Genomic DNA, 71010 nt, shown 5'->3' with positions numbered 1-71010 from the left:
GCAATATTTCCATTTCCGATAATATTTTCCGATACGTACCATGTTTCCGTTTCCGGCAACATCTACGACTTGGATAATATTTATATTTCCGATACGATCCATATTTCCGTTTCCGGCAATATCATCGTTTCCGGAGTATTCACTTGCTTGTGACGATCTCAGCTCCCATTGAAACCAAGATCCGTCGATTCCGAATATCCATAGATAGAGTATTTAATGCCATTAAATACTTGATCCGTTTACGTACTATTTGTGTGACCCTACGGGTTCAGTCAAGAGTAAGCTGTGGATTAATATCATTAATTCCACTTGAACTGAAGCGGCCTCTAGCTAGGAATTCTGCTCACTTGATCTCACTGAATTATTAACTTGTTAATTAATACTGAACCGCATTTATTAGACTTAACATTGAATGCATACTTGGACCAAGGGCATTATTTCCTTCAGAGGGAACGATGGAGCTCTCCGACCAGCAGACGTGTTGCTCTATTCTTGGGATCGGGGTTGTGATGTGTGAGTTGACTTGACGGGATCTTCTCCTCTGACACAGTCTGGGTTGACAGGCTTTGCCCCAGGCCGGGTTGTGACTGATGCGGCGATTCGGAAGCGGGTCAAGTACGAAGCACGTTGCAGGGCCATTGGTTATGGCTTTCTTCCGTTCTCTTTCTCTTCTTTGGGTGAGCTGGATAAGGATGTTGTTGCGTTGCTAAAGAAGATTCATAAGTTTTCTAGGACACAGGACATTGGGGCTCGTGCTGCTGCTCATATTTTCACCAGGATAGGGTTTGCTATAGCTAGGGGAGTGGGGGCCCAGATTGTATCTCGGCTGCCCACTAATCATTTGTAAAATGTTTGACTTTGTTAGCATTTGATAATAATAACAACAACTTACTTTTCATAGATTGAGTTATTGCATTCAGAAAGGGGTGGGAGCACAACTTGTTTCTAGACTCCCTTCCAACTTTATGTAAAATGTTTATGTTAGAAGATACTTAGAAAATACGGGTCGATCCCACATGGAGAATAGTTCTATTATTTTTTGTCCAATTATTGTAAACTATTTCAATAAACGAATGTTGATTTTGATAGTTGATTAACAAAACTGAAGCAATAATATAAATGTGGAATTTATCAATGAATTAAAGGTCTATGGCATACGTTTGGTCCACCATGCTTATACCAATCCAAGAACACAAATCCATTCGAGAATGAATAAACTAGGCCGAGCAATTAAAGTACATGTTAATCTTACGGTCGGGTCTTAACACTTTCAATCCAACATATGCAGTACGGTCGCTAACATAATCATAATTGCCAATTGCACCAAACCTCTAAAAATACGATCTTTCGATTCAAATTCTTATTAGCTAGATAATCCATCCACGATAATGGCCAATTACACGAATCAAAAATTAAACACAAATCAATTGGAATTACTCAAGAATAATCTATAAATTAACAAACTTTAATGAGTGACAATCATGGTATAAACATGGCTTCCCTTACCGAGCCCTAGAAACTGACTACTCGCTCGCAATTAAATTAACAAGCATGAAATAAATCATAAATATGAATCTCATAATTAAAGGAAAAATTAATCTAAGGAATGAAAATAATAAGAACGAATTAAAGCAAGAGAAATTATGAAATTACATCTAGATTGATGAATGAAAGAAGTAAGAAACTAGTGCATCAACATTGGAAGAAAGAAAATAAAAACTAACTGTGAAAAAAAATTATAGGAAATAAAGCATAAGGGAAATAAAATAAATCCCTCTGAGTATTTATATTTTTCTATTTTCTAAAATAAAAAGAAAATAAAAGAAAATAAGAAAATAAAGTATAAGTCGTCAATGATTGGCCGATGAACGATGACTAGGCGAGACGAGTGATAACGTCCGCATCACAAGGCCACAAACCAAGTCCCAAGTAATGTAGGCGTAGGAGCGCGATGTAGGAGCAGACACCTTGCTGGCCGAAGGATCCCTCGCTGGCCGCGAGTGATCTCTCGCTGGGCTGTGCGCGACGACGATTGGTGCGAGCTTGCAGGGAGTTAGCGCATCGGGACATCCCTCGCTGGAGGCAAACGATCCCTGATGAATCATATTTGTATAGGGTATTTTATGTGAATTTAGGTTGCATTATTAGGCATTTATATAATCTTAGTTGCATTTAAGGTCGCATTTGCACAAGTTATGGTTATTGTGCTCTATTACGCTCCCTTTGTGTTTTTCTTAATATTCCAGGTGATTCCGTGATCATTTGGATGCTTTTGGAGTTGATCCGAAGGGTAATCGGAAGATTTAAGTCGAAGACGAAGAATTTGATCGTAGAAGTTATAAATTGCATTGATTCGGATCGTCATATCACATTACCGATCGGTAAGAGCACCTTGGGAATCTCATGATCGATACTAGCATTACTCAGAATTTTAGCGGAAGGAAAATCTTAAGGGCCTAGCGTCGTAAGCATCGTAGTATTCAAGTTGTCGTAGCAAGGAAAATAAGCGGGTAGCCAGCGCCCCCGCTTGATTCCGCGCCCAAGCATCAACATCGTAGCAAGGGAAATCAATAACTGTTATGTGTTGATCAAAGCAGAACATGACAATTCTGTAAATTTATTGAACTTTCAATGGTATAAAAAATGAAAACAATGGTATAAAATATATATATATATATATATATATATATATATATATATATATATATATATATATATATATATATATATATATATATATATTCAATGGTATATATATATATATTATATATATAAAGAACAATGGTATAAAAAGAACACATAACGATTAAGAGGAACTACAAATGCATATCTGATATGTGTGGCAACACACATATCAGAGCAAAAGACAAAAAAAAATTGGACAAAAAAAAATTGCTGGCAATTTATTTTTGGAGATTGATGATGAATACGAAAAATGAAGAAATTGTACTTTCAAAAAAAATGGTAGTTGTTTTAAAACGAATAATACTTGTTTTAAAATAAATTGTACTGTTATTTTAAAGGAATGATACTTGTTTTAGTAATGGTACTTATGCGTTTTTAAGAAATTGTCTTTTTAAAAAAAATGGTACCTTATCTCCCACTTTATCACTTTCTCTCTCAAGTTTTTCCCTTTCTTTCTTTTATTTTTTTTGTTCAGATTTTTGTGTTTTGTTATCTATGGTTTTGTATTTACCTTTCGTATTTCCCCCTAATTTGTCTTGTTGTGGGTGATATGTGTTTCACCACACATCACGGATGACCGCTACACCATCCTCTAACGGTTAGCCGCCTCTCCATCTTCTTCCGATTCATGAAGTTTTGACAGGGTACCTTGAGTGCTCACCCCTAATTACAATATGTTCAGATTCCGATTCCTGAAACTTTGAGGGTAACTGTTGTGCTCACATCTAACACCAACACACGTCTACCAACCTAAATGTTATTTAGGGCTCGTTTGGTATCATTGCCATTTTCCAGCTTTTTGTTTTAAAAGTCATATGATATTGATTGAATCACGAACTAAAAATAGTAATACTTATAGTAATTACTTTTTGTGGTTTTCATATTTTGATTTTCTGTTTATTTATTAAACCAATTTACAAAAATACCCATATTGGTGGCTAATCTTCCGCTAACTTAAACGTTATTATCATTAACCAACAAAGAAAGAGTTAAACAAATGGAAAAACGGTTTCACACTTCCAATATGCAGACAAAAAAATTATTAGCAAAATGAGCAAAGAAGGAGTCGGCAGAAGGGAAGAAGAAGATGCGCCAGAAGAGGATGAGGTGGAATTTAAAAATTAAAATTAAAATTAAAATTAAAATCAAAATTCAATAATTGAAGGAAGCATTCTCTTTCTCTCTCTTTCTGGTAAAGTGTACACAGCTCACATCCATATCCAAGAGGGTGAGTGAGGAGAGAGAAATGTTAGTAGTGATTTTCACTCTCCTCTTTCTCTCTCTTGCTGGTGAAACAATTTCACAAATTTAGAATTTAATGCCCAGTTCATGGAAACTCCCTGATTCTAGCTCATAATTTCTTTTATATTGTTGTTTCTGTTTCTGCCAGATTGAGTTCTCACTACCCAAGATGCCAATGCCGCAGCAAAAACCCCTTTCTGAAACTCGAATTTCTTCAGAATCTGTAAGTTTCTTCTAATTCTTCAATTTTCAAATGGGTCGGATCTTTTTTATTTTAAATATGGGTTTTAAGTTTTATGATATGGGTATCTTTCCTTTTATGGAAATTTCCACATTTATTTTTTTGACTGTCGGAATTATGCTTTTGCTTTGTTTTCCTTCTGTATTTAGGATTGATTTCTTTAGGCTGAGCTGTGGTAGGTCTGGTCGTTTAGAATTTGTCAAGTTTATCTGTTGAGATTGCTGATGTGGTTGATTTTCTAATGTAAATAATGTAATAAAAGTTAATTTTGGAAATTAGATATAAATAGAAGTTAAGAAATGGTTGAAGGTGTCAAAATTTGTGAATAATGTCAAAATTCTGAATTGGAACATTATCCTGGAATGGAAATGGAGGGAGTAGATAATACAATTAATTGTATGATATAAGAAAACAAGATTTTGCTCTTTTTTGTGTGTGTGTGTGTGTGTTTTACGATTGAATTTTGACTAATTAGTAAATTAGGTGTTGCTTCATGTTATGATGATTGAAGACTTGAAGTGTATAATTTGTCTTGGATTTGGCTTAATTTTGCCAATTGATTTCTTGATTGAGCATATACATTATACATGCCTTTCTTCTGCATTGTTGGATACGGAATATCACTGAGTCGAAAACTCAAACTTTCCCGTATTTCTGCTACTAAGAGTATGCGTCGTTTGTACATTGTTGTCACACGCTCTATTCTTATTGTACCGTTCAGTTATTGAGTATTGAGATATTGACATACTGGATTCCAGTGAGTGACAATCGTGAGGTTTAAGACTGAACTACTCCGTATGTTTCACTCCAGAATTTACTTGCTTTTGTTTCTTCCTGTAAGAAGCAACTATTTCGTTCACGTCATTTTTATATGCGATTATGTAAATCCTAAAATACATCATATGGTAAGAAACCAACTAATTACATCGGTATAGGAAAAATGCTCTTGGCATTGCTTAAAGGGAGTTTACTAGGTTTGCCTCACATTGCTCACAACGACCCTACAACACTCACCACCTATATACCAAGTATGCCTGTTGATTGAGTTTTGGTGCTTGGTATAAAGGATGATCGGATGATTGATATTTTCCTTGCTACATAGGCAGTTAAGCACGTAAGCTCACTGATAGCAACTCGATATTATTTATGCTAATTATTATTTCCTCTGCAATGGGCCATCCTTCTATTGAATGAACATATTTTTAGTGTGGTTCTTTGGGGGTCCGCCATATCTTTTCATTTACGTAAATGGATCAGATATTCATACCACATATGCAACAACAATTTTATTAATTGATGTTGATGATAATAAGCATCAATCGTGGTGCTCATTATGCAGTTTCTGTCAGCAGTTGTCTTAACTATGCATCTCATACAAAGTGTAAACCTGATGTTTGAGGTTTCTTTTGATGCTTAACTTTTGTATCTGTGATGGTAACATTAGGCTCTTATACTGGCGCTTATATAATGCTTGTGTTATCATGCAGCTATGTCTCAAGATTGGAGCACTGGCTTTTGATTCTGACGATGCTGGAACTGATATTTACCTAAAATTGGGTCTGAATGAGAAGGGCAAAGGAGTACTGAGAACACCGAGGTTCTTGTCACTCTTATCCTCTCTTCTTGACAATTGTGTCCAAAAGAATAACATGTTGTTGGAGACGGCACAAATTGAAGATGTCCTCACTGTATTTCATGGTTCAAGAGCCCCACCTGTCAGCATACAACAATATTTTGACCGAATGTTCAAGTATGCAGGGTGTAGCCCATCCTGTTTCATTGTGGCATACATTTATGTGGATAGATACCTTCAACAAACCAAGACTTACTTAACTTCCCTCAATGTCCACCGGCTTCTAGTTGCTAGTGTTATGGTGGCTGCGAAATTTGTTGATGATGCGTAAGTACTGCACCACATTCTTATGAATTTATGTCTCATGCATCTTAAATTGTGTTTGTGTTGCATGATATGGTCAATCATCTTAGCATAATTCATAATTGTGAGCAAAGCGGTCCATCATTATTGGACTAGAGGCAAGTGATATGGACATTCAAATGAGAGGTCATAAGTTAACTGCATAGATATCGTTTTTTTACTTTTGAGGAAGTTGTTAATTTATATGGTCTATATTGTATTTTTTTTTTTTTTTTAATCTAGGCCATATTAGGATTTCCATATAGAAATATAGTTTTTTTTTTGTTTCCCCTTTTGAGTTTTGATGGAAAAATTTTGAATGTAGCTGGTAGGTTATCTTTGCTGGTAGTATAATTTCCTTCAGTCCCAATCTATTTATTTCTTCTTTTATTTAGGTCATATTACTTATAAGTGGAATATATTTGGTCGATATCTTGGATTTCTTAGAAAATAGACAGATTTTTGTGGCGAAAAAATTTGTTCATAAAGAAAGGTGTAGGCTATATGCCTGATAATTAAGTCACCACAGTCAAATTTCCTGCTGTGTACTATCTATTCATCTAGGATGGGTTGTTAAAACTTAAAAGTACCCGATTAGCTTGAAATAATTTCAGATGGTTTGGTGTACCCTTGCTAATATTTGTTAAAATTGGTAGTATACAGAGTCACAGACACAAACTAAAAAGAACGAAAAAGGGGGAAGTATCATTACAAAATATAAAATTCTGCAAGTTAGCCTGAGTGTGCGCGAATAGCTACCTATTATGCTCACACACTAGAGCAACAAATGGCTTTGTCCATCTTCTTGATGATGAAACTATTCTTATCAGCAGCCTGTCTGCATACACAAGAAACAGTCTGAATGTATATATATCTTTCTGAATATCCATTCCCGTGTTGATTGATTCAATTTTGTTTGATCTGCAGATCCTTTAACAATGCATATTATGCCAAAGTTGGAGGTATAAGCACTTCAGAAATGAACAGATTGGAGATGAAGTTACTGTTTACCATAGATTTTAGGCTTCAAGTAAACGTAGATACATTTAGGAGATATTGTTTGCTATTGGAAAAAGAAGATGGAGGATGTCAAATTGATTGGCCAATCAAGACATGTTGGGTTAAAGAGAGTTGGTCAAGAAATGGCGAATACCCAGACACGAGTCCAGTTGCTAGATGACCCACTTGGTCACTCTGGTTGTAGTACAAGTAGATTTCACAATGTACAGTCGTCCTGCATTCAACGAAGTTAGTTCGACCAATGCCCGGTTAAATCAGGTATGGAATGTAGGTCTTTGGAGGTTCTCCAATCCTCTCTAAATGTATAATAGCACTTCAGGATTATTTGTTATACTACTATTCTTTTTTTTTTTTTGAGGGATACTATTATTCTTTTTTCTACTCTGATATGTTCCAACTGTAAAAGTGCCATGAGTTATAAAAGGGCATCTATGATTCTATGTTCAGCACCAGTTTGGTTCCTAAACAGAGATTCAAATTGTTTTACACATTTTTAATCTGAATATTACAATTGTGTTTTCGTACTCCTAACCTAAAGTCTAGAGGGCGAAGCGCTTGCTTTGGTTGAACATCCAAAGACCATTATGTCTACACAAAAATGAGAAGAGAATCCACAAGTCAAAAAATTGTTGGCGACTCCAAATTAAAAATCATATGGTGAAAATGTAAACATGTCAATTAATGCAATAATTATGATAATAATAACCATGCATTAATCAATTTGAGCCACATGCATACAACATGTTAGAAAGTACAGTAATTAATAGTCATGCACGATTTGTGAATTAACATGAATTTTGTACCTAGATCAAAAGGGTCAGTAAAATACGGAGTTATTAATAAATCATGCACAAATCGACGAATTGTACCCGAATTGCCATTTAAACTACATAGAAAACATGATACTCCCCTGTTCTTAAATAAGTGTCAATTTTCTATAAATGACGATCCCTTATAAGTGTCTACTTTTCATTTTTGAACATACACTTTTTTCATTTTTTCATATATTTTTTCCACTTTTTCATAAATCATGATTATTTTTTCTTACACATTCTACCCTTTTCCCACTTTTCAATCCCCACATTTATTTTTATTTGTACTTTATCAATAAACAATTATCTATTTTTTCCTTCCCCCCCCCCCCCAAAAAAAATATATTTTCAATCACTACCTCTTACACACTTCTCATTTTTATTAATTACCGCACCACTCTCCATAAATGACACTTATTTAGAAACGGAGGGAGTAACATATTATAATAATAATAATAATAATAATAATAATAATAATAATAATAATAATAATAATAATAATAATGTTTGTTTGTCTGGTGATCGTTGTTGTTTCAGTGGTGTTTTGGTGTGGTTACTTGGTGTGGTTACTTTTTGGTTGAAGTGCTTTGCTATGGCTAGTTCCGTTGAGAGGTTTCATTGCCCTTTTGTGGGTCTTAGCGGGTGCCAGGATGGAGGTGGGCGTGGTCTGGTCAGGAGTTCTCTGATCACTCACTTACGGGATCGTCATTGTTGCACTGGTGTGCGGGATGTAACCCGTCATTCCCTTACTACCAATTTGCAGGTTTTTTCTACGGCTGAGGTGACCTTTCGTCGTATGGGAATTTGGCTATGTGGAGATTGTTTCAAGACGCATACTCATCGTATTAGGTGTCGACATGGCAGTGGTTCTAGTACGGTTTTTGTGGACCCACCTGATTCTGGGGATGGTACTATTCGTTTTACTCTCTACGGTATTCAAAAACCACAACCTCCTGCTTCCGAGCTGTCTACTTCTGATGCGCCTCGAGAACATCATTTTTCTTTTGATGTTGCTCTTCTAAACACTTTATGGTCTAAGCGGCTGCGTTCGGTGAAATCCATCCCTCCCAAATGTCGTTTGGGTTTTTCGCGAGTTCTGAAAGGGGCGCTTGATAAGGTGATTTGCAGACCAGATGACATTGCTTGTTGGGTTCAGTTGCTCGTGTTACCTCTTTGTGTCCTCAAGACTTTTTCTCCACGAAGTAATCGTGAGTGTTCCTCCGGTGTTAGGCGGCGACAACAGGAAGAGAGTATCACCTATGCTATTCGTTCTTGGGGTGTGCCCGGTGGTTCTGAGCAACTTGTCATAGACACATTGGCTAGCGTGTCTCCCCCTCTATTGGATGTTGACGAAGACCATGATTTGGCGGAGCGTAATATTAAGCAATGCAAGAGAAAGATTTCTGATGGTCACTACACTGCTGCCGTTAGGGTTCTTTCTTCCTCAGGTCTTGCCCCTTACAATGATGCTACTCTTGCAGATTTGCAAGCAAAGCACCCTTCCGTTCCGGTCCCTACCTTACCGGATATCCCTGTTGATCATCACCTTACTGCTTCCTCCGCCATTGTTTTGGAGCAGATTAAGGGCTTTCCGCGTGGTACTTCGTGCGGTAGAGATGGCTTGCGTGCTCAACACCTTTTGGATTGCTTGGGTGGTGCTGCTGTAGCTATTTCTGATGAGTTGGTGGATGCTATCACTCAGGTAGTTAATCTCTTTCTTGCTGGAAAGTGTCCTGCTGAGCTTGGAGGATACATTGCTAGTGCTCCTCTTACGCCACTTGTTAAGCCTGGTGGGGGTATTCGGCCTATTGTTGTGGGCACTATTTGGAGGCGCCTTGTTTCTAAGGTCGGGGCTGCTTTGGTTGGTCCGCGTTTAGGAAACTACTTTGGGGGTCTTCAGTTTGGAGTTGGGGTTCCAGCAGGTGGTGAGGCCATTCTCCATGCTGTCAATCGGTTGATTGAGGCTCGTGGGGCCGATGTTGGCCTCTCTATGTTATTGGTGGATTTTCAGAATGCGTTCAATTTAGTTGATCGATCGGCTTTGTTGCGTGAGGTTCGGCTACATTGTCCTGCTCTTTCGCGTTGAGTTGAATTCTGCTACTCTTCTCCAGCGCGGCTGTATTATGGGGAGCATACCTTGTGGTCTTGTCAGGGTGTGCAACAAGGGGATCCTCTCGGCCCTTTGCTTTTTTCTCTGGTTCTACATCCATTGGTGTGTCGAATCAGAGACTCATTTGATCTATCTCTTCAGGCTTGGTACTTGGATGATGGCACTTGTTAGGTTATGATACATATGACAATTCATAAATCATGCGGAAAAACCATAAAGCCAGGAAAGCATATTATTTACACATAATCATTTAGCATAGTTTAGATGCATACACTTTGTTGCGTGCCTTCCCTAGCTGCGCCCGAACCGAACAAGAACAAGTCTTTAGGACTCCAAGTGTCGTCCCTCCGTAGATAGTCCACAGCACGTCCGGATCCGCCTTAAGCTTGACCAACTAGGATCGCCCTTAAGGTACTTAGAATTTTCAGCACATATAGGCAATTACGTGACTGAATTTTTGCTCTCAAAAATCACTTTGAATACTTGAATACTCTATACAAAATAATGACCCTAGGCCTTTATTTATAGAGGTATGGAAAGGGAATCGTAATCCTATTAGGATACGAATTAATTAAACTAGAATCCTAATAGAATTCTTATTTAATTAATTCATCCTTTTAGGTTTAGGAATTTAATCATTAGTCGAAACCTGGTAGCTTTAGGATTCGTATAGCATACCAACACACACACGCACGCACAGCAGCCCACGAGGGGTGCCATGCGCGCACGCGCAGCCCGCGAGCTCGCAGCCCATTGCTGCGAGGCCCACACGCTGCCGCAGCGTTGGCGCGCGCTGGGCCTGCCTTGCGGTGGGCCTGGCGCAGCCTTGGCTGGTGCGTTGTGGCGCGCTGGCTTGCTGGGCGACGGCCCGGCTTCGTGCTGGGCCTTCGTCTGGCAGGCCTCGTCCGATGCTAATTCGTACGATACGCTTCCGATTAATTTCCCGATTCCGGAATTCATTTCCGATACGAACAATATTTAATATTTCCGATTCCGGAATTAATTTCCGTTTCGAACAAATATTTAATATTTCCGTTTCCGGAATTATTTTTCGATTCCGATAATATTTCCGATTCTGACAATATTTCCGTTTCCGGCAATATTTCCGATTCCGGCAATATTTCCATTTCCGATAATATTTTCCGATACGTACCATGTTTCCGTTTCCGGCAACATCTACGACTTGGATAATATTTATATTTCCGATACGATCCATATTTCCGTTTCCGGCAATATCATCGTTTCCGGAGCATTCATTTCTTGCCTGTGACGATCTCAGCTCCCACTGAAACCAAGATCCGTCGATTCCGAATATCCATAGATGGAGTATTTAATGCCATTAAATACTCGATCCGTTTACGTACTATTTGTGTGACCCTACGGGTTCAGTCAAGAGTAAGCTGTGGATTAATGTCATTAATTCCACTTGAACTGAAGCGGCCTCTAGCTAGGCATTCAGCTCACTTGATCTCACTGAATTATTAACTTGTTAATTAATACTGAACCGCATTTATTAGACTTAATATAGAATGCATATTTGGACCAAGGGCATTATTTCCTTCAGTCTCCCACTTGTCCTTAGGGACAAGTGTGCATTTCCTAATTCCTTTGTCGCTCGATGCTTGCTCTTGAACATAAGGTAAGAGTTGTCATCCTTATTATGTCCAGAGGTGTTCCTCGGTTTCAGAGTTCAACTGATCAAATAGACAGATAATCATAGCCTATGATTCATCCGAGCACGGCCATGCATTTCACAGTTTCTAGCTCTCCGAGTGGCCTTGTACAACTTTTAAGCATCTCATCCCGATTTATGGGAGGACAATCCCAATCTTGCGATCTTGAGATTAGACTTCGTTTGATAGGTGATTACCTGAGCGTTGCCTTTATAGCCTCCTTTTACGGTGCGACGGTTGGTCAACGTCAAAGCAACCAGTTCTCAAACAAGTAATCTCAAATCACTCAGGTATTGAGGATTTAGTGTCTAATAATTTTAATGAAATTTACTTATGACAGATTTTCATCTCTTACAGTAAAGTTTCATAGGTCTGTCCGATACTAGTCTTCCCAAAGTAAGTATCTATGCAAATGATTATGACATTGCCATGTCCACATAGTTCAAGAAACAGAACTACTAGTCATCTTGCATTCTAATCGTCTAACGTTTTCTATGCGTCTAATTTTATAGAAAACTCCGACTAGGGACCATTTTCAACTTTTGACATTCAAGTTCACTTGATAGACATTTCTTAGTCACAGGACTGGTCCTGACCGTCTATCTTGAATATATCGTCAAATTGAAGGGACTCATCATTTAATACTAAACCAAGATTAAATGGAATATGAAAATACATTTCATATATGATAAATATTCAACCCAAATGTTTTACAACCATGGGCCTCAAACCCATCTTCTAAAACAGTTCATGGAATTTCAAAGCTATGCTTGATTTCCAGTGCTACAATGTAAGTGTTGCTTCTCACTTGTTGCATAGGTTTAGTTATCATGCTTTGCCAATCTTAATATCCTTTTCATCGAATGTTCTTCGAGATATGATGATAAGATCTTTTGAGTATGTTTATTTTGTGATCTAGTCTTTCTTGCTACATTAGTGGTTCTACGCATTTTGCAATGAAGAACTGTTAAGTCAACAGACATGTGATCTACCCAAGTTCAGTGAAGAACTCTTTAACTTAAACAACCCTGTTTCATTGCTTCTTAGGCAATAATTACTTTTACTTCAACTGTATAGGTTGCTAGTGATGCTTTGTTTGGATTTGCTTATCCAAGCAGTTCACAAATATGTGGAAGACTTTCCAGCTGTATCTTTGAACATAGAAATTAATATTTAATTTCCCACGCAACAACTCATGGTCTCCAATCCATGTTGCCATTTTAAAACACGATGCTCTATAGCTCGTCCTTGCCAATGGTTAACTCCAAAGGGATCTTTCTTGATCCTTTACTAGTGTTTATGCGTGTGGCATCAATATTTAGCATATCTTTATTTCCTTGAATCAAGAAGTAATCCTATGTACCTTTTCAAGTACCATAAGTGTTCTTGATCTCAATCTAGTTGATCTTCACTTAGATCAATAGAGATTGGTATATGTTCGTCATGCCTAAAGTCATACGATACGTTTTTGGCGATCCTCATATTATATTATATACATGATAAATTCTTTTGCAGAATAATTCCCAATTGAATTCTATTCATGTAACTTTAGCTCATTCAGTTACAGTAGATACTGAATCCAACTAAATTCTTTGACATATAATATAGGTGAAGAATCTCATTAGATTCTTTGATGTTTAACTTAGTAAATGCTTATACATAGTTCAAACATTCATTACTTAGATTTATTCATATGGATCGAATATCTCCAATGGAGTCTTTCGTGTTTGATTTAGTAAATGCCATTACTAAACAATATCATAAGATCTTTGTAAATAGATCTTAATACCCAGTATGTACTAAGTTTCGCCTTGGTCCATCATTGATGAATAATTTCAAACCTAACTTATTAGCATTTGAATGTTATTTCACAATAGAGAGATATGTGTGTGATACACATAGGACCAATTAAGTTATTATGTACTCCCACTAAACTTCTTATATATCTATAAGAATCATGTATATTTTATGAAACTAAAATACTTATTAGCTTCACTAAAATATAGTTCCAATTCCCAATTGCTTGCTTAAATCTGTACTTAGATTTCATAAGCTTAGCATTCATTTCAAGCATTATTTGGATCCACAAATCCTATGACATGTCATGTACATAGTTTCTTCCAACATTTGATTGAGGAATACGTTTTGTCATCCAATTGCCATATGTACCAATATGCAATCATTGCTTGATTTATAGACTTGAGCATTACGATTATGCATGAGGTTTCAACACAATCCACGCCGTGAATTTGCTTGTAACCTTTAGCAACTAATCTAGCTTTGTGTGTGAACACAATTCCATGTTTGATGGTTTTTATCCTTAAAACAAACTTGCAACCAATAGGTGTGAAACCATTCTTGCAAATCAACAAAATTTCAATTTTGTCATCAAAATATTGGTTATGTTTTATGGCCTTTAACCATCTAAAACATTTGAGTCTATATATGGCCTCTAACCATTTTAGGGAATCTAGGTTTCGTCATAGCTTTCTTACAAGTCACAAACTCATTAATCTACATGATAATAGTTTGACTGCAAGTTGTAGGTTTCTTCACTATCTAATAGAATAATCTCATAGTTTCATTGACCAGAACTCTATGTTTCTTTACTATCTAATAGAAGAATCTCATAGTTCCAGTAACTTGAACTCTATGCCTACTTGGGTATAGAACATCAAACAATAGAATATCAATAGCCACTTGAAAGTCCTTTGAATATTCTGTTCTCCTTGAAGCACTTGTAAAGTCTTCTAAGAGATGTCTATTCTTTAAAGCCACTTGTAAAGTCCTTACAGAATAAGTTCGGATTTTCTGAAGCACTTCGAAAAGCCTCCGGAATGTCCGTTTATGTTTGTTGTTCGCCTCGAAGACTTTCGAGGTCTATTTTCTCCCACTTGTCATTTTGGAAACGAATCTCCAAAAGGACATTATTTCGAGCAAACAAACATTATGTTCTCAAAAAATTCGTGGTAGAAACAATACCCTTGTGTCTCATTTGAATAAATCACAATGAAACATATATCTATACTTGGGCCTTAGTTTGTCGAATGACAAACACTAAGCTCCCACTGAGTTTTGCAACTCTCTAGATATATTTTATGAAAAGTTATTACTTTTCAATAGCTTTGACGAATTTGGTTTAGTTTGGTGGTAGTTGAGCATTTTGTTTTAGAAATTATAGGAAAAGTCTTTATGATTCATCATTAATCGAATCAAGTACTAATTGACTTCGATTATTCCAACTAAGATATGCCATATCTTATGGACCTAGATTGTGAAATTACAACACACAATCATTGATGATCATATTTGGTCTCAAGTAATCATCAACATGATCTAACCTAGATCTTTATGATTTCTTGCCAAGTGGATTTTATACTTCTGAATCTTTGAACTAGCCAAACAGATTCAACTTATATCACATTTGAGTAAATAAACCTATATTCACTTAAATCCATGTGAAATAATAAAGTCATAAAATCTTTCTTTAGCATTGAACTCTATTGTCTAGGCGTTCTAACAATAGTTCATATCTTTTGTTACTTTCAACAAGTAAGACTAGTCGTCTTAAATTGATCTAGAAATCAATGAACTTTCAAAAGTCCATCAAAATAGAGTTTTTGAATGTTAACTTGTTGATATGGTCTAAGCAACAATGCCAAAGATTAGTGGAACTCAAATCAAGGGGTTGATTTGAACCTAATAAAGTTTTTATTTAAAGAGTTGTTTGTTTTAATCAAGCATATTGACTCAAACCGTAAATGACCATTTCATTCAAATAAACAAACAAACAAGCATTGTTTTCGTTCTTCTGAATGTGAGTCTTTCTGTGTTTGAAGCAAAAATTTAGGTATGCTGATTATGGAACAAAATAGCCATTAAGTTCCAGCCTTTGAAAGGACTTAAAACAAACTAGATGACCCTATAACTAATGTAGCATTGCCATGCTTCATTTCCCACTTGTAGGTCATTAGTGTATCCTAGCTTCCATTGTTTGAGTTATTACCGAAGTAAGAACCTCAAGCGGTATATGATACCAAGGAAGTTTGATTGCTAGGTCACTTCTCTTTAAACATAAACTTATAGGTAGAAACGGAATCGTAAATTCCTTTCATTTGTTCCTTTGTTTTCCTATTTCTTGTACCCTTTCTTATAGCCTTAAGAATTGAATTCTCTAGTGTTGACTTTTATATTTTGTTAGACATGTCCAATGTCACTCCAACAAGGTTCTTTCCATTTAATTTATGTTGAATATTCTGTTTCAACTAGATGATCTTACCAGAAGCTTCTAATGTTCTCTAAGCATCGATCTATTCGAATGTCTAGGGACTAGACTCATTCGAGAATTAAATGGACAAAGATATTAGGTTGTTAACCATTGGTAAAGCTGAGCGTTTAAGCTCAATGCTTTATGATCTCAAAAACTACAGTGTATTTTGAATTCACAAGCACCAATTGGTTTGCCATTCGATTTTGATATTCGAAAACAACCATAAAAGTCGCTAAAAGAAACGTACATTTTAAATTGCTCATTTTCTCTCATTTCTGTGAATCGTTCTTGGATTCACTACCAATCGAGGAAATTTACTGTTACCTTTCTAAAAGGATTTACTGCAGTGCAAGATATTTAATTATAAACAATAATTAAAACATACATTGAAGCATGCAAAGTCTAAACATTTATCATGAGTAATAACTTGAAAATTAAAGCAATCATGCAATTTCAACAAGTTATTAGCATTTTATTCGAATTTATTGTTCCGGCAGGTGTGAATAAAATGATTCCAAGATCCTAAAATCATTGAAGAATTAAGCACAGTTTGTCGACTTAATCCTAAAACATCTTAGGTAAGCAAAAGCCTTTTGCTAATAGTCTAGAAACTATTCTTGGTTGATAGGTACGTCTAAGAACTTATTAGGTAAACCTATCGATTTTGCCACGACATAAAAGGACTCCTTACTTATATCGTTGAGTTTCACCAAAACTAACATGTACTCACAATAATTTGTGTACCTTGCCCCTTTAGGACCAATAAGTAACACCTCGCTGAGCGAAAACTATTACTAGATTGATGTAAAGGATATCCAAGCAAGTGTATATTTTGGCATGGCACCTTTTAACTCAATTTTTAAGTTTGGAACTTAAGGCTCTTACTATGTTGGTTAGATTTTAAGTGAACTAAAATCCTTAATCATGCAACATAATCAAGCCACAATCTCATGCATAATTAAGACATATCTAAAGCAATAAATAACTTAAAGCATGCATAAGATAAATGTGATCTAGTATGGCCCGACTTCATCTTGAAGCTTCAACTTCAAAGTCCGTCTTGAAAATCTCCGTGGGAGGCACCATTTTCTTCAAATAGAATAATCTATAATTAAAACTAATTACAACTATTTGATGGTACGCAGACCATATTTGAATTGAAAAACAACTTTGGTACTTTAGACCAATTACATTCAAATTAATGGTACGCAGACCATATTTTCTATCCTATTTGGGCCATACTAGTCACTTCATAACCTGCAAAACAGTACATATACAATATATACCATTCACCCATTCATTATCATGAATGGCCCACATAGCTGGTTAGTAAAACACATTATGCATCACATAAACATTTGCAGCAATTAATCAAGGGCACCAATAATCTACAAATTATTCAGTCCTTATTAATTCTAATCAAGTTGTTTTAACCTTAAGGATTTGTAGACCTAATCAAGAGTTTATGACTAAAAATGCTCCCACTTAAACCAATAAATTCATATGCTTTACTAATTTTAAACATAAAAATGTATTTCTAGTCTAACCGGAAACATACAAATTTAATTAAAATTTAAAGCTCATATAAATTTATAATTGAATCCAAAAAGTTTAATTTAATTTCAGTCGTATTTAAATTAATTCATGATTTTAATTTTAGTAAAATAATTAGAATAAATAAAATTTATTATAATTTCAATATTCAAAATTAAAATCCAAGAAAATAATTTAAATTATTAATTTTAAAATTAATTAAAATTACGTAAACTGAAAATTTCAAATTAAAATTTCAAAACGATCTAATCCAACGCAACAATCCCACGCATCGCACGCCCATGGGCCACACGCACACAGCCATCGCTGGCCATGTGCGCGCAGCCCATGCGCTGCGTCGCATCGCTGCTGCTCACCATCGCAAGGCATCACGCGAGCTGGTGCACGCTGCGCGCGCCAGCGCTCGACGCAACAAGCATGCTGCCGCAGCACATCGCTGGGCGCAGCGCTCGTCGCACGTCGCAACAAGCAAGCTGCTTGCCATCGCTGGGCGCAGCGCTCGTCGCACGTACGATCGATGCTGGGCGTAGCACTCGTGGCACGCGAGCTTGCGCTCGCTGCGCGCGAGGCTCCGCACGCTTGCGCGAGGCAGTGCGCGCTGTGGCGCAGCTCGCTTGCTGCCCACACGCGACTGCTCGTGCCTTGCTCTCGCCCTCGCCCATTCGCAAATTGCACACAGCCCACGACATAAGGCAGGGCTGCTGCCTTGTGCTCGTGCACCATGCCCTTGCTCATTGCATTCGTACCGCATGGGCGACGAGCTCCCTTGCTCGTCGTCACATGCCCGCACTATACAACACCCCTTAAGGGTAACACGTAGCGTCCATTGCTTTGTGCGTGCAAGTTATATGAGCGAATCGCATAAAAATTTAAAATTTATATTCAAAATTAGGATTTTTTGGTATTTACTACCTTCAAAATACACCACTTTTGCATTTACTACCTTATGAAATTTTTATTTTAAATTACTACCTTAAAGTTCTGATTTCTTTGTGTTTACTACCACTTTACAGTTTTCTCATTTTATAATTGAGATATCTCTTTCGTTTCTTAATCATTTTAAGTGATTCAAAATCCATTATTCTCATTTATGTGTAAGGATTCTATAGAGATCTTGATTTTAACATTTTGTAAAAAGTAAAATGAATTAAATATTATTTTTCCAAATTTAAAATATTTATGAATTATCAAACGAATTATTTTTGAAATGTCATTCTCAATGAAATCCCTATACAAAAATGAAAATATTGAACTTTGAATCACATTAAACGATTAAGAAACGAGAGAGATATCTTAATTTTAAAATGAGAAAAATGTTAATTGGTAGTAAGTAAATTTATTTTGGAAGTTTAAGGTAGTAATTTAAAATAAAAATTTCACAAGGTAGTAAATACAAAAGTGGTGTATTTTTAAGGTAGTAAATACCAAAATTTCCTCAAAATTAATGACAAATTAATAAATAATATTAATTTCATAATTTTAGGGCGAAAAATCGAAAATTTATTATTTAATTGATTTCCGATTAACATGGATTCAAGTCTAGGTCATAAAAATTTAAAATTTAACATAAATTTACAATTTTTATGGTGGTTTTTAATCATAGGTATCTAATTAAATTATAACTAATTATGAAAATCAAATTAATTCTAAATTATTCCAATTTTCAACAAATTAATCATAATTACAAATTAGATTGCATAATTAACAAGGCTAGGCATTCAAACTTGTTAAACATATACAGTAGGTCAATCAAAATTTCAAGATTTATCAACAAGAATCGCAAATATTTAATTTAACATCTTAAATTTACGAAATTTTGCATTCGAAAAACTAAAACCTCCGAAAAGTCATAGTTAGGCTTCGAATTTGAGAATTCTGGGTTCGGCCGAAAAATCACTCAATTTGGATGAGAAACGAAGAAACTGCCGAAAAACTGCGTACGTATAATTAAATAAACGCAATTTGCAATTAATTAACAATTACGAAAATTAATCACCCCTTTTAATTCTTGCAAATTTGTAATATTTAACCATGTTCATGCAATTTAGATTATGAAAATAATAAGAGGCTCTTGATACCACTGTTAGGTTATGATACATATGACAATTCATAAATCATGCGGAAAAACTATAAAGCCAGAAAAGCATATTATTTACACATAATCATTTAGCATAGTTTAGATGCATACACTTTGTTGCGTGCCTTCCCTAGCTGCGCCCGAACCGAACAAGAACAAGTCTTTAGGACTCCAAGTGTCGTCCCTCCGTAGATAGTCCACAGCACGTCCGGATCCGCCTTAAGCTTGACCAACTAGGATCGCCCTTAAGGTACTTAGAATTTTCGGCACATATAAGCAATTACGTGACTGAATTTTTGCTCTCAAAAATCACTTTGAATACTTGAATACTCTATACAAAATAATGACCCTAGGCCTTTATTTATAGAGGTATGGAAAGGGAATCGTAATCCTATTAGGATACGAATTAATTAAACTAGAATCCTAATAGAATTCTTATTTAATTAATTCATCCTTTTAGGTTTAGGAATTTAATCATTAGTCGAAACCTGATAGCTTTAGGATTCGTATAGCATACCAACACACACACGCACGCACAGCAGCCCACGAGGGGCGCCATGCGCGCGCGCGCAGCCCGCGAGCTCGCAGCCCATTGCTGCGAGGCCCACACGCTGCCGCAGCGTTGGCGCGCGCTGGGACTGCCTTGCGGTGGGCCTGGCGCAGCCTTGGCTGGTGCGTTGTGGCGCGTTGGCTTGCTGGGCGACGGCCCGGCTTCGTGCTGGGCCTTCGTCTGGCAGGCCTCGTCCGATGCTAATTCGTACGATACGCTTCCGATTAATTTCCCGATTCCGGAATTCATTTCCGATACGAACAATATTTAATATTTCCGATTCCGGAATTAATTTCCGTTTCGAACAAATATTTAATATTTCCGTTTTCGGAATTATTTTCCGATTCCGATAATATTTCCGATTCTGACAATATTTCCGTTTCCGGCAATATTTCCGATTCCGGCAATATTTCCATTTCCGATAATATTTTCCGATACGTACCATGTTTCCGTTTCCGGCAACATCTACGACTTGGATAATATTTATATTTCCGATACGATCCATATTTCCGTTTCCGGCAATATCATCGTTTCCGGAGCATTCATTTCTTGCCTGTGACGATCTCAGCTCCCACTGAAACCAAGATCCGTCGATTCCGAATATCCATAGATGGAGTATTTAATGCCATTAAATACTTGATCCGTTTACGTACTATTTGTGTGACCCTACGGGTTCAGTCAAGAGTAAGCTGTGGATTAATGTCATTAATTCCACTTGAACTGAAGCGGCCTCTAGCTAGGCATTCAGCTCACTTGATCTCACTGAATTGTTAACTTGTTAATTAACACTGAACCGCATTTATTAGACTTAATATAGAATGCATACTTGGACCAAGGGCATTATTTCCTTCAGCACTATCGTTGGTGACACTTTGGTGGTTGGACAGGTCTTGGAGTTGATTTTGGAGGAGGGTCCTCATTTAGGTCTCCATGTTAATGTTGAGAACACGGAGGTTTTCTGGCCTTCGGAGGACCCACGCAGTCGTCTAGAGGGTGTCTATCCTACGGATATTGCTCGTCCTGCGCTTGGTGTTAAGTTGCTTGGTGGCCCAATCAGTACGGATTCCTCTTTTTGTAAGGAGTTGGTTTCGCAGCGTGTGGCGAAGACTGTTGTGTTGATGGATGCTGTAGCCAAGCTTAATGATCCCCAGTGTGAGTTGTTGCTTCTTCGTCCGTGTACTGGAGTTTCTAAACTCTACTTTGCTATGCGCACTTGTCCGCCTCATCTTTTCAAAGCGGCCCAATTATCTTTTGATGTAGCTCTGCGGGCTTCTTTAGAGCGCATCGTGACTGCTTCGGGACCTGGGTTCGGTGACTGGCAATGGCGCCTTTCCACCTTGCCTTATTCTTATGGAGGATTGGGTGTTTATTCAGCTGGTGATGTTCGGCATTATGCTTTTCTTGCATCCCGTTTGCAGTCTTCTGGTTTGCAGGATTTGCTTCTTCGGCTTTCAGGTGTTGATGGTCGGGGACCGGCCTTTGATGATGCTCTTGGTCTTTTCAATAGGACCGTGGAGACTGACCTTATGCGTAGCCCTAGTGAGATCGCTGCCCCCACACTCATGAAGAAATTGGCAGACATATATTTCACGAAGGTTACTGCTGATGCGGAATCCGCCTACTCCTTATCTTCACGTCTTGTTGCCCTATGGAAATCACAGCAGGGGGATCACTCCTCAGCTTGGTTGCGGGCAGTCGCCATCTCGGGTTTAGGCCAGACTATGAACGGTAAGACTTATCGTTCGGTTCTTTGCTATCGGTTGGGTATTCCGTTGTTCTCTGATTCGACGCCATGTTCTGCTTGCTCTCGGGTTTTCGACGGGGACATTTATGGGGATCAAGCCGTGTCTTGTGCTGGGATTGTGGGTATCAAACATCGACATAATTTTGTTCGTGATACCCTTTTGGATATTTGCTATCGGTCGGGGATTTCTGCTCGCAAGGAGGTTGATGTTGGGCTGACTAGTGAGAGTGATGGAGCTCTTCGTCCTGCAGATATATTGCTTTACTCATGGGATGGCGGTCTAGATGTGTGTGTTGACTTGACTGGGTCTTCCCCTATGACGCAATCTGGGTTGTCAGGCTTCGTTCCGGGACGGATTGTGGCGGTTGCAGCGCAGCGGAAGCAGGATAAGTATGCGGCACGTTGTAGGGCTTTGGGTTACGGTTTCTTTCCATTTTCCTTCTCTTCTTTTGGGGAATTAGAGAAAGGGGCTGTTTCTTTGCTGAAGCGGGTCCAGACGTACTCCAGGGCTCAGGACATTGGGGCACGGGCAGCTGCCCACATTTTCAGCAGGATCGGGTTCGCCATAGCTAGAGGAGTGGGGGCCCAGATTGTATCTCGGCTCCCTTCCAACTTCTTGTAGTTCACTTGATCTTTGTAGCTTGTTAAGCTTGTAACTTTTTATAATAGTAATAATAATAATAATAATAATAATAATAATAATAATAATAATAATAATAATAATAATAATAATAATAATAATAATAATGCCGTACCTACTAACATAACAAACACGTTAAACGATTCAAAGCATAATAATAATAATAATAATAATAATGAATAGAGTAAATGCTATTGAATATATATTATGTGTCCTAAGCTCATACTTTATACTGAGTTTGTTAGGTCTTAAGCACACACGAACCCTAGCACACGAATTATACTTCTAAATTGACGAGTGATGAAAGAATTTTGAACAAAACTTTAGGAATTTTGGGAATAAGTATGGAGAATTCTTAGAATATAGGTTCTGATCGCCCTCGTTTTGGTGGAAAATGAGGTATATTTATAAGAAGACACGAAGTTTAGTTTAAATTGTTTTGCCACCAGTCTGTGTAATACGACAGACTTTAGTGTAACGCAAGTTATGGTGTAATCGCATGTTGTAGTGTGTTACGTAGATGCAACGACGTATTAAGGAAAATGTCGGCACATTGCACAAGGCGTCTGATGTATGGCCTGGAATGACGCTTGCAAAGGTTCGAATCCCTTTGGTCGTTCGATATCGTTTTGTGTCGAGGCTCTTGCACGTTGCGCTGAAACCTGCATAATACACTGTTGCGGGAATATTGCGATGAGCTCCGACGTGTTTTGTTGAATCCAGGCATAATGTGACGGTCCTCATTTTGCGTGGCTATTTGATTTTTAGGTTAAAGAAGGGTTATTTCGAGTTTAGTGTTTGGGCTGGGCCGGAATGACGTTTGCAGATTCCGGCCTAGAATTACATAATTAGTGTTCGAGTTATGCCGGCACATTGCACAAGGCGTCCGATGTATGTCTTGGAATGACGCCTGCAAAGGTTCGGAGCACTTTGGTCATTTGATGTCATTTTGCGTCGAGGCTCTTGCACGTTGCACTAGAACCTGCATAATACGATGTTGCGGGAGTATTGTGGTGGGGATCTGCGTGTTTTGTTGAATTCAGGCATAATGCGTCGGTCCTCATGTTGTGCGACTGTCTAATTTTTAGGTTAAAGGAGGGTCATTTCGAGTTTAGTGTTTGGGCTGGACCGGAAATGAGAATAAATATTTTTTGGTGGATTTTCCATCCATTTATCAAGTTCGGGTTCACATGTCTCGTGTTTAGACCAATTAACAAACGAGTTAAGTTCAATCATTAAACCTTATAATAGGGAGAAACAATTTGGTGCCTAAGCTACAACACCACATTGTGCCTAAAATTAAAATTCTCAAATTGGGGAAGATTAAAGTAGAAAAATGTAGAAATTCGCTTCTTGGGAGAAAAAAATTACTCTTATAGATTTTTGGAGGAGAAAATAATGGAGGTAGGAAGGAAAACAGAGGAGAAAATAGGATGATACTTTAATAGCTTTCCTAAAGCTATTGAAGTGCTTTAATTCCAAATGAATCACAACCATCCATTGTTGTCAATTGAATCACAAACCACTGAAATTATTTCTTATGAGTTAGTCTCATAAGTGACATGTTGAGTAACTTTTTTGTACTTATCATAAGTATATATTTTATACACCAATGGAGTGTTGGCCTAATGGTTAAGATCGAGGGCTTAGGGACGATATGTCAAATATTCGAATCCCCTATCCTACAATTATGCAACAAACTTATGAGCCAAATACAATTAAGTTTGAGTTTAACTCAACTAAATATACAATTACAACATTTAGCTTGAATCAGCTTGTCAATTAACAACAAAACCTAAACTTTAGCCACGTCAAACCCAAACTCTTCACAAGCAGTTTTAATCGGGGTAACCTTAGCGAGTACACAACTACGAAAAGATCAAATCGGATTTAGATTGAATCAACTTGTTAATTACGATAACAAACAGAATCCAAACATTAGCCATGTTAAGCTCAAACTCTTCTCAACCAGTTCTAATCGTGGCTACCCCTTAGCACGAGTACACAACTACGAAAAGAACAAATCGGATTTAGCTTGAAATCCTTGAATTGGCTTGTTAATTAACAAACAGAACCCAAACTTTAGCCATGTTAAGCCCAAACACTTCTCAACCATTCGAATCGTGGCCACCCCTTAACACGAGTACACAACTACAGAGAGATCGAATCGAAACTCGAGGTGTGGGCTTTCCTACAAAAACGGAAAACCCAAAGAATGAAAATATGTAGAATTGTAGACGACTCGAGTCTAGACAGAAGAGAAGATCTAGCAGCAAGTAAAACAACCACCCAAAAAGTACCCAAAAGATTTAATTAAAAAAGAAGAAAAAAAAAGAGAGAACCCATAAAAAGATAAATTAAGAACAGAAAAACAACAAAACACATTTCCATGGCCGCTCTGCTTGCAAATGTTCAAAGCACTCTGATTGACTTGTGTTTCCTCCGTCTCTCATAGCTTGCTGTTTGGTGCAATTCCCTTGTATTTAGGTATTACCCTTTTGAAATTCATTCTGTTCACCTTTTCATCGATCCCTACATCGAATTTCAATTCTTCTTGCTTTCTAATTGCATTGATCTCTTTTTCCAATTTTACGCCGCTGTTATCTTGTGAAATTTGCTCAATTTTGTTTCTTTCTCTGTTTTGGGTATCTAATTTTGATGTGTTGGGGGGCTATGTTGAATTAGTTTTCGTTTCTATTGCTGTTTAATTACTTTATAGTTTATTGAATTCGTTCTCATTTTTGTAGATGCAAAATTCATTGAATTATAGGCAGCCATAAGATATTTTTTTGAGGTTATTGTGAGGATCTAAAGTTGGAATTTTGTTAAGTTCTGACCAGGGCGTGATTTTAGGAATTTGGGATATGCTGCTGGATTTGGTCTTGATTCTGTGAATTTTGATGAATTGGGTCAACCCGGGGATGTTTGGATACTGGATTTAAAGAGCTCAAGCAAAAATGATTGCCTTATTCATTAATCATTACTAGTTTAACACCACCATTTTTTTTTAACATTGCTTTTCTTCACTTTTATGAACAATGATAAAATCACACTGATATGCTATTGTTGTGTGAGCTGAGTTCGGTTGGTATACTGTCATTGTGTCTTTACTTTATGAAAGGAGCAGATTTCATTGTCTCTTGATTAGGCTGCATACTGGAGATGGACTGCCATGATTTAGCGAAAACTGTTTGAAAAAAAATGCAGATATGAGTTGCTTTGTTTTTGCCCGGATTTTTTTACTGCTTGGAAATTTCAGCTGCCCTATTTTCATGTAAAATTTTCTGCTATTCCAATGCATGTATGGGCAGTCGTTGATGGAAGGGTGGACAGAGATGACAAGGACATGTATTCGAAGCACAAAGCTCTAATTTAACAGTCTTTTCTTGTATTCAGATTTCAGAGGTCATTGCCAAATTTAAAAGGAATTTGACATTCCTAGTTTTCCGAATGGCTAACATAGATTTCTCTTGTAACTTGTATGAAACATTACCATTTCGATCAGAATCCTACCGTAATAGTTTTTATTATGAGTTACAGTTACATTGATTTCTATTGATGAGTAGTGGTGTGAACTATTACCCATAATTTAAACACTTTTGAGTTTTGTGGACTTTGCAGCCCTGTAATTTGCACTTTGAGCAGTTTTTAATTGTCTTATATGTTTTCAGATGTTTCCTTGTAAAGAGTCGTGGATTCTCGCTAATGGGTGCTCCTAAACAAAAGTGGACAGCGGAAGAAGAAGCAGCTCTTAAAGCTGGAGTGCGCAAGCATGGGTCTGGTAAATGGCAAACAATTCTTAGAGATCCAGAGTTCAGCCATGTCCTTAGCTCCCGTTCGAATGTGGATCTCAAGGTATGTATTGATTCCTAGAGGGGTTTTGATTTGTTTGAATATATCTTTGTACATTGTAAAACTGATTTGAGGCAGGAAAAGTTCTGTTTTGTCTTGAATCAACTTTCTTTTCTGTTTGAATTGCACTTGTGCTAATACGGAAAATTTTATATTTATTTTTGACAGGATAAATGGAGAAATATTAATGTGACTTTGAGTGGCTTAGGTTCTCGAGAAAAAGCCAGGCTTGCACTTAAGAGGAATCCAGTTCCCCAACTTGATGACAAGCCTTCAGTGGTGAACAAGGTTGGGAGTGATGAAAAAGCTGTGGAAGATAAACTTGTTGGTGCACCCCCTGAGGTACTTGAGGTTGCTGATTCAAAGAAAACATATACAAGGTAGTAGTCATTTTGTTATGAGAGTGCGGACCTGTTTGTTATTTGTATGTATATCTTGGTATATGAAATACGATATCCTTGTTTTGCAGAATACCATAGATAATTAAGACAGGTCTTGTAATAGTTGTTCTGGATGCTTGTATTGAGAAAAAAAAGAAAAAAAGAAAAGGGGAATGGTGTTCATGTTCTGGATGTCATTTTCTATTTCAGTATTTATGTTTATGTGGTTTAATCGTGAATGCTAAATTTTGGGAGTTGTCTCTGCTCATTTCAGAATTGAGTTGGGGTCTGTGCATTATGAGTACTTATTTATAGTCACTTTTGAACTACATGAAACCACTTCTTGAAGGTGGGTTGCTTTTTCAATAAAAACTTTTGAACTCTCATGCTGAGGCATTATTCGCCCCACCCAGGAGGGAAAAAGGAAACTAATACTAAGGGACACATATTAGGGTGAACGTAAAATGAGAGATAGTGTTAAAAGTTGCTGGATATTTGTTAATGTGACGGAGAGGTATAGTTGCTAGCCATTCTTTTGCTGGTTGGCTGTTCTTGTTAGTGCCTAAAACCTTTATTCAGCTATATTTCTAAGTAGCTAGTTTCCCTCCTCCCAACATTTTATGTTGGTAATTACTGTTTTTTATACTTTGAAATTTGTAAAATGGCGACTGTGCGTATGCCTTATGTGATGCTGTCTTTAGAAAGCGATCCTTTGAAGAGTTGACTGTCTGTTGATATGGTATGGTTTTCTAATATTTTGATATTGATTGGTATTCTTTACTTCATTTTTGTTTAGGCTGGATAACCTTATATTGGAGGCTATAACAACACTTAAGGAGCCTAAGGGTTCTGAAAGGAATGCAATTGCCATGTACATAGAGGTATAGTGTTTCCTCCTTGGTTCATAATTTACCCATCCTTACCTGTATTCAGAAATCAGAAGTGTTTCATCTGGTTGTTATCCTCCAGTCTTTGTACAAGCTGCTTTATTGACACGATTCTATGACTTTTACATGCTTCTAACAGCTCAATAGGTTGTTTGACCATCGTAGACTTATTTATTGCATTGTAACTTACAAGGTAGAAGTTGTGTTAATACTTATAGTAACTGTCATCTAGTCATCAGTTAGGTCTTTCCTAATTGATTTGGATTTACTATACAAGGTCACGTTAGGTTTATGATATACCTTTTTCATAGTTACTTTTTATCGGTGCTTCTTAGTTTTATAAGTTTTATACCTGCATAAATTAGAAACTGTTTGATTTGTTAATCAAATATAGGAATGCTGTGTACTACGGATGTTCTGCTAACTGTGGTTGATGAATTATTTACTTTCTTCATCTCTCTTATTAGTAGCTTATCTTGTTAGTTGGTGGATCATGAGATCTTGTGGAGTAATAACTGGACAGTCCAAAATCTAAACATGAAATTAATACTAGTTGCGACGAGGAAGTAACTTGTTGCTCACCATACATTAATAATCTAGCTCTGAACTCCAAAGCAGCGGTTACATCAGACAAGCATAATCTAACTTGAACTACTGCTTTCTTTTTAATCTCTTATTTTTTTGTTTTCCTTTTGTTTTTCTGGGGAAGAGAACTTCCTTCTGTAGCCTGTTCTTGCTGTAAATGACTCTCTAGTGGTACTTAAATTCCAAATTCGTTGTCACTTCGGCCTTGAGGTTGAAAAACGGAATTTTGCAGAATGACCGAACTGATCAGAAAACAAAACGACATCAACTTTTTAGCTAGAAGAAGATTTAATCTTCTTTTCTCCTCCTTCAGTTTTCTTTCTTTTTCATGTAACTTTTGACTTTTGAGTCCCTTTCTCCCTCCCCGGCTATAACCTCTTGCCCTAGCTTTGAGCATTTGTTTTCTTAACTCCCCCTATCCCCCCCCCCCCCCACACACACACAAAGCCTTAGTCTTGAAATTATTTGGGGTCGGCTAACATGAACCATTTTTTCGGAAAGTGGAACAAGAAAAGTAAAGGGTTTAAGTTATAGAAAGTAAACAAAGAAAAGTGTGAAAGTGAATGTGAGGGAAGTGAGACGAGAGAAAACGCAAGGAAAAAGAAAACGAGGCAGCATAAAGTTGATACCCCAAGTGAGGAAACGAGTATGAAAAAGGCTCAAATACGATCATTATTTTCTCTCTATCTCTCATTCTTTATCCCATCTTTCTTTTATTGAGTCCTGATGCGTGTGATGTTTCTGACGAGTTTTAAGACTTTAACTGTCACAAACTCCCCCATACCCCCTCCCCCCATCCAAAAGAAGGAAAGGCTGTCAAGATGTTGAGGCACAGGAAAATAAAATTCTCCGAGGGTCACTTTATATTTTTAGCTGTATGCCTCTCTTCAGGTGGTGAGTGGTTCATGGGTTGCTATTGGAAAATTACCTTTTTCTCAGTCTATTGTAATTTAGATAAATGAACAAAACGAATAAAAACAGCAAAATCAAATTTAGAATATTGGTGTCAAAGTCCTGCTTATATTTTTCAAGTTATGACTCAATCTATAAGACTATAGAAGTGGCTTGTATCTGGCCTGTTTATTTTGCTTACACTTTTCATGGAAAATTTTGAGCTGCTGCATAATATTCAAATTGGTGATGGAAAGGCTTCTGAGTTGAATTTTGTTAATTCATTACTGGTGTTTTAACTCACATCATTATTCTACTAGGAGCGGTATTGGGCACCTCCAAATTTCAGTAAATTATTGGCGTCAAAATTGAAGTTTATGGCATCAAATGGCCAGTTGTCAAAGGTGAGGATAACTGATAGTAGGTATTTTTCAAGTAAGACACAATCGTTGTAGTAATGGTACCTATCTACTGTTGATAACAAGCACCATAGATCTTTAGATTTGAATTGTTTGCTTGGCATGCTTTACTATAAGTTGAATATGCCTGTTCCACTGTATACCTTAAAGATAAAAGAATTTATCGGCTTGATGTGATTGTATATTGTGTGTTGCTATTAGACATCTCAATCTTGACGTAGATTAAGGTTACATTTTGGAAAATCATTGGTGTTTTTCTGTACTCAAATTGTGACACACACGCACAAATATACATATACTTCTCTATTTATTTAATATCCTTACTTATTTGGAAGTTGCATATACATTGCACCATTTCCTTTTATGGTAATGCTTTCACATGCCCAATTTACCCTTATACACACTTCAGATTTACTATTGTTACATATCCTTCTCTTGTTTGTTTGTTATCACATGGGTAGTTTTGATATTTACTCATTTTCTTAATCTTTTTGCCCAACCCAAGGTCCCAAATGGTGCAATGATAGAAAAAAAACAGAGGAAGTATATATTATATTAAAAAAAATGGTACTGTCAAAAGAAAAAGATGTGGGGTTATGTCATAATGTTTTGTAGTGTATATATGTGCTTTGAATTGCCTAATGTGACTCCTCATGTTTTCGTGGTCGTGTGAAGCTATCTTTTTTTTGTCGTCGTGTGTCACTATTAGTCAGAATTGCTTTGAATAGTTTGTTTCTTGTTTGGGAATGTGTCCAATATGTTTTTATTTGAGACATTGAGGGGGGGGGGTGTTTGTAAGGGAATACCAATTTCTTATTTCTCACGGTCTGGTTTGTTTTCACTTAAGCACTTCTCTGTTATATTTCTTAGTTAAGCTTTAAGTACCCCCTGATTGATACATTTTTAGGGTTGACCTGGTTTTGCTTCACTTGTTACAAAAAGATTTTCTGTAAGCATTCACATTCATTTTGTCTGCATACGATGCATCTAAACGTCAGGTTCTTTAATTTGTACTGTTACTGAGCTGCTTTCCATGAATGAACTTACTAATTGCTGGTATTTGTTACAACTGAGCCAGGTTAAGCACAGGTATCGAATATCTGTGAGCTTACCATCTTCGGAGACTACAAGAAATTCATCGGATAGTAAACATAAGGACAGTCCAAGGACAGAAAGCAAGGAACTTAAAGTTTTTACTAGGTCAGAGGTTGTTGCAGAATTGGAGAAGATGAAAAGTTTGTCAGCCCACGAAGCTGCCGCTGCAGCTGCACGAGCAGTTGCCGAAGCAGAAGCTGCTATTGCAGAGGCCGAAAAGGCAGCAAGGGAAGCTGAGGCTGCAGAAGCTGAGGCTGAGGCTGCACAAGTTTTTGCTGAAGCAGCAATTAAGGCGTTAAATTGTCAAAAACTTCGTGCATGGTAAATTTCAATCTTAATTTTACTTATTTGCAAATTTGGATAATCATTATTGGATACCCCTAGCGGGTGGTCAGCAAAGCCCCCATCTAGGATGCCATACAACTTAGATACCTCTTGCCGCATCTCAAAGAAAACTTCTAATGCTTAGTTTTCATGGATCTGATACCCAAAGTCTGGCCAACTGCTTAATAATTAGGCAATTAACAGACGAGGAAGTGTCGAGAGTTCCTCTAACCCAAGTATAACTATTGTTTGCTAATTAAGGAAAATAACACCCCCCTCGGCTGAAATTGGGCCCTAGTTGTCTAACTTGTTTGGCAGTCCTTTCTTTCCATTCCAGACATGCTTCCACCATTGGCTGAATAGCCAAATTGGTATTATAGTATGGGATCTTCACTTCTTCAGTATATTGGTACAAAATGGTACTGGCGAAAAATAGGTATATGAAAACATTTGGGCAACTAATTAAGCATAAATTTGGCCAAATTTCACTAAAGTTGGTGCATGCGCATATTATTTTTTCCATTTTTCTGGCCTCTTTCCCTTTATTTTGCATTTATTTCCTTGAGTCACATGATTATTAGAAGCTGTGTTTTATGCACCTTGCTAAATAGCAATTTCCTATGCCCCCATACTTAGTGAGTAAACCTAATGTCATCACAAAGGAAAATATCACGAAATGAAGCAGAAGTGGAATGTTGAATAAGAGACCCAAAGGAAAAGTGAATAGCAAATTGAGATTCTTTATTTCTGATAAAAGATCAGGGGGCCATCCATTTGTGAGAGTTGTTTGAACTTCGCTACAACCTGTGAATTTAAGCTAGTTCAAAGCCATAAATCTGTGAGGTGATTCTTGTATAGTTTAATAATAGTTAAAAAAATTATTTTACGATTTATGGTAAGTGTTTATGCATTTGGTAAAAGAAAATTAGGGTATAAGGGGGTAAACACAAGAGAATTTGCAAAATAGAGGGTTATGTGCCAAGTTTCGTTGAGATCTGGGGAAAATATTAAAGCCAATTCGCCACGGGTGTTTTTATGTACTAGGTTGTCAGTTTGTCACCGATGCCATTTTTGTTTATACCAATATGTCCGACACCCCCAACTTTATATGCCTTCCATCATCCCTTAAATCTCTCACTCAGTTTTCCGCTTTATCTTTGACAACCATTATCTAATGGGCCATTCAATGTAATGATCTCAAAGCATTAGACCTTATGGGTTAAGATCATCATCTATTCCACCAGATTAGCATGTCATCACACTGTCTGACTTTTTCACCAGATTAGCATGTCATCACATTATCTGACTTTTGGCTATGCAGAACATCCAAGTGGGACTTCCCAGTTCTTTGTTTAGGGACCTTTTCCTTTATTTTTTCCCTTTTTTTTTCTTTTTCCGTGATTCTTCTTATGATCCCTTTTGGATTCTTAAACTATTTTCGTCTCCCACATATAAATTTACCTTGTCCATATTTGTATCGTATATGTGACGATGCACCATTTATTTATTTTTTTCTCAATAATATTATCAGTGTGCAAGCAAGATTTGATATTTATCTATGTTCCTATGCATGACTGCATGCGATCCTTGATTCATATTTCCATTTCTTGAATCTTCAATGTGTCTAGAATGTCAACTGCTTGCTATCTGTAGCGTTGCTTGGGAAACTTGATCCAATACCCCCGAAACTTTTTTCGTGGTTCTGAGTCATTGTTTATGTGTGCAGCTGACATATGTTGCAGATGGACTCGCCAGCTAATGCTATTGTACATGACTGGTACGGAAACATGGATCAAATTCAATGGTTCAAGACTCTTTAGCGTGCCACTGTGTTCATATTATAGTGTAAAATGTTTGTCTCTTGTATATTTTTGGTAGTGATCCATGTGAAGAAACATTTTGTTCACTTTCAGAACTGTCTCGTAGTGAAGACAAAGAGTTTGATAGGATGTTTATATTGGAAAATGGACTGAAAATCTGTAATGCAGAAATCTGAAGTACAAAAGTTTCAAATTCCCAATGGAAATTTTTTGGTGGGTTTTATTTTTATTCCTTTTCGATAGAAGATGGTTGGGCTAATTCCTTAGTTGTTAAACACTTGGACGCAAAATTTCAGTCCCTTCTGCAGATTCAGATTTACCTCCATTGTCCATTTAATTTGCAATGGAAGCCTTCCTCTATTCCCTTTGGTCGTTGAACAACGGTAGGGTTTGCTCATGTTACCTCTCTGGTTCATTTACAATGGAAGCCTAACTTATGGTTGGTTTATATAGGATCTAATATAGTTGAAGAATACCATAGTAGGTAATGAAAGTTGTTGTTGTACCTCCCTTCAAACCTAAAGCAGGCCTCAAACAAGGTGATCCTTTCTCACCGTATATGTTCATCCTATGTATGGAGGTGTTGTCTCAAAACCTGGATAGGATGCAGATGGAAAAAAGGATTTTGGGAATAAAGGTTTCGAAAAGTAACCCTAAAGTAGGTCATTTGTTCTTTGCGGATGACATCATGTTCTGTTTTAAAGCTACTCTGGGTTTGTGCAAGGAAATCTGAAGCTGTATTGATGGGTTCTATTAGGTCTCGGGTGAAATGATCAACTACGATAAATCTTATGTGATTTTCAGCCCAAACACTCCCTTCAGATTTCGTAGATTCATGAGAAAGTCTCTGGGGTTTGTGAAAAAACTCATTGGGTGAGTATCTGGACTGCCCCATGGACATAGATGGGCGATCATCGATAAAATTTGGCACGGTGATCGACAAAGTAACCAGTAACTCAGTAAGATCTCTAAATGGAAGTTTAGCCACCTTTCTCAACCATGTCAGCTAATCCTCATCGACTAAATTTTACGTCGGATAAACTCAATTTGTTGCGTTTCTTTTGGGCCTCTAACACAGACAAGAAACCAATGTACTGGAGAAAAAAAATGAGGTCCTTTGGCAGCACAAATGTCACGGTCCGAGTGTTTTGACACAAGATCGTGCGGCGCGCTCTTGCCTATGGGGCGGCAAGGGCGCAGGCCTTGTGCGGAAAGTGAATCTCAAGGCTCGGGGCACGAGCGGGTGTTTGCTTCAGAATGGGCACTCTTGCCTATTGGCGACAAGAGCGAGGGTCGAGGGTCAGACGGGGATCTTGTGTGCGCACAGCAGGCACAAGCGGAACCGTCGACGAGAATGTATCTGTTTTGAGGGAGACTTTGTTGGGTCTTAGAAAGCTTAAAAGCATGCGACAACACAATATCTATAAAGGCTAGCAACAACACATGTAATTAAGCAAAGGCAACTTCTGATGAGAGGTATTGGTTCATACCCCTCATAGAGGTTTATTTTGAATTAGCTAAAACTTGCCAATGAACACTGGAATTACAGTAACATAATAATTCTCTCTAAAGCCTAGAAAACTATTAGAAAGATCCTAGAAAGCAATAGAAAAGGGAAATACAAGTAAAGGAAGGTTGGATTCTAACATCCTCCCCCACTTAAGTTGTCGAGCCCTCATCGACTTACAAGAGTTACAAAAATTGAAAGAAAAAGCTCATATTCTAAACTCGGTAGTCTTCTCTACGCCGTTGGTTGATGGCGGTTGCTGGAGTCTTCTTGAATCTTGTTGTGTCTTGATAGGTTGGTGAATCTTGTGAATCCAAGTTTTCCTTGTTTTTGGTTTCTGGCTTGGAGCGGCTGGGCTTGAGCTTGTATCTTGTTTCTTGTTTCTGATGCGAGGGGGTATCTGAGATGTCGCCTTTCTGAGTGGCTCCATCACTCGCATTGCCGAAAGGTATCGGCCCTTCTCTTTTGCCTTTGTGGGAGTACCTGTACTTCGAACTAGACAAGTTTGTCCACCTGCTACAAGAAAAGAATTTAAGTGAGGCATTACAACTGCTTTGCTGGTGCGGAGGAACTCCAATCCAAGTACAAGGTTGAAGTCGTCCATGTTGACGGCAGTGAAGTTCATTTTTCCTTCCCAGTCTCCCAACTTTGTTTCCACATGTTCTTCCACACCGAGGATCGGCTTGGCTTTAGAGTTGAAGGATTTCATGCTACCGCCTCCTTTCTTGAGTACCAACCCCAATCTTCGGGCTTCTGTTTCGGTCACAAAGTTGTGAGAGGCACCGGTGTCGACCATGGCTCGAGCACTCCTCCCATTCACTACGAGGTCCACATACATCATGTTCGTGGATCCCTCTCTTGTCTTCGGGGCCTCTTTCCCATTGCATACATCATGTAGACGGAACTCATTCTGCGGGGCTCATCGTCTTCATTGCATGCTTCTTCTTCTGTCTCTCTTGGGGTTTCCTCCACGGACATGGCCGACAACTTCCTCTGTAGGTTGTCGATCTCCCTTTGTGTTTGCACTCCCACCATTTGTGTGGGCCTCGACATAGAAAACAGTTAAGTCTACTAATGTTTCCCGTGGGCGTGCTGATCTTGGATTTCTTTGTTGATACTGAAGGTGATGACCAGGATTTCTGTGAATCTCCTCCCCCATTTCCTTTCTTGTATCCTCCGACTGAGTTGGACGACACCCTTGAGTCACCTTTCGCACTCTTGGGTGAGCTTGGGGTCGGTCCCTCCAAGCTTGTAGGCGTCCCCCTTGTTCCTTCTTCCGAGCGATGTCCACTCCCTGCGGAGTAGTCCATTAATCGCTTTGCAGCAGTCATAGCGGCCGAAAGAGTGTCAACTTTCGCCCTCAAAAATTCACGATGCGCCCATTCTTGTAGCCCGTGAACAAAGTTAAACCAACGATCCTTCTCATTCATGTATCGGATGTCCAACATGCAGGCCGAGTATTCCTTCACATAGTCGCGTATGGAGCCCTTGTGGCGGATCTCCTGTAGCTTCATCCTTGCAAAAAACTCGGTGTTCTCGGGATAAAAATGATCTTTGAGTTCCTTCTTTAACTTTTCCCAGGTGTCTATCTTTATTTTCCCCTCTTCGATATCGGCGTGCTTGGTGCGCCACCACAGCTTCGTATCATCGGACAAATGCATGGTCGCGGCCACCTTTAGATTGTCACTCAGTTGACAAATTCTGAAATACTGCTCCATGTCGAAGAGGAAGTTATCAACTTCCTTCGAGTCTCTAGCACCAATTTAGTCTCGAGGCTTTGGAGGTTTGATCTTCACCGCACTACCTCCACCTGAGTCAATCCTTGCAGCGCGCATCAGGGTCGCGCACTTGTCTTGGGCATCTTCAGCTTGCCCTTACAAAACTCAGCTGCTCATGTAGTCCTTCTCTTTCTTGCATGAGTTCGTCGACCGCATTCTCGAGTCTCTCTATTTCTTTGGCTTGGCCAATCACAATTCCCTCGAGTCGGGTCTAGGTTTTTGACTTGCCCTCTAGCCAGGCTAGTCTTTCTTCGATTGATTCCATCTCAGATTGCTTGTTTGGGTCTCTCTGTGCCTAGGTTTGAACTTGGCTCTGATACCAACTGTCACGGTCCGAGTGTTTTGACACCGGATTGTGCGGCGGGCTATTGCCTATGGGGCGGCAAGGGCGCAAGCCTTGCGCGGAAAGTGAATCTCAAGGCTCGGGGCACGAGCGGGTGTTTGCTTCAGAATGGACACTCTTTCCTATTGGCGACAAGTGCGAGGGTCGAGGGTCGGCCGGACGGCGTACTTGTGTGCGCACAACAGGCACAAGCGGGACCGTCGACGAGAATGTATCTGTTTTGAGGGAGACTTTGTTGGGTCTTAGAAAACTTAAAAGCATGCGACAACACAATATCTATAAAGGCTAGCAACAACACATGTAATTAAGCAAAGGCAACTTCTGATGAGAGGTATTGGTTCATACCCCTCATAGAGGTTTATTTTGAATTAGCTAAAACTTCCCAGTGAACACTGGAATTACACTAACATAATAATTCTCCCTAAAGCCTAGAAAACTATTAGAAAGATCCTACAAAGCAGTAGAAAAGAGAAATACAAGTAAAGGAAGGTTGGGTTCTAACAACAAGAGTAGGGGAGGGTTGGGCCTTCGCAATGTCAAAGCCCTTAACATAACTTTGTTGTTCAACCTAGCTTGGAGAATCCACTCGAAGCCGAATCTGTTGGTGAGTAGGATGTATCGTCGAAGTATATGGATTCGCCAATGGCTAACACTTCTCTCTCCCTTCATTCTAGTACAAGTTGGGCATCAAGAAGCATTCAGAAAAATTAAAATTCTCTAAAGGGGGGGCTTCGAAAGTTTGTTGTGAATGGTCGCAACACTTATCTTGAGTAAGATATTTGGGTGAGAAAATATGCCATCAACATAAAGCAATCCCAGCCCACGGGCCATTCCATGTTGACTGTCGATCATCTGATTTCAGATCAAGGAGTCTAGAATGTTAACCTAATTTGGAATTATTTTTCCCGAAAGGATGCTAGAAACATTTTAGCAACCCACTTACCAGCGGAAAGATGTGTCCACGAGATCGTGTGGGGATTCTGCTACGGGCCATTATTCAATCAAGTCCTGCTACTGGACTATGCCCAACAACTTGACCGGAGAGGGAATGGTAGACAAGTTCTGGGTAAAGTTGTGGAAAAGGAAAGTCATGCCAAATGGAAATTTTTCTGTTGGAAACTGTTCAACAGAGAAAATTCTACAAAGGATAATTGGCGAGAAGAGGTATTCAGGTAGAGGAGATGTGTCCACTGTGCAATGCTCATACGGAGACCCAAGATCACCTCTTTCTGGATTTTGATGTCTCATCTGTTAGGTTATGATACATATGACAAAACATAAATCATGCGGAAAAACCTTAATGCCAGGAAACATATTATTTACACATAATCATTTAGCATAGTTTAGATGCATACACTTTGTTGCGTGCCCTCCCTAGTTGCGCCCGAACCGAACAAGAACAAGTCTTTAGGACTCCAAATGTCGTCCCTCCGTAGATAGTCCACAGCACGTCCGGATCCGCCTTAAGCTTGACCAACTAGAATCTCCCTTAAGGTAGTATAGATTTCGGCTGATTAGGGGCAAGAGAGTGGCTGATTTTTCTTCAAAATCTTACCTTTAGAATACTTCAATTGTGTCTATAAATTGTGACCCTAGGCTCCTATTTATAGAGGTATGGAAAAGGAATCATAATCCTATTAGGATACTAATTAGTTTAATTAGAATCCTGCTAGGACTCTATTAAATAAACTTTATCTAATAGGTTTAGGATTTAATCTTTTATCGAATCCCGATAGCTTTAGGATTCGCACACGAGCATCGCACGAGCACCGTACACCCGCGCAGGCCTTGCGGCCCACGCCGAGCGCACAGCGCCTCGGCCATGCCCGCTGCCTGTGTCCGCGCGCGCGCCCAAGGCCTTGGCTGGGATTGGCTTGCGCTGGGCCTGGTCGAGGCTTGGCGTGTGTTGGTGATGCGTGTGGCTTACTGGGAGATGGCCTGGCTTCGTGTTGGGCCTTCGTCTAGCGAGCCTCGTCCGATGCTAATTCGTACGATACGCTTCCGATTAAATTCCCGATTCCGGAATTCATTTCCGATACGAACAATATTTAATATTTCCGATTCCGGAATTAATTTCCGTTTCGAACAAATATTTAATATTTTCGTTTCCAGCATTATTTTCCGATTCCGATAATATTTCCGATTCTGACAATATTTCCGTTTCCGGCAATATTTCCATTTCCATTAATATTTTCCGATACGTACCATGTTTTCGTTTCCGGCAACATCTACGACTTGGATAATATTTATATTTCCGATACGATCCATATTTCCGTTTCCGGCAATATCATCGTTTCCGGAGTATTCATTTCTTGCTTGTGACGATCTCAGCTCCCACTGAAACCAAGATCCGTCGATTCCGAATATCCATAAATGGAGTATTTAATGCCATTAAATACTTGATCCGTTTACGTACTATTTGTGTGACCCTACGGGTTCAGTCAAGAATAAGCTGTGGATTAATATCATTAATTCCACTTGAACTGAAGCGGCCTCTAGCTAGGCATTCAGCTCACTTGATCTCACTGAATTATTAACTTGTTAATTAATACTGAACCGCATTTATTAGACTTAATATTAAATGCATACTTGGACCAAGGGAATTATTTCCTTCAGTCTCCCACTTGTCCTTAGGGACAAGTGTGCATTACCTAATTCCTTTGTCGCTCGATGCTTGCTCTTGAACATAAGGTAAGAGTTGTCATCCTTATTATGTCCAGAGGTGTTTCTCGGTTTCAGAGTTCAACTGGTCAAATAAACAGATAATCATAGCCTATGATTCATCCGAGCACGGCCATGCATTTTACAGTTTCTAGCTCTCCGAGTGGCCTTGTAAAACTTTTAAGCATCTCATCCCGATTTATGGGAGGACAATCCCAATCTTGCGATCTTGAGATTAGACTTCGTTTGATAGGTGATTACCTGAGCGTTGCCTTTATAGCCTCCTTTTACGGTGCGACGGTTGGTCAACGTCAAAGTAAGCAGTTCTCAAACAAGTAATCTAAAATCACTCAGGTATTGAGGATTTATTGTCTAATAATTTTAATGAAATTTACTTATGACAGATTTTCATCTCTTACAGTAAAGTTTCATAGGTCTGTCCGATACTAGTCTTCCCAAAGTAAGTATCTATGCAAATGATTACGACATTGCCATGTCCACATAGTTCAAGAAATTTAACTACTAGTCATCTTGCATTCTAGTCGTCTAACGTTTTCTATCCGTCCATCTTTATAGAAAACTCCGACCAGGGACCATTTTCAACTTTTGACATTCAAGTTCACTTGATAGACATTTCTTAGTCACAGGACTGGTCCTGACATTCTATCTTGAATATATCGTCAAATTGAAGGGACTCATCATTTAATACTAAACCAAGATTAAATGGAATATGAAATTACATTTCATATATGATAAATGTTCAACCCCAACGTTTTACAACCATGGGCCTCAAACCCATCTTTAAAACAGTTCATGGAATTCAAAGCTATGCTTGATTTCCAGTGCTACAACGTGAGTGTTGCTTCTCACCTGTTGCATAGGTTTAGTTATCATGCTTTGCCAATCTTAATATCCTTTTCACCGAATGTTCTTTGAGATAGATGATAAGATCTTTTGAGTATGTTTATTTTGTGATCTAGTCTCTTCTTGCTTCAAGAGTGGTTCTACGCATTTTTCAATGAAGAACCATCAAGCCAGCAGACATGTGATCTACCCAAGTTCAGTGAAGAACTCTTTAACATAAACAACCCTGTTTTATTGCTTCTTAGGCAATAAGTACTTTTACTTCAACTTTATAGATTGCTAGTGATGCTTTGTTTGGAATTACTTATCCAAGCAGTTCACAGATATGTGGAAGACTTTTCCAGCTGTATCTTAGAACATTAATATTTTAATATCCCACGCAACAACTCATGGTCTCCAATCCATGTTGCCATTTCAAAACACGATGCTCTTTAGCTCGTCCTTGTCAATGGTTAACTCCAAAGGGTCTTGCTTGATCCTTTGCCAGTGTTTATGCATGTAGCATCAATATTTAGCATATCTTTATTTCCTTGAGTCAAGAACTGTTCCTATGTACCTTTTCAAGTACCATAAGTTTTTCTTGATCTCAATCTAGTTGATCTTCACTTAGATCAATAGAGATTGGTATATGTTCGTCATGCCTAAAGTCATACAATAAATTTTTGGCGATCTTATATTATATCATACATGATAAATTCTTTTGCAGAATAATTCCCAATTGAATTCTATTCATGTAACTTTAGCTCATTCAATTTCAATAGATACTGAATCCAGCTAAATTCTTTGACATGTAATATAGGTTAGGAATCTTACTTAGATTCTTTGATGTTTAACTTAGTAAATGTTTATACATAGTTCAAAAATTCTTTACTTAGATTTATTCACATGGGTCGAATATCTCCAATGGAGTATTTCGTGTTTGATTTAGTAAATGCCATTACTTAATCCAAAACATTTATATAAGATCTTTGTAAATAGATCTTAATACCCAGTATGTACTAAGTTTCGCCTTGGTCCATCATTGATGAATAATTTCAAATCTAAGTCATTAGCATTTGAATGTTATTTCACAATAGAGAGATATGTGTGTGATACATATAGGACCAATTAAGTTTTTATGTACTCCCACTAAACTTCTTATACATCTATAAGAATCATGTACATTTTATGTAACTAAAATGCTTATTAGCTTCACTAAAATACAGTTCCAATTCCCAATTGCTTGCTTAAATCTGTACTTAGATTTCATAAGCTAGCATTCATTTCAAGCATTATTTGGATCCACAAATCCTATGACATGCCATGTACATAGTTTTCTTCCAACATTTGATTGAGGAATACGTTTTGTCATCCAATTGCCATATGTACCAATATGCAATCATTGCTTGAATTATAGACTTAAGCATTACGATTTTGCATGAGGTTTCAACATAATCCGCACCGTGAATTTGCTTGTAACCTTTAGCAACTAATCTAGCTTTGTGTGTGTGGACACAATTTCATGTTTGATGGTTTTTATTCTTAAAACAAACTTGCAACCAATAGGTGTGAAACTATTCTTGCAAATCAACAAAATTTCAATTTTGTCATCAAAACATTGAGTATGTTTTATGGCCTCTAACCATTTAAAACATTGAGTCTATATATGGCCTCTAACAATTTTAGGGAATCTAGGTTTCGTCATAGCTTTCTTACAAGTCACAAACTTATTAATCTACATGATAATAGTTTGACTGCAAGTTGTAGGTTTCTTCACTATCTAATAGAAGAATCGCATAGCTTCAGTGACCTGAACTCTATGCCTACTTGGGTATAGAACATCAAACAATAGAATATCAATAGCCACTTGAAAGTCCTTTGAATATTCTGTTCTCCTTGAAGCACTTGTAAAGTCTTCTAAGAGATGTTTATTCTTTAAAGCCACTTCTAAAGTCCTTAAAGAATATATGTTCGGATTTTCTAAAGAACTTCGAAAAACCTCCTGAATGTCCGTTTATGTTTGTTGTTCGCCTCGAAGACTTTCGAGGTCTATTTTCTCCCACTTGTCATTTTGGAAACGAATCTCCAAAAGGACATCATTTCGAGCAAACAAACATTATGTTCTCAAAAATTCGTGGTAGAAACAATACCCTTGTGTCTCATTACAATGAAACATATATCTATACTTGGGCCTTAGTTTGTTGAATAACAAACACTAAGCTCCCACTGAGTTTAGGAACTCTTTAGATATATTATGAAAAGATATTCTGAAATTACTTTTCAATAGCTTTGACGAATTTGGTTTAGTTTGGTGGTAGTTGAGCATTTTGTTTTAGAAATTATAGGAAAATTCTTTATGATTCATCATTGATCGAATCAAGTACTAATTGACTTCGATCATTCCAACTTAGATATGCCATATCTTATGGAGCTAGATCGTGAAATTACATTACACAATCATTGATGATCATATTTGGTCTCAAGTAATCATTAACATGATCTAACCTAGATCTTTATGATTTCTTGCCAAGTGGAATTTATACTTCTGAATCTTTGAACTAGCCAAACAGATTCAAACTTATATCACATTGAGTAAATAAAACTATATTCACTCAAACCTGTGTGAAATAATAAAGTCATAAAACCTTTCTTTAGCTTTGAACTCTATCGTCTAGGCGTTCTAACAATAGTTCATATCTTTTGTTACTTTCAACAAGTAAGACTAGCTTGTCTTGAATTGATCTAGAAATCAATGAACTTTCAAAAGTCCATCAAAATAGAGCTTTTGAATGTTAACTTGTTTATATGGTCTAAGCAACAATGCCAAAAATTAGTGGAACTCAAATCAAGGGGTTGATTTGAACCTAGTAAAGTTTTTATTGTTAAAGAGTTGTTTGTTTTAATCAAGCATATTGACTCAAACCGTAATTGACCATTTCATTCAAATAAACAAACAAACATTGTTTTTGTTTTTCTTGAATGTGAGTCTTTCTGTGTTTGAAAACAGAAATTTAGGTATGCTGATTATGGAACAAAATAGCCATTAAGTTCCAGCCTTTGAAAGGACTTAAAACAAACTAGATGACCCTACAACTAATGTAGCATTTCCATGCTTCATTTCCCACTTGTAGGCCATTAGTGTAGCCTAACTTCCATTGTTTGAGTTATTACCGAAGTAAGAACCTCAAGCGGTATATGATACCAAGGAAGTTTGATTGCTAGGTCACTTCTCTTTAAACATAAACTTATAGGTAGAAACGGAATCGTAAATTCCTTTCATTTGTTCCTTGTTTTCCTATTTCTTGTACCCTTTCTTATAGTCTTAAGAATTGAATTCTTTAGTGTTGACTTTTATACTTTGTTAGAAATGCCAATGTCACTCCAACAAGGTTCTTACCATTTATGTTGAATATTTTTGTTTCAACTAGATGAAATTACCATAAGCTTCTAAAGTTCTCTAAGCATCGATCTATTCGAATGTCTAGGGTCTAGACTCATTCGAGAATTAAATGGAAAGAGATTTTAGGTTGTTAACCACTGGTAAAGCTGAGCGTTTAAACTCAATGCTTTATGATCTCAAAACTACAGTGTATTTTGAATTCACAAGCACCAATTGGTTTGCCATTCGACTGTGATACTCGAAAACAACCATAAAAGTCGATATAAGAAACGTACATTTTAAATTGCTCACTTTCTCTCATTTCCGTGAATCATTCTTGGATTCACTACCAATCGAGGAAATTTACTGTTACCTTTCTAAAAGGATTTATTGCAGTGCAAGATATTTAATTATAAACAATAATTAAAATATACATTGAAGCATGCAAAGTCTAAACATTTATCATGAATAATAACTTGAAAATTAAAGCAATCATGCAATTCAAACAAGTTATTGGCATTTTATTCGAATTTATTGTTCCGGCAGGTGTGAATAAAATGAATCCAAGACCCTAAAATCCATTGAAGAATTAAGCACATTATGTATTTAGAATCAATTCTAAAATCTTTTAGGTAAGCAAAAGCCTTTTGCTAATAGTCTAGAAACTACTCTTGGTTGATAGGTACGTCTAAGAGCTTATTAGGTAAACCTATCGATTTTGCCACGACATAAAAGGACTCCTTACTTATATCGTTGAGTTTCACCAAAACTAACATGTACTCACAATTATTTGTGTACCTTACCCCTTTAGTATCGATAAGTAACACCTCATTATGGCGGAAAACTATTACTAAGATCGATGTAAAGGATATCCAAGTAAGTGTTATTTTGGCATGGCACCTTTTAACTCAATTTTTAAGTTTGGAACTTAAGGCTCTTACTATGTTGGTTAGATTTTAAGTGAACTAAAATCCTTAATCATGCAACATAATCAAGCCACAATCTCATGCATAATTAAGACATATTTAAAGCAATAAATAACTTAAAACATGCATAAGATAAATGTGATCTAGTATGGCCCGACTTCATCTTGAAGCTTCAACTTCAAAGTCCGTCTCGAAAATGGAAACTTCGTCTTGAATTTCACCGTGGGAGGCGCCATTTTCTCCAAATAGGATAAGCTATAATTAAACTAATTACAACTATTTGATGGTACGCAGACCATATTTGAATTGAAAAACAAATTTGGTACTTTAGACCAATTACATTCAAATTAATGGTTCGCAGACCATATTTTCTATCCTATTTTGGGCCATACTAGTCACTTCATAACCTGCAAAACAGTACATATGCAATATATACCATTCATCCATTCATTATCATGAATGGCCCACATAATTGGTTAGTTAAAACACATTGTATGCATCATATAAACATTTGCAGCAATTAATCAAGGGCACCAATAATCTACCAATTATTCAGTCCTTATTAATTCTAATCAAGTTGTTTAACCTTAAAGGATTTGTAGACCTAATCAAGAGTTTATGACTAAAAAGGGCTCCCACTTAAACCAATAAATTCATATGCTTTACTAATTTTAAACATAAAAATGTATTTCTAGTCTAACCGGAAACATACAATTTTAATTAAAATTTAAAGCTCATATAAATTTATAATTGAATCCATTTATTTAATTTATTTTTCAGTCGAATTTTAAATTAATTCAAAGTTTTTAATTTTAGTAAAGTAATTAGAATAAATAAAATTTATAATAATTATAATATTCAAAATTAAAATCCAAGAAAACAATTTAAATTATTAATTTTAAAATTAATTAAAATTACATGAACTGAAAATTTCAAATTAAAATTTAAAACTCGACATTCGTAACATGACGAGCACTTGGGCTTACGCCCAAGCCCCGTCGATTGCACGACCATCGCTGGCCCATGGCACATCATCGCAGCAGCCACGCGCAAACGCAGCAAGCCAAGCCACGCTTGCGCGCAGCCTGCCTGCCCATAGCATCGCAGCAACTACGATGGTGCTTGCTCGCTCGCGCAAGCAAGCGCTCGAGGCCACGCGTGTTGGTGCGCGGAGCAGCGGTCGCTGGGCGACCAGCTCTCGCCCTCGCGCGCGTGCGCCTCTGCTCGTGCCGTGCCATCGCTCATCGTCCATCGCCCACATGCGCACAGCACTCGACACAAGGCAGGGCTGCTGCCTTGTGCTCGCGCGCCACTCGCCTTGCTCGCTGCATTCGTACCGCATGGGCGACAAGCTCCCTTGCTCGTCGTCGCATGCCCGCACTATACAACACCCCTTAAGGGTAACACGTAGCGTCCATTGCTTTGTGCGTGCAAGTTTTATGAGCGAATTGCATAAAAATTTAAAATTTTTAATTCAAAATTAATGACAAATTAATAAAACATATTAATTTCATAATTTTAGGGCGAAAAATCGAAAATTTATTAATCAATTAATTTCCGATTAACATGGATTCAAATCTAGGTCATAAAAATTGTTAAGTCATAAAAATTTAAAATTTAACATAAATTAACAATTTTTATGGTGGTTTTTAATCATAGGCATCTAATTAAATTATTAATTAATTATGAAAAACAAATCAATTCTAAATTATTCGAATTTCAACAAATTAATCATAATTACAAATTAGATTGTATAATTAACAAGGCTATGCATTCAAACTTGTTAAACATATACAGTAGGTCAATAAAAAATTCAAGATTTATCAACAAGAATCGCAAATATTTAATTTAACATCTTAAATTTACAAACTTTTGCGTTCGAAAAACTAAAACCTCCGAAAAGTCATAGTTAGGCTTCGAATTTGGGAATTCTGGGTTCGGCCGAAAATTATTATTTTTGTCAAAAATTTAGAATGCCTTTTACATGCGGAATTGACACAAAAATCACTCGATTTGGATGAGTAACGAAGAAACTGCCGAAAAACTGCGTACATATAATTAAATAAACGCAATTTGCAATTAATTAACAATTACGAAAATTAATCACCCCTTTTAATTCCTTGCAAATTTGTAATATTTAACCATGTTTATGCAATTTAGATTATGAAAATAATAAGAGGCTTGTGATACCACTGTTAGGTTATGATACATATGACAAAACATAAATCATGCGGAAAAACCTTAATGCCAGGAAACATATTATTTACACATAATCATTTAGCATAGTTTAGATGCATACACTTTGTTGCGTGCCCTCCCTACCTGCGCCCGAACCGAACAAGAACAAGTCTATAGGACTCCAAATGTCGTCCCTCCGTAGATAGTCCACTGCACGTCCGGATCCGCCTTAAGCTTGACCAACTAGAATCGCCCTTAAGGTAGTATAGATTTCGGCTGATTAGGGGCAAGAGAGTGGCTGATTTTTCTTCAAAATCTTACCTTTAGAATACTTCAATTGTGTCTATAAATTGTGACCCTAGGCTCCTATTTATAGAGGTATGGAAAAGGAATCATAATCCTATTAGGATACTAATTAGTTTAATTAGAATCCTGCTAGGACTCTATTAAATAAACTTTATCTAATAGGTTTAGGGTTTAATCTTTTATCGAATCCCGATAGCTTTAGGATTCGCACACGAGCATCGCACGAGCACCGTACACCCGCGCAGGCCTTGCGGCCCACGCTGAGCGCATAGCGCCTCGGCCCATGCCCGCTGCCTGTATCCGCGCGCGCGCCCAAGGCCTTGGCTGGGCCTGGCTTGCGCTGGGCCTGGTCGAGGCTTGGCGTGTGTTGGTGATGCGTGTGGCTTGCTGGGCGATGGCCTGGCTTCGTGCTGGGCCTTCGTCTAGCGAGCCTCGTCCGATGCTAATTCGTACGATACGCTTCCGATTAAATTCCCGATTCCGGAATTCATTTCCGATACGAACAATATTTAATATTTCCGATTCCGGAATTAATTTTCGTTTCGAACAAATATTTAATATTTCCGTTTCCGGAATTATTTTCCGATTCCGATAATATTTCCGATTCTGACAATATTTCCGTTTCCGGCAATATTTCCGTTTCCGGCAATATTTCCATTTCCATTAATATTTTCCGATACGTACCATGTTTCCGTTTCCGGCAACATCTACGACTTGGATAGTATTTATATTTCCGATACGATCCATATTTCCGTTTCCGGCAATATCATCGTTTCCGGAGTATTCATTTCTTGCTTGTGACGATCTCAGCTCCCACTGAAACCAAGATCCGTCGATTCCGAATATCCATAGATGGAGTATTTAATGCCATTAAATACTTGATCCGTTTACGTAATATTTGTGTGACCCTACGGGTTCAGTCAAGAGTAAGCTGTGGATTAATATCATTAATTCCACTTGAACGGAAGCGGCCTCTAGCTAGGCATTCAGCTCACTTGATCTCACTGAATTATTAACTTGTTAATTAATACTGAACCGCATTTATTAGATTTAATATTAAATGCATACTTGGACCAAGGGCATTATTTCCTTCATCATCGAGGTATGGAGAGCGAGCTCAATGGGCATTGTACGTGTCTACCTAACGTCAAAAAGCTCCCCTGACTAGTTGGGTAAAGGAATGTCCTCTTGTATCTGTTTAAGGAGGATGGGATACATGACATCCGTGTTGCCCTAATCCTGGCCACGCTCTGGGCCATCTGGCTGCATAGAAATGGTGTTGTCTTCAATGGTAGAACTCTGGATGTGGTGGTGGTTCTTGATTCTATTCACTCTCTTCATTCACGTTGGGAAGACACGACCAAGCACCCTCATTCAGGAACAAGACAGCCCGGACTCTCAAATTAGTGATCTAAGAGACCACCAACATCATCACGATCACCCTTGCTTTTGGAGGAAGGGGGTGGTCAACTCCCCCATCATTATTCCAATAGGGGTTGATGTGGTATGGAAGAGCACTCCAAGTGTTACTAGAAGGAAATGGGTGGCGGCAATGGGTTATTTTGTGGAGGGTACCTAATTTGGCGTCATACCTGGGTCGACCGTATATGGCATCTTGCCTCTACAGACCGAGTGCCTCGCGATTCTTAATGGTCTGAAGATGGGCCAAAAGTATGCGGCAAACGTTATCAATACAACGGACTACATAGTTGCAATTCAAAATATCCAACACCCGAAGAAGAGTAATCCAGAAATCACACCTTTTCCATGAAATAAATTAGGTAGTAGAAAAAAGTATTTTTGTTCTTATCATGAAAGTAAGTAGGTTTACTGTCCACCAAGCCCACCTATTAACGAGGAGGGCAAGGGTGAACAATTTCGTTATGTAATTTGTTAAAACAGTTGTCAAAAAATAAAAAATTGTTCAAGAGAGGGTGGTGGAGAGGATATATCACATGAGAATAAGTTGAGGTGAAGATAGCCGGAGAAAAAGTCAAAGTCTCAATTTTTTTTTACTTTTCACCAAAAAAAATCAAGACTAAAGTGTCATTTAAAGAAACTTTTTTTAAGGCAGTACTACTTTGTATGTCACGAAACTAAATAAGGTAATAAGGAGTAGTTCACAAAATATGTGTAAAATAAGGTACACGGGCATAATTTTTCTTAATATTTATTTTCTTAAAATAAATTAGTACTCCATAATAAAAATTAAAAAATAAAATAAAAAATGCCCCCTCCCCAGCTCCCTTCTGAAATACTGGCTTTGTCCTTGTTACTTGTTACTCCGTAGTATCTGTAATTATCTATGATCAGTTTGTTTGATGACTTCAGACATCAAAGATGACTCCCTTCAAATTTGCAACTCATCAAATAGGAGATACACAACCAAAATTTTACTCAGTCATACGAACATTTGGAATTTACATACCTACAGAAATAAAATAATACAAAAAAAAAAAGGAAAAACCTAAAAGAGAACCAAGGCTAATAGCAAAATTTTCCTTAAAAAAATATGTTCTACAAATGATTTACACTAACCAATTATACTGAAGGATCAAGATGCCGATGGAAGCCATAATCTGCTCCCCAAGCTCAAAAATTGATATGGAGCTAAAAATGATTTATGTGCATATAGACGTCCTAACTGGTTGTTCAAAGATTCTATTCCTGTGTTACTTCAACTAAGCTAGGCTTTGTAAGTACTCTTTCAAAAAATTCACGGATCTCAGGTACAATGCGTTGAATTAGGCGAGGATACCTGTGATATCAACCAGCACAGAAGATAAACCAGTGAGTAACAACACAAATCAAGGTGTGAGGCTAAATAAAATAGTTTATGTTAATGATATTAATCTTACAAAAATCAGATTCACCAATTAATTTGAAATTTGACAAGAAATCAATTGTTATAAACAAAATTTAAACATATCATAAGACAAACAAAATCTTACCAGGGTTTGGAAGTTAATCTATCAAACTGCTCCAAGATAAACAAGATGCAAGAATGCCTTAATGAGATAGCATTGTATGCCTCTGACAACTCATACATAAGTGTGACATTCTCCACAGAGATATCCTGAAAGTTTCAGATACCATTATTGAAGTTAACTGACTGTTACTTTCACACTAGAAAACTCAACATAATAATAGAAAAAACTTGCTAACTTAACCTCATGCGTACCTGGGCAATGGCATATTCGCAAAGTCGTTTTAGACCATCTAGTAGATACTGATCAGCAGCTCTTAGTAAGTCCGGAGCAATATCCAAATTTACATTTACAGAGCCTGTGTATATATATCTGCAACACCACAAAACTAGATTTATCAACCTCCATGACATGAAGCACAGTTCAATTCCAAACAAAATGGACGAGAGAAAAACTGACCTCATCATTAACTCAAAGACATTCCATCTAATATTTGGAATCTCTATATCTTTAGCATCCTTCTCCTGCAACCAGTTACATGAGGAGAATCAATACATCAACATAGAGTATATGTGAACTTCGATATCATAAAACATCAGTTAAATTAAACAAGTACACTGCAACAAAGATTCAAGTACATGTACGGATATACCTAACCAGCATTCCAAATACAAATACATAACTTAATAGAATTATTCATACTATGGTGGACTTACCCTGTAACCACCATCAAACATTGCACGAAATGCATCAGAAGATGCAAGAAGGCATATACGGTGAGCATAGAATCTCCTACCTGAAAGCAATAGAAGTATGGCTATAAAGTTAAGATTTCAAAACTAAAAACAATTGCAGCAAGAGTCATCTGGGGAAAAAAAAGCATCTGAAGCATAGGGGAAAGAAATACCTTCTACAAGGAAGGTAACATCAGACAATGTCGAATTATTTACATATTGCTCACCCAAATACACCTGCCCAAACAAAGGATGACATACTTACTGATTAATGGGCATCACAACTTGAATACATCAGAAAATAAGCCCTATGCATAATGCAAACAGTATACTTCGTATTAAATAGAACCAGAGTTCCAGTGATTTCACAACTACTGATACATCAATGAACTCCATGTAACGGAAAGCCTGACGACACACACCTGTGGTGATGGTGAAGGAGGAGCTGCATCAACTGGTGAGAGTAAAGTGGTTTTGCTAGCCATCTTGTACAAAGCTCTTGAACCATCTTGTTGTTGCTTAATACCTGATGATTCAAGAAGCTCCAAGAGCAAATCCAAACCTGTTAAGAACATAGCGGAAACATAGAAAAATCAATACCCAATCAGGAAAAAAGTAGTCCCTTCCAGTAAAATAAGAAAAGGCAGTTGAATAATGTGTCCCAATAAAAATGTACCAAGACCTGAAAAGAAGAAAATACCAAATCCTGGGTATGATAACTTAGATAAAATATAAAAATAAATTACCATTATTGTCAATGAAGGTCCTTCTATGATGCTCAGAAGAACAGAGATGAGCAAGAGCTATAGCAATCCGTCTTTGAACAGTTTTATCAGCAACCCGCATAAGGTATAATAAATGGTTAAGTACCTATAAAAGATTCCATGGAAAGTGGAAAAAGAGTAACCACCACTTAGACCAGAATAATATAAAAAAGACTACAGGAAAGTAAACAATTGAATTAGGTCAGTAAAACCCATGACGGAATCTTACTCGTCCTTGGATCTTTTCTTCCAGTCTCTTCAGAGTCTTTGCCACACAATCCTTAGTTGGCTGCAGCAATGCCAACCAAATTAGTATAAGTAACCGAGTAAGAATAATAATTAGAAGAAAAACCTGGACATAATACTTCCTTATGGCACGAAAAAAATATCTTTGAATTTGGAATCGTAAGTTTCTTCATTTGAAAGATTACTTTAGATTTTATGTATGGAACTGGTATCATTGATGGAAATGCTACCACTTCCTCTTCCAAACATATTGTCAACTAACTTAATATTCATAATATACTTACCGCATCAATAATCAATTAAGCATTACTTATCAGCTATTGCATGTCAGTCATAATTAAAAACCAATGTAATAGGATTTGATAGTTATACTAGGATCCATTTTAGATCAAGAAATTGCAAGAACGTTTCACGTATGGGGGTTGTCATTTCATCCTGCAAAATCCGCATTATTGCTGTATGTAGTAGTTGTTGTTAGCCATAATTTAGGTGGTCATATCACTGGTTAAAATAAATCATGAATGACATTACTCTAACAAGAAAAGGCTGATATGGAGAGGTTAAAACGACCACTTATATTAATTGGAAGGGAAAAAGAGATGATAATTGTGGATGGTTGGAGTGATCGTGACACTTTATTCCACATGCCTACGTCAAGGCTAGGTGACGAGTCAAAACATTATGGATCACCATAACTTCTATAGTCTGAACTTAAGCCCATCATAGAGTAACCTCACAAGTCCCAATAAATTAAATACTCAAATTTGAATTAGAAGAATGAAACAGCTATACTCAAGCATGAAAAACACTGTCCCCAACTAGAGGAAGAATATTTCAAGTGAGAGTAGTTTTCCAAAAGCTTGTATAGAAGAAAAAGCGAGTCTAAAGAGGCCTAAGTGATTGAATATGCAACATAGATATGATGGTTTAACAGAAGAACAAAATGAAATGATCGACCCTCTACAGCTCTTGTTACTATCATGTTTAGTGAAACATAAGCTGAACAACGTACCAATTAATGCAGCACGGAAAGAATGATAGTGAAGAGATTCAAGATATGTGCATGGACCTCAAATATCTCGTGGAGGCAGAGAATGAGATAGAGAAAAGCGATTGAAGTAATACAGGCTAGTGACCTATCCCATCTCATGTAAAGTTGCACACCTTTCATTCACCTTTCATCTAAGGGATTTTTATCTTTTTTTTTGGTAAGTAATAAGAAATTATCTTACAGAAAATTAGGTCACAACTCTCCATTTAGAATACAAGTTGTTATAAGTTTCTTATTTTCATTACTAGTTTTATTATTCTACAGGTATTTTATTAAATTAGAAAGAGTCATCATTATCATCATTAAATTAGAAAGAGTATCTAACTATATTTATCATTTGCTCTTTTATAAAAGTAGTATTTTGAGTACGCAGAGCACTTTGCAGGCCACACTCCCTCCTAAAGTTTTATTGTTGGAAAATGAAGGAATAATAACAAGAATTCATTTATAGGCATAAAATTTCTCCATAATAGTGTGAAGTGTGTGTCATGTCATGACTCGTGAGGGCGCAATTAAAAAAATCCTCTTTAAGTCAAATTGGAAAATTGAAACACGAAGTAGACACAGAGATGGAAACCCAGAACCAAAGGACACAAAACTTCAATACAAGCATTATCATACCTGAACTATGAAATCCCCTTCTTCGAGCTTCTGAACACCACCAATTTTAATAAGATCTGCAACATTATCCTATCAAAGAAACCTAATGAGCTGATTTTAATGAAACTTGTAAAAAAAACAAGCGTACTAAATAGCAGATAAATTATCTACCATTTCCCAACTATACCTCATTGTCCGCAAGGCCATATAAAGCAAATGCAGCATTGTGCTGTAGAGGACCATTTTTTGAATCAAGAAGTTTTAACAATGGCACAATACCCCCACATTGAACTATACCAGCTTGATTATGTGAATCCTTCAAAACAAATAAGAGTAAGATTCTTTTTAGTCCAAAAGCATGGATTGGCCAAATAAGAAATATAACAAACAGCATACAGGCGCACCACTGGAGAGAAAAGACTACTATTACAAAGAGAAACAAATGTAAAGCATAAGAACAACTGAAGCAGCATACCTGAGCCAACCTTCCAAGAGCAAAAGCTGACATTTCTCGAAGCTGTGCATCTGGCGACTGAAGCATCTCAATCAAAGGTGGGACAGCACCTCGCTGGACTATGTGTACCTGCATAATTATCATTGGTGACAGCATCATGATAATTTTATCCATAAAAGCTACGCAATCTAATGTGCATAAAGTATCATTTCCAATTGCAACTAGAGAACAAACCTTGGAATCTGAATCAGCCGAGGCAAACTGCCCAAGGAGTAAAGCTGCTTCTCTTTGGCTCTCAGAACAGCAGGAGCTGTATCAAGTAGACAAGATGAAACAGATGATAAGATGCTCAGGAAGAGTATAGTAAACTTTGAACAGAAAACTCAATTCACATACTTGAGCAGCCCAATGACAGGTTGCAAGGCACCAGCTAGGAGAACATCTTTCTTTATGCTAGGAGATGAGTGGACCAAATTCCCAATAACACCAACCTGCAAAGCTTGACACACCGGCGCAAGTGATGAAGTGAACAACCAACAACAATCTATACATAGAATTAATCACAGCTTATTCTGCAGAACAGTAATAGAATTAATCACAGCTTATTCTGCAGAACAGTAAAGCACTAACCGCTTCATAGTGAATAGCTGGATCCTCGGAACGAAGCATTAACATTAGGGTAGGCAAAGCATTGCATTCCACAATCTGCATATAATTTTAAAAACTTTAGGAAGGGCCTTACAGAAATGAATTTTGCATGAAGCAAAGTAAGCAAGATGGACCTGATTTTTGTTCTCGTCATTTTTGAAAGCAAGAGTTCTTAAAGCACCTGCTGCTGCTCTCTGGACTTTAACATCAGTAGAATCTAAAAGTTCAACAAGTGGTGGAATGCCGCCTTCAACCCTGCGCAGGTTTCAAAATGTCAAAGGGAGAAAATATAAATCTTGACCAGAGATGGAATTGCTGGAGACGCTTTCATAGCGCTATATACCTTACACGAGATTTGATACTACTATTTTCGTGAGCAAGGTTAGTTATTGCATCAGCTGCTCTTCTTACAGCACTATGGAGGGATCGAGAATTACAGCCACTTTTATGCCTTTTTAAAAGTGCAACAAGATGAGGCAATGCCCCCGCATCAACTATAAGTTGCTGATATTCTGGCTGCAATGTGAGAAAAGTCTAAGTAAGAAAAACTTCACCAGATGAAAGTCCAATCACTAGTTGTAGTCTTTGTACTCCTTATTTAAGCTCCGTTTGGTTTGGTGTAAAACATTTTCATTGTAAAATGATTTTACATGGAAAATATTTTTCAAGGGAAAACACAATTCCAAACTAGTTTTCCTTTGTTTGATACCTTAAAAGAAAATGGGAGAAGATGGTGAAAATGGAGGAGAAGAAAAGAGAGGGAGGTAAGAGGAAAAGTGGAAAAGTGGTTTCCCTCCATTTCAAATGGAAAAGGGTTTTCACCTTTGAGGGGGGTATGGAAGACTGTTTTTCAACATTTGCCATAACAAACAACGTAAAATGATTGAAAAGGAGAAAATCATTTTCCATGAAAAAGTTTTACACCCTAACAAACGGAACCTTAATTGCATGTTGTCGATACTATATGCACCCAAAAGCCATGCTAAATGCTGCTACAATTGGATTATGTATCATAGCTCAGGCAAACAAGCCACAATGGTAACCACAAATACTTTCGGTAAGAAAAGGCAATTTATACTCACTCCGTCCCTAAAAGATTGTCCGGTATTCATTTTTGGATGTCCCTATTTATTTGACCCCATACCTTATTTAGTAAATTTTCACATTTGCTCTCTCTCTATCTCTATCTCTATCCGGACCCACTTAACCAAACAATGTGCACATTTTACACCCAAATTCTAACAAAGTGAAATTTGCTCTATGGGGCAATCTCCTAAGGACGAAGGGAGTACCTTGTAGTCTGGCATGGAATAAAAACATACATAGTCCACACAATCCATTAAGGTCCATTATCATAACTAGCAATGTGAAATTACAGATAGTGAGCAATGGGACAATGTAAGCAATAAACCAAAAGCCAACCAATACTAAACGAGCTGTCCATACTTATACTTGAATAAATCACACACAATAACGACAGCAGCTAAACAAACTCATATAATCATGCTCTGAAACAATTGTAAAGTAAAATTAGCTACAAAAGGGAAACAGATTAGTAACCTTAACAGCAAGAAGACCGAGAGCGAAAGCACTTCCTTTTTCGACCTCGTGTTCAAGAGGTTTCAACACGCCGTCGTCTGGTGGAGACTGAAGATGCATTACCAAAGCCGGCACAGCTCCACCATCAACAATCAAATTCACCAATTCCTCTGAAAATGAAACATCGAAAATCAAAAAATTGCTAAATTAAAAACAAAATTAAACGCAAAATAAATCCAAATCAGCTCCAAAAAAAAATCATAATCATACCATTTTTGGCGAGTTCAGAGAAAAAATGAGAAGCGCGTTTCGATTCAAAACGATGGGAATCGGACCATGAGAAAGAGCAATTAAGAAGGTGAACATAGGAATCAATCTCTGCTAACAGATCTTGATGATTCTGCTTCTTCGGAGAAGGAGAAGACGACAGAGGAAGATCATGCTTACTTTGAAGGTTTCCATGGAAATCGTCTTCAAGCTTGCGCTTCAAGCCCCGACGCGCGCTGCATGATCTTCGCTCGCCGCGATCCATGGCAGGGAAGCAGTGAGGGGCCGGAGAAGGAAATTGGATAGGTAACGAAGGGTAGTTTGGGAAAAGGGAGTGTAATTTGTGTTTTTTTTTTTCCTTTTTTGGGCGTGAGTAGCGATGGGATGAAAATGTGATTTATCTGTGTTTATATATAAACTGAGTTTTCAATGAGGTCAGCAAATGTGTAAACGCGGGGTATTTAAATTTGGTGAAACTTCGCGCTCCCGCCACATCTCGTGTATTCACTTTTTGAGGTCTCCTCTTCCCAACGGAATAATTTATTCAACGGTTTTTTCATGAAATGCCCCTGAGGTTTGCAAAAACGCACCAAATACCCTCGCGTCTTTTGAATCACATAATATACCCCTATTTTTTCCCAAGTTTGCACCAAATACCCCTAAACCGACCTTCCGTTAAGCCTCCGTTAAGTCGTGTTTATAATTCACAGAATACCCCTATTTATAAACTAAGTTGCACCAAATACTCAAAATATTTTTAAACCGCAGAATTTGATTTCCATAAATCGTTCACCTAATATGGGGATTGAGGATATGCAATTAATAATAGAAAATATTGTCACTCAAATCTTTCACCTAAAATATCACACTTTGTTTGACCAGCAATGGAAATAAAAGGGGGGCGTCTACACAATCACCACCCACAAACATTAATCGGAAAACCAAATCATAGTGGTTCATTTCTATATTAGTTCACCATCACCTCTGGGCTTGAATTCACAGAAAAACAATAACCGACTAGTTTCATATCCCATAGATACAGCAAGGTGGGGCAACAACTTAGCAGGGAAGTGCTAATAATCAACTGACTTTAGCTCACTCTAATAAAATGAGATCAAAATTACAAGAAAAAGAAAGGAACATGACTGTCATGATGAATTCAAGGGTGAAATATAACCAATTTCAACTAGAAAGCACAACCAAAGAGTATATAGAAATCAAAACTGTAGAAATCATCATCATCAAGTTGTTATCTGAAATGGCTACTACAAATGACCAGCAACTTCATCTGCTTTACGATATCTAGGGCCTTGAACCCAAGCACCATCAATGGGGGCAATAACTCCAGTCAAGCCATCGTCAACAAAATCACAACCCTCTTCCCCTCTAAAACAGCCTTCACCGGCGCCAACTTAAGCTTCACACCAAAGTCCCTAATCCTCTGTGAAGGCTCGATAAAGGTTCTCCCCACATAATGGGACCTAATCAAACCCTTTTGAAAGGGCACACCAGCTTTCTCAGCATCCCCAAGAGCAGCAACAACCCCAGAATCAGGCACTGCAATAACCACATCACATTCAACAGGCGAATCAAACCAAATAAAAAAAGCCTAGAAATCAAACGCCAATTTGTAATCAAAAGAACTAATCAACAACAAACCCAAGAATCACAACCAAACCACCGATCAAAATCCGGCGAAATTTGTCGATCCCTCGCCAGAAGACCCGAAATCCATCCCTAATTCAAACCCAATGAGAAACTTCCTTCTACTGGGCAATTATAATTATCAAAGGAAAGAGAAGAAGCTTTGTAGAGCTTTACTTGATAAGGAGAGAGAAAATAATTTGGGTTTGGAATCTGGTCACGAGGATGATGCAAGTGAGGCTGTTGGGTTTGGAATCTGGTCACGAGGATCACCAACATCTTGCCCCTATTTGTAGTAGCCACTATACTTCAAAATCGTGGGTTAGGCTTGCCGGCGACCAGAGATCGGCCTCCGCCGGCGAAAAAAGAGCGGAGATCGGATGCCGCCGGCGACCAGAGAGCCGGAGGAAGAACATCGGAGAGGAGAGAGAAAAAGATAGAGAAAATGGTTGAGATTTCTTTGGGAATTTTGTCAAAAAACATGTTTTAAGGGCAAAATAGTAAAACGCGACTAACGGCAGACTAACGCCGTTAACTCAAAGGTGTATCTCATGAACAGTACGCAAAAATAGGGGTATATTATGTGATTCAAAAGACGCGAGGGTATTTGATGCGTTTTTGCAAACCTCAGGGGTATTTCATGAAAAAACCGTTTATTCAAAAGGTCTTGTGTGCAACAGGTGCACATTAATATTAATGTGCACCAAGTTGTCACACGTGTGAACGGAGTAAACAAAACGCGCAGAAAAAAGAAAGAAAGAAATAATCACGCAAAGAAAGAAAGAGGAGAGAGAAAACGCTCACAAAAAAATCGCAGAAAAATCGAAATCGAGAAGGAAGGAAGGAAGAAGGAAGAAGGAAGAAGGAAGAAGGAAGGAAGAAGAACTCAATCGAAATCGATCGAAATAGGAGAGAGAAACAACAAAAACGATCGAAAACGAGAAGGAAGAAGGAAGAAGGAAGAAGGACATTGAAATCCAAACTGAAGAGAAGGAAGAAGAACGCAATCCACTCAACAAAAGGAAGAAGAAAAAAAAATGGAAAACCTAATTAGGAGTGTGATTCAATCCACTCAAAGAATTCAAGTTCCTGTTGAACCAGATATTCAAGATGCAACAATGGAGGACGTTCTCAACAATTGCATCGAAAACAATGCTTTGGCACAGGAACGTGAAGAAGAGGAGGCAATGGAAGCTGAAGAACAACATATTGTTTCTAATTCTGAAGGTATGAATAATTAATTATATGTTTGAAGTTAAAGTTATGGTTATAAATGTAAAAGTTAGGGATATTCCTGTTAAAGTTAGGTAAATCCGTAAATGTGTTGGTTTGGCTGAAGTATTGGTGTTTGAAAAACTTACAGATATCAAAGTTAAAGTTTAGGTATTCAGAGTAAAAGTTAAGTAAGTAAAATGTAAAGTTATAGTTATGCATAAAAGTTATAGTTTATACGTTCAAAGTTAAAGTTATAGTTATGAATGAAAAAGTTAGAGATATTCCTGTAAAAGTTATGTAAATGTGTTGGTTTGGCTGAAAAATAGGTGTTTGAAAAAGTTACAGATATCAAAGTTAAAGTTGAGGTTTTTAGAGTAAAAGTTAAGTATTGAAATGTAAAGTTTAAAATATTTGCTTAGATTTTAATAAAGAATTTACATGGTTTTATGCATAAAAGTTATAGTTTGATGCATAAAAGTTAGCCTTGTTTAAAAGTTAAAGTTCTATGCATAGAAGTAAAACTTGTTTTAGTAAATGTTGGCCTTGTTTTAATAAAATTTATAGTATTATGCGTAAAAGTTAAGGTTTAATAATAAAAAAAATTGCTGATTTTTGGTAATTGCAATAACAGAACCGGATCAAGATATTGTTGGAACACTGATGGGATACACTGCTGAAACAGTGGAGGAACTTCTAGGTTTCTACGAAAAACATGCTAGTGAGGTTGGGTTTTCCATAAGGAAAGGAAACACGAGATTCAAAGTTGGGACAAGAATCGTGCTTGAAAAGACATATGTTTGTTCAGCAGCAGGAGTAACAAACAATGGAAAGAACAAAAAGAAAAAAGTGCAAACAGTTGTTCCTGTGGTGCCCAAAAAAGAGAGAAAACCAAGGCAAGTTTCGATCACGAGAACTCAATGTAGGGCTTGCTTGAGAGTGAAAATGAATTCTGAAGGCAGATATGAGGTTGTTAATCATGTGATAATGCACAACCATGATTTAACTAGAAGTCAATGGCACTACTTACATAGATCTGAAAGGCAAATAACGGAAGAGAAGAGGGAGGCAATTGAAACTATGCAAAAATCTGGTAATAGTTACATTTTGATAGTTAAACTTTTATGTTCTGTGTAAAAGTTATTGTTTTGATACTCATCCTTTTGTTACTGCAATCACCTTCTAAGATGAAAAAAGTTGGAAATATAAAAGTCACACTCATCTTAGTTAAAGTTAAGCTTTTTAAAGTAAAAGTTAAGTTAGAATAGAATGAGAACTGTCTTTAACTTTGACAACAATTTCCTTAACTTTAACCTACATAACCACAACTTTAACACAAAAATTAACTATAAGGTGTTAAAGTTAAGTTAATGACAATTAAAGTTTTAGAAGTTAAAGTTAAGCTTTTTAAAGTAAAAGTTAGGTAAGAGTAGAATGAAGACTGTTTTTGACTTTGACAACGATTTCCTTAACTTTAACCTAAATAACAACAACTTTAACAAAGAAAATTAACTATAAGGTGTTAAAGTTAAGTTATTGACAATTAAAGTTTTAAAAGTTAAAGTTAGCCTTTTTGTACTAAAAGTCAGGTCTGAAGAAGTAAAAGTTAAACATTTTGCCGAAACTATTATTTTATTTACATTCTTTTATGCTGAACTGACAGGTCTGTCATCCACGGCTTCCTTTAACTACATGGCAATTGAAGCTGGAGGTGAAGAAAATTTGGGACACTCGAAGAAAGACCATCTAAATTACTGCACGAGGTTAAAAATGAAGCAAATAGAAGGAGGTGATGCACAAGAAGTAACTGACATAATGTATTTAGAGCTTGAAGGTGACCCAAACTTCTTTTTTAGATTTAGATTGGATGAAAAAGGTAAATTGAGGAGTTTGTTTTGGAGGGACTTTATGATGATGGAAGACTATGGAATTTTTGGAGATATAGTGGTTTTTGACACGACGTATAGAACAAACAGGTATAACCTAATTTGTGCTCCAATAGTTGGAATAAACAACCACTGGAACAATTGCATGTTTGGTTGTGCATTCATAGGAGATGAAAAGATTGAGTCGTTTGTGTGGCTTCTACAAACTTTCAAAAAGTCAATGGGGGGAAAAAGTCCAATATCAATCTTTACAGATCAAGATGCAGCAATGAACAATGCCATCCATCAGGTAAAAATCCAAGATTTATCCTTTTCAGAGCCCTTAACTTTAACTTCATATTCCTCAACTTTAAGTTCATAGTCCTTAACTTTAACTTCCAAATCTTTAACTTTAAGTTCAGAATCCTTAACCTTAAATTTAGAAATCTTAACTTTAATTTTAGAATCCTAAAGTTTAAATTTAGAATACTTATCCTTAACTTTAACTTTAACTTTATAATTCTTAACTTTAATTTCAATTTTCTTAACTTTAACTTCAAAAATCTCAACTTTTAACATTGAGTTGTATATGCAGGTCTTTCCAGATTCAAGACACAGATTATGTGTATGGCATTTGCATCAGAATGCTATTACCAGATTTGGGGCATTGAAACGAGATCCAACTTTTAAGAAGACATTCAACTATTGCTTGTATAAGTGTGTCACAGTAGTTGAATTTGAAACCAATTGGAGATCAATGCTGCAACAATATGAGTTGATAGGGGAAGAGTGGTTTACAAATGTATACAATTTGAGAGAAAAATGGTGCCCTGCGCTAAGCAAAGACTTCTTTTCAGCTGGGATTTTGTCTTCACAACGAAGTGAAAGCACTAATCACGCCATCGGATTTAGAGCAAACAGAACAACCAGTTTAACTGATTTCTATAGATTGTTCAAAGGTACAATACAACGTTGGAGAAGTACAGAAAAGCAAGCTGAATTCTCTTGTAGTAAATCGGTTCCATCCTCGGCTTTACCACTATCTGGATTGTTGAAACATGCATCAGAAGTTTACACGTTGTCACTATTCAGAGACTTTGAGGAGGAATTTGGATATTCAATTGCAACAACAGCAAAATTAATTTGCAAACAAGGTAAATATCAGAATTTAAAGTTAGTCTTTTTACTGTAAAAGTTATGCCTTTTTTTAATAAAAGTTGATAAACTGAAATATAAAGTTTATTAACTTTTAATTCACCAGGGCTAACTTTTATACATATTTTCATAACTTTAAGTAAAAAGTTTAGGTTTTTTGTTTTAAAAGTTAAGATTTTGAAAAAGTTTAGGCATCTGAAGTTAAAGTGTAGAATTCTGAAGTTAAAGCTAGGTTTTTTATTTTTAAAGTTATGTAACCTGAAAAATTAAGTTTCATAACTTTAAGTACACCAGGGCTAACTTTTATATTGATTTTCCTAACTTTAAAACATGGTACTACTAATGCAGAAAATACTGAGTTCTATGCTGTGTCCATTGATGAAGAACCTTGGTCTGCACAGAGAGTAACATACATCCACGAGAGCCAAACAGTATCATGTACGTGTAAAAACTTTGAAGCTTCAGGATGGTTATGCTACCACTGCATTAGGATATTGCACCTTCATTCGGTTAACCGGATTCCAGAACAGTACATCAAAAAGAGGTGGACAAAATCTGCCAAGTCATCAGTTTGGAACAAATTAGAAAATGAAAAACCAGAAGAGGTGCAGTACACACCTTGGCGCCAAACCATGGCTAGGAAATACTACAACCTTATCTTGAAAAGCCAATCAAATGAGGAGACAAGAACCCTTATGGAGGATGGTTATGCCGCTAGTGTGTCTCTGGTTGATGAACTTCTAGCGTCATTAAATCTTTCAAACACTGACGACGCTTCAACCACAGAAACAAGTGCAACAGCAGCACCTGAAACAAGTGCAACAGCAGCACCTGAAACAAGTGCAACAGCAGCACCTGAAACAAATGCAACAGCAGCATATGAAACAAACTCAGCACCAGCAGGTAAAAGTTAATTGTTTTTTGGTTAAAGTTAAGATATTCCTTGTTAAAGTTAAGTTAGAGATGATGAAAGTCTGTCTTAACTTTAGAATAAATTTCATAACTTTAACCTACAGAACTACAACTTTAAACCAAAAAAACTATAATGTGTGAAATAAAAACAGATTGGAACTCACATTTTCTTAAAAAGGAAAATATGTAAAAGTTACAATTTTATAAGTAAAAGTTAGGGTTTTATATGTTAAAGTTTGGGTTTTATAAGTAAAAGTTATGATACAGTATGTTAAATGTTTGTAGGTACTCATGCAACAACAACAAGTGATACAAGTGTACAACAAGCAACAAGTTCTGAACCTGCAACAAACACAGCAACTGAACCTCCTATGGTATTGGATCCTGAACGTTGCACAACAAAAGGAAGGAACAAAAGACCACGAGGACCATTTGTCAAAAAGAAGAAGGGAAAAACTGCAGCGCCTCCAACAGCAGACTTTGGAACAATAACTCCAAATTTGAGATTATTTTGATTCTTTTAATGTTTTATATCAAAAATAGAATTTAATTTTTTCTTAAAGTTAAAGTTAAGGTTTATGAAGTTAAAGTTTAACATTCTGAAGTTAAAGTTTACTAGACTTGAGAACTTAGTAAAAGTTTCTTTACATTGAAAGTTTGAATATATACATTAAAATTTAGTGAAGTATAATATTTCTCTGAAGTGTATATATCTTTTAATCTGTCTTTTGTTCAAAAATGTAAAAGTTGGATTTATATATTAAAAGTCAGGCTAGATATAGTAAAAGTTGAGGTATATTTGCTTAACTTTTAGCATTAAATTAACAACTTCTAATATGTTACGTAACTTTTTCTAAACATCGCCAAAACCCATGTTACTTGGACTGACTTGGATACGTGTCCAAGTGTCTAAGATAAATTGTGAATTTTTTTTCGGATTTAAGTTGAAAATAAAGTTTCAAAGTGCATGGATACTTAACGTACAATGAAGAATTGAAGTTATATACTAAAAACCAATATTATACTTAAAGTTGAGAGTTTTGTACTTAAAGTTACCCTTTTTGTAATAAAAGTTAGATAAACTAATATTAAATTTTCTTAACTATTTCAATAACAGGGCTAACTTTAATGGTGATAATCTTAACTTTAAGCATAGAATCAACAACTTTAAATACATGTTTCAGAATCCTAAACTTTAACTTTAGAACCCTCAACTTTAACTCAATTATCCTAAACTTTAAGCCTAAACTTTAACTTTAGATCCCTCAACTTTAACTCTAAAACCCTAACTTTAACTCTATAATCCTCAACTTTAACTTAATTATCCTAAACTTTAACAGCAGAATCCTAAACTTTAATTTTAGAACCTTCAACTTTAACTCTAAAACCCTAACTTTAACTCTATAATCCTCAACTTTAACTCAATTATCCTCAACTTTAACTCAGAATCCTAAATTTAACTTTGGATTCCTTAACTTTAACTTCAAATGCCTAAACTTTAACTTTAAAATCTAAGTCTTTAAGTTCAGAAACCTTAATTATAACTTCAGACTCCAAAACTTCAACTTCAGATGCTTAAACTTTAACAACAGAATCCTAAACTTTAACTTAAGAACCCTCAACTTTAACTAAATTATCCTAAACTTTTACAGAAACTGAACATTACCAAAAACCAATATTATTCTTAAAGTTGATCTTAACTATAACAATAACAGGGCTAACTTTAAAAATAATAATCTTAACTTTAACCATAGAATCAACAACTTTAAAAATACATGTTTCCATGTTCTACTGAACATCACCAAAAACCAAAATTATATGCCATATATACACAAAAATGGCATTATACTCTAGAGAAATATTTTTGTGAAAATGTAAAAGTTAAGATTATTGTACTTAGAGTTTTGATGAACTTTAAAACTAATATTAAAATTTCATGCTGCAGGTTTCTTTGCCGTCCGTTTGGTAGGAGCTTGCTTCTTCTCTGGTGGTCCTACATTTTCGGGGACAGATGCATCTGCTACATTCCTTTTAAGACGTTTTCTTGAAGTAAAAGTCTTCAACGGTTGTTCGTTGCCCTCTGCCGCATTATCATTCACATCTGCCACATTGTTATTCATCTCTGCCATATTACCCTCTGGTTTCTCGTTCTCATTGGCATTCTCCTGTGCAATTTTACCCTCTGGTTTCTTGTTCTCATTGGCATTCTCCTCTGCTTTCTTTTCAACTTCCTTCTCCTTTTTGGAAGCTTCTTTCTTCAACTTCCTATCATTTGCCAATTTTTGCTTCCTCCTGGTTACCACATGTGGATAGACATCTACTCGTTTGGAATTGAAATCAGCAAGTTTATTGAGAACTTCTGCCCGTTTGTCATTCATGTCAGATAACACAAGTGTGGCACATATTTCGGCACGCAGAACAATCCTTTTACGGGGCTGTATTATTTGGAAAAAAAAACAATAACATTATCAACATCATTTTAAATTCCAAAATAAATAAGGCTAATAAAAGTTAAGCAAATTGCTGTAAAAGTTAGGAATTTTGACTTAAAAGTTATGATTCGAAAAAATTCTAACCTCTTTCAAATCAGGACAGCTACATTTGATTCCTTCAAATGTCAACATACTAATCATTGTATAAATTCCACAATCAAGGTCAGAACCTTTTGCAGTCTTCCAATCAAACTCAATCTCCTCCATGGGGTACGTTCCAATATCACCTTCATGATTATTGCCTCTATCATCAAGGAAAGTACCCAAGAGATCACACTGAAAACAATATTAAACACATTTATTGGTTTGTAACAGAAAAAAGAAAGTTGAACCGGTAATTCAACATTCTTAAATTGACTAGAGGTAATTACCAGAGTTGTTGAAAAACTTTCCAAATCAATGATTTGAGCTTCATCATACACAAGATTGTCCACGTGTTGCATCGTTTTGGTTTTCAAATTCAACACAAATAGGAAAAAGTGGCGTTCTCGAAAAAAAGGAACAAAAACCTACAAAAACAAAACATATTGTGATGTTAATAGATACACAAAAACAAAACTTAAACTAGTGAAAGTAAACTTTAACTTCAGAATCCTAAACTTTAACTTTGGATACCTTAACTTTAAGTTCAAATGCCTAAACTTTAACTTTAAAATCTTAAACTTTAAGTTCATATACCTTAATTACAACTTCAGACTCCAAAACTTTAATTTCAGGTCTAAACTTTAACAACAGAATGCTAAACTTTAACTTTAGAACCCTCAACTTTAACTCTAAAATCCTCAACTTTAACTCTAAAATCCTCTACTTTAACTCAATTATCATAAACTTTAACTTCAGAAACCTTAACTTTAAATTTAGAATCCTTAACTTTAACTTCAGAAAAATTTAATGTTACAAGTTGAATTTTAGGATTCTAAACTTAAAGTTAAGGTTTCTGAAGTTAAAGTTAAGGATAATTCAGTTAAAGTTGAGAATTTTAGAACCCTCAACTTTAACTCTAAAATTCTCAACTTTAACTCAATTATGGTAAACTCTAACTTCAGAAACCTTAACTTTAACATTAGATCCTAAACTTTAACTTCATAAAACTTGACTTTAAATTTAGAATCCTTAATTTAATTTTGAGGTGATGCCAAGTAATAACTGACCAGATCAACACAGGTGATGTCAAAGCCATTGTTGTAAATATCAATCCACTCTTTCCAACAAATTAGAAGCTGATCCATAGCAGCCTCGTTAGTTGAATCTTGCCAAAGAAGTTCCAAAATTTCCTACAAGGGAAAACAAACAAATTAGTACAACACAAACATTTCCTAAAAATATGTTAACTTTTACTAAACTACTACACAATTTAAGAAACTCACACTTTGGCGGACACCAAAACAGAATTTTGAAGGCGGTGAGGCATGCTGCATTTCATTTGCATTTATCATTAATGCCCAACACTCAATAATAGACAAATAGATCTCTTGATCTTCAGCAAGTGACAACATATCCTCTCTTTGAATCATATGTACGGTATCAAACCAGACCAAAGTTTCCCTAAAAAAAAAAAAGGTTAAGATTTATTAAGTTAAAGTTAAACCTTTTGTACTTAAAGTTAGGACAATTAAAAGACTTACTCTGCCTTCACTACGACAGGATCATCCAGAAGGCAATAATCAGCAACTTCTTGATACAACTCGGGCAAACGTTTCATGTTCCTCTTGTAGAAACGCATGAAATGTCCGACCAGGAATGGTTCAGTGTTAACCTTTCCACATGGAATTCCAATTTTAGCCTTGCCATCAGCTAAAGAAGAGTGTATAATGGAATGATAACCGACAGTAGGCTCGTAAACTTTTAATTCTTTTGGAGCAGTTTCAGCACTTGCAAGAGGTTCAACACTTGGAAGAGGTTCAACAATTGGAAGAGGTACAACCAGCTGCTCAGATAAGCTTGGCTGTACATCAACCTCCAAAGTTGCGCCTGTAGTAGAATAAATGATTCCTTATCATTTAATGTGAAAAGGTTAAAGTTTTTTTAGATATTTCTAAGTTTTGAACATATAGTAAACTGAAATAGAGTAAAGTTGCACCTTGATTGGTCTGCTGAGCTGGATCAGTGGTAGCATCAACAATACGAGGTTCTTCACACTGTACAGCAGTCTTGTTAGCAGTTTCATTGACATTAATTTCATCAAGAACTCCTTGGATCTTTTTATTTGGACTATCATCTTGAGGTATAACATTAGGTTTTCCATCACAATATATGTTCTCCAAACCTCCTGGCATAGACTGAACTGAAACTACCATCTCAGCCAATTTTTGCATCATGGCATAATACCTTGGATCCAAATCATCATCCGGCAGCGATGGAGATGAACGTCGCCTCAGTGCTGCTACAGCTTCAAGTTGTTTCAAATGAAAATTTGAAACAATTTCCAAGTTCCTCTTCATTCTCAAAAACTCCGCATGCATTTCCTTCAAGATTCGGGAAAAGTTAGACTTTTTGAATTAAAAGTTAGACTTTTGAACTTAAAAGTTAGACTACTGAAACCTAAACTTTAACTTCAGAAACCATAACTTTAAATTTCGAATCCTTAACTTTAACTTTAAAATCCTAAACTTTCAAGTTCAGAATCCTTAACTTTAACTTTAATATCCTAAACTTTAAGTTCAGAATCCTTGAAATAATTTTAGAATTCTAAACTTTAACTTTAGGATCCTTAACATTAACTTCAAAATCCTCAACTTTAACATTAAAGTCCTTAACTTTAAATACATAATCCTTAACTTTAACTTTAGAATCCCTAACTTTAACTTCAAAATCCTCAACTTTAACATCAAAGTCCTTAACTTTAAATACATAATCCATAACTTTAACTTTAGAATCTTTACCTTTAATTTTAGAATCAAATCTCAAAACTAGAATAAAAATTTTAATAAAAGAGAAATAACTATAAAAATGTTGAGAAGAAACTTACATCAGTTGAAATTGATTGAATTGCTGAATTTGACAATTGCCCATCAGGAATGACGAACCGTATATGGTTCTCATCATCGTTCACAGCATCATGCCTACCACAAATCTTGGCAAAACCTTCTTCAAAACCCAACTTTTGACAAACAGGGTAGGTCACTGTATTTAATAAACCACTGCCAAAGCAAGCTGAATCCTTTTCCAAAACAAGCCTTTCATGAATTTTAGTACCAGACCAATGCTTCATCAACGGAAGACTACAACTCTCTGCAATGCCTCTAAATTGAAGGCGATGAAAATAGACAACTTGTAAAACCCATAAACAACCACCAACGTTACCCTGGCAGCCTGAAGTTTTATGCTTCCTAATAGCCCGACAAAGTCTCTCATGGACATATCCACACCAATCAAGATTCTTTATTTCATCTACATCCTCAAGAACTTTAACTAAACCCAAATCAGCAGTCCTATTAGCTATAGGAGCTAAGAAAACAGAGAATGCAAACATCACAAATATTCGCTTGAACATTTCTCCACCTTCCACTAATTCACCCATCTTAATCTCCAACAGACGCAATGGAATGGTTGCATTTTTTTTAACTTTAAAGTAGTCTCTCCACTGATTTTTCAAACCTACATCCTTAGTCCTAGTGCTGCTATCTACAATAGGATTGTCAGAATGTAATGGGAGAAGAAACACATCATGCACATCACATGGACTAAATATGAATTCCTTTCCAGCTTCAATTTTAAACAACCAACTAACAGGATCAAAATGATCAATCAACCAGGGAAATAATGTTGTATCTAACTTTGAAGTTTGCGTAGGTAAAGATAACAACCAACCGAATCCAATTTCTGAAACAGACTTAATTTGATTTGAATTGAATGTTTCTATGACAGCTAACAAAGCAGTTGGTCTACACTGGGTAGTCAAGTTTGAAGTACTGCAACCCCCATCCAAGCTGAAAAAAAGTTAAACAGGTAAAAGTTAGACTTTTAGCAGTTAAAGTTTGGTAATTAACAGTAAAAGTTATGTTTCTGATGATGGAAGAATTTCTTAATATTTACAACAAATACCATAACTTTAACCTACATAAGTACAGCTGTAATATTTAAAAGGAAAAAGTTGACTTTTAGCAGGTAAAGTTAGGAGAAAAAAGTCAAAATCCTTAACTTTATATTTAGAAATCTTGTTTGTAAGATTTGACTTTAACATCAAAATCCTCAACTTTAACTTCAAAATCCTTAACTTTAACTTCAAAATCCTCAACTTTAAGTTCAGAATCCTTAAACTTTAAATTTAGAAATCTTAACTTTAACTTTAGAATCCTAAACTTTTAATTTAGAATCCTTAACTTTAATTTCAAAATCATAAACTTTAACTTTAGGATTCTTAACTTTAACTTTAACTACAAAATTCTTAACTTTAACTACAAAAATCTCAACTTTAACTTCAGAGTCCTTAACTTTATAAAACAACTTTAACACAGAAAAGTTCAAATTGAGAAATAAAACAAATTGTAAAACTCACATCTGGACATCATTTTCAGCATCAACAGGAACATTAGCATCAACCTCAGCCTTAATCCTTGCCTTCTTCCCTTTGGTTTTTATTTCAACCAACTCACTCTTAACCATGACTCCCGGCTTCTTCTTCCCTTTGCCTGTCGGTTTAACCAAGCCAGCATTAACATCCTCGTCCTCGTCCTCGTCCCCGTTCTCATCCTGTTCCCAGTTCTCGTCCTGGTCCTCATCAGTATTAACATCCTCATCATCTTCATAAACAACATCGTCATCATCGTCATCATATTCAATATTTTCTGAATCTGGATATTGAATGTCATCATCTTCTTGTAAAATCTCCTTCACATTAACAGTTTTACTTCTCGGCATGATTCAATGATGTCAAAAATCACTGCAAAAGTTAAACTCCCATTAGATGAAAAATTTGTAAATATAAAAGTAATAGATTTAACTGTTAAAGTTAAGATATTAATAGAAAAGTTAAGTCTTAAATGATTGAAAACTGTCTTAACTTTTATGCCAATTTCCATAACTTAATTATATAAAACTATAACTTTAACACAACAAAGTACAACAGTGAAATAAAACAGATTGAAAGACTCAATTTAGTTGTAGAAAGGTAAAAACGTGAAAGTTAGACTATTACCAATTAAAGTTAAGTTATTCACAGTTAAAGTTAACTCAATTATCCTAAACTTTAAGTCAATTATCCTAAACTTTAACTACAGAATCCTCAACTTTAACATTAGAACCCTCAACTTTAACATTAGAACCCTCAACTTTAACTCTAAACCCTCAACTTTAACTCAATTACCCTAAACTTTAACTACAGAATCCTAAACTTTAACTTTAGAACCCTCAACTTTAACTCTAAAATCCTAACTTTAACTCTATAATCCTCAACTTTAACTCAATTATCCTTGCAACTTTGATACAGATTCAATGATTCACGTGCTTGCAACTTTGAATTCAAATGTTCTTCACTATTAGGTGATAACCTTAACTTATTAACAGATTTATAAACTTTAACATTTATATAACAGAAATTAAAGCACAAAATTGAAATCACAGCAAAGAAACAAAATCGCAGCAAAGAAGCTATCTGTGCAAAGGAACAAAATCGCAGCAAAAACAAACGATCGTTGAAGAAAAACCTAAATCAATACACACAAATACAAATTCGAAGCAACACAAACAAAACGTGACATAATTGGAAGAATAATTCAAGTAGAACAACTAAAATAATTAAACCTAATTATCAAAATACGAAAAATCAAAGAAAATAGGTAGAAAACTAACCTG

General features: G+C 36.6%; 7 protein-coding genes across 10 annotated transcripts in view; 3 read left to right on the top strand and 4 right to left on the bottom strand.

Moving 5' to 3' along the window:
• Positions 1-3720: 3720 nt before the first annotated feature.
• LOC110796293 (cyclin-P3-1) lies at positions 3721-7549 on the top strand. Of its 4 annotated transcripts, none has more exons than XM_056837955.1 (4): positions 3721-3792; positions 4076-4150; positions 5656-6068; positions 7011-7549. In XM_056837955.1, exons 1-4 carry the CDS (start codon positions 3736-3738, stop codon positions 7261-7263), a joined length of 798 nt encoding a protein of 265 aa, XP_056693933.1. In that variant the 5' UTR covers positions 3721-3735; the 3' UTR covers positions 7264-7549. The 4 variants fall into 4 exon arrangements, with proteins under 4 accessions (XP_056693933.1, XP_056693935.1, XP_056693936.1 ...); XM_056837957.1 differs by having other exon boundaries at positions 3743-3877; XM_056837958.1 differs by lacking the exon at positions 3721-3792 and adding an exon at positions 3869-3913.
• Positions 7550-24792: 17243 nt separating this feature from the next.
• Positions 24793-33015, top strand: LOC110796294 (telomere repeat-binding factor 1). Its single transcript, XM_022001348.2, has 7 exons — positions 24793-25020; positions 26205-26388; positions 26554-26765; positions 27562-27646; positions 29449-29532; positions 30626-30963; positions 32693-33015. The coding sequence occupies exons 2-7, from the start codon at positions 26239-26241 to the stop codon at positions 32694-32696; spliced, it is 873 nt and encodes a 290-aa protein (XP_021857040.1). The 5' UTR covers positions 24793-25020; positions 26205-26238; the 3' UTR covers positions 32697-33015.
• A 1486-nt stretch (positions 33016-34501) lies between these two features.
• Positions 34502-35134, bottom strand: LOC110796302 (protein DNA-DAMAGE INDUCIBLE 1-like). The gene has a single exon (XM_022001358.1). The coding sequence runs from the start codon at positions 35132-35134 to the stop codon at positions 34502-34504; it is 633 nt and encodes a 210-aa protein (XP_021857050.1).
• Positions 35135-48795: 13661 nt separating this feature from the next.
• On the bottom strand, positions 48796-56331 carry LOC110796295 (ARM REPEAT PROTEIN INTERACTING WITH ABF2). The gene is made up of 19 exons (XM_022001349.2): positions 55941-56331; positions 55692-55840; positions 54475-54647; positions 54266-54386; positions 54114-54188; positions 53880-53974; positions 53718-53793; positions 53505-53612; positions 53217-53345; positions 53051-53119; positions 51362-51421; positions 51115-51238; positions 50791-50930; positions 50542-50605; positions 50351-50430; positions 50094-50158; positions 49889-50006; positions 49659-49783; positions 48796-49465 (listed from the first exon to the last, which is right to left on the bottom strand). The coding sequence occupies exons 1-19, from the start codon at positions 56200-56202 to the stop codon at positions 49369-49371; spliced, it is 2130 nt and encodes a 709-aa protein (XP_021857041.1). The 5' UTR covers positions 56203-56331; the 3' UTR covers positions 48796-49368.
• Positions 56332-59419: 3088 nt separating this feature from the next.
• Positions 59420-63433, top strand: LOC130465577 (protein FAR1-RELATED SEQUENCE 5-like). The gene is made up of 5 exons (XM_056834392.1): positions 59420-59886; positions 60457-60968; positions 61254-61812; positions 62108-62716; positions 63011-63433. The coding sequence occupies exons 1-5, from the start codon at positions 59457-59459 to the stop codon at positions 63238-63240; spliced, it is 2340 nt and encodes a 779-aa protein (XP_056690370.1). The 5' UTR covers positions 59420-59456; the 3' UTR covers positions 63241-63433.
• A 1014-nt stretch (positions 63434-64447) lies between these two features.
• Positions 64448-65476, bottom strand: LOC130468518 (uncharacterized). Its single transcript, XM_056837954.1, has 2 exons — positions 65302-65476; positions 64448-65160 (listed from the first exon to the last, which is right to left on the bottom strand). Exons 1-2 carry the CDS (start codon positions 65422-65424, stop codon positions 64660-64662), a joined length of 624 nt encoding a protein of 207 aa, XP_056693932.1. The 5' UTR covers positions 65425-65476; the 3' UTR covers positions 64448-64659.
• Positions 65453-71010, bottom strand: part of LOC130465576 (uncharacterized) — a 5879-nt gene continuing 321 nt past the window's right edge. The window contains exons 1-6 of the mRNA XM_056834391.1: positions 71008-71010; positions 69716-70099; positions 68186-69146; positions 66369-66491; positions 65550-65726; positions 65453-65461 (exon numbers count right to left, since the gene is read on the bottom strand). The exon at positions 71008-71010 is cut by the window's right edge and continues 321 nt beyond it. Of these exons, the coding sequence (XP_056690369.1) occupies positions 65453-65461; positions 65550-65726; positions 66369-66491; positions 68186-69146; positions 69716-70077 (1632 nt within the window). The 5' untranslated portion in view covers positions 70078-70099; positions 71008-71010. The remainder of the gene's footprint in view (positions 65462-65549; positions 65727-66368; positions 66492-68185; positions 69147-69715; positions 70100-71007) is intronic.

Source organism: Spinacia oleracea, chromosome 1 (genome assembly GCF_020520425.1).
Source record: "Spinacia oleracea cultivar Varoflay chromosome 1, BTI_SOV_V1, whole genome shotgun sequence".
NCBI lineage: Eukaryota > Viridiplantae > Streptophyta > Magnoliopsida > Caryophyllales > Amaranthaceae > Spinacia > Spinacia oleracea.
This window is presented reverse-complemented; position numbering and strand designations above follow the sequence as displayed.

Excerpts from the sequence above, each read along its gene's own strand:
- LOC110796294 (XM_022001348.2), top strand. The coding sequence starts at position 26,239 with ATGGGTGCTCCTAAACAAAAGTGGACAGCGGAAGAAGAAGCAGCTCTT. Across the intron at positions 26,766-27,561 it reads TCAAAGAAAACATATACAAG|GCTGGATAACCTTATATTGG; the intron begins GTAGTAGTCATT and ends ATTTTTGTTTAG. Across the intron at positions 27,647-29,448 it reads CAATTGCCATGTACATAGAG|GAGCGGTATTGGGCACCTCC; the intron begins GTATAGTGTTTC and ends TTATTCTACTAG.
- LOC110796295 (XM_022001349.2), bottom strand. The coding sequence starts at position 56,202 with ATGGATCGCGGCGAGCGAAGATCATGCAGCGCGCGTCGGGGCTTGAAG. Across the intron at positions 53,794-53,879 it reads CCTGTCATTGGGCTGCTCAA|CTCCTGCTGTTCTGAGAGCC; the intron begins GTATGTGAATTG and ends TACTTGATACAG. Across the intron at positions 51,422-53,050 it reads AAGGGGATTTCATAGTTCAG|CCAACTAAGGATTGTGTGGC; the intron begins GTATGATAATGC and ends GCATTGCTGCAG.
- LOC110796293 (XM_056837955.1), top strand. The coding sequence starts at position 3,736 with ATGAGCAAAGAAGGAGTCGGCAGAAGGGAAGAAGAAGATGCGCCAGAA. Across the intron at positions 3,793-4,075 it reads ATGCGCCAGAAGAGGATGAG|ATTGAGTTCTCACTACCCAA; the intron begins GTGGAATTTAAA and ends TGTTTCTGCCAG. Across the intron at positions 4,151-5,655 it reads CTCGAATTTCTTCAGAATCT|CTATGTCTCAAGATTGGAGC; the intron begins GTAAGTTTCTTC and ends GTTATCATGCAG.
- LOC130465577 (XM_056834392.1), top strand. The coding sequence starts at position 59,457 with ATGGGATACACTGCTGAAACAGTGGAGGAACTTCTAGGTTTCTACGAA. Across the intron at positions 60,969-61,253 it reads TGAACAATGCCATCCATCAG|GTCTTTCCAGATTCAAGACA; the intron begins GTAAAAATCCAA and ends TTGTATATGCAG. Across the intron at positions 62,717-63,010 it reads AACAAACTCAGCACCAGCAG|GTACTCATGCAACAACAACA; the intron begins GTAAAAGTTAAT and ends AAATGTTTGTAG.
- LOC130468518 (XM_056837954.1), bottom strand. The coding sequence starts at position 65,424 with ATGGAGGAGATTGAGTTTGATTGGAAGACTGCAAAAGGTTCTGACCTT. Across the intron at positions 65,161-65,301 it reads GCTGTCCTGATTTGAAAGAG|CCCCGTAAAAGGATTGTTCT; the intron begins GTTAGAATTTTT and ends CAAATAATACAG.
- LOC110796302 (XM_022001358.1), bottom strand. The coding sequence starts at position 35,134 with ATGATGTATGTGGACCTCGTAGTGAATGGGAGGAGTGCTCGAGCCATG.